The sequence below is a fragment of the Corvus hawaiiensis genome, chromosome 26, assembly GCF_020740725.1.
Source record: "Corvus hawaiiensis isolate bCorHaw1 chromosome 26, bCorHaw1.pri.cur, whole genome shotgun sequence".
NCBI lineage: Eukaryota > Metazoa > Chordata > Aves > Passeriformes > Corvidae > Corvus > Corvus hawaiiensis.
In genome coordinates this window covers 15,553,849-15,625,307 of record NC_063238.1, presented here as the reverse complement: position 1 = coordinate 15,625,307, position 71,459 = coordinate 15,553,849, and the positions used below count along the sequence as shown (strand labels likewise).

General features: G+C 43.2%; 1 protein-coding gene across 4 annotated transcripts; it reads left to right on the top strand.

Annotated features, from left to right (window-relative positions):
- The first annotated feature begins 26,306 nt into the window (after positions 1 to 26,306).
- TPD52 (tumor protein D52) lies at positions 26,307 to 66,795 on the top strand. 4 transcript variants are annotated; one of them, XM_048286196.1, is made up of 9 exons: positions 26,307 to 26,357; positions 26,388 to 26,460; positions 55,178 to 55,293; positions 56,900 to 57,048; positions 57,950 to 58,051; positions 59,084 to 59,110; positions 63,446 to 63,487; positions 64,854 to 64,902; positions 65,324 to 66,795. In XM_048286196.1, the coding sequence occupies exons 2-9, from the start codon at positions 26,439 to 26,441 to the stop codon at positions 65,438 to 65,440; spliced, it is 624 nt and encodes a 207-aa protein (XP_048142153.1). In that variant the 5' UTR covers positions 26,307 to 26,357; positions 26,388 to 26,438; the 3' UTR covers positions 65,441 to 66,795. The 4 variants fall into 4 exon arrangements, with proteins under 4 accessions (XP_048142153.1, XP_048142150.1, XP_048142151.1 ...); XM_048286193.1 differs by lacking the exons at positions 26,307 to 26,357; positions 26,388 to 26,460 and adding an exon at positions 49,699 to 50,161; XM_048286194.1 differs by lacking the exons at positions 26,307 to 26,357; positions 26,388 to 26,460; positions 59,084 to 59,110 and adding an exon at positions 49,699 to 50,161.
- The last annotated feature ends 4,664 nt before the right edge of the window (positions 66,796 to 71,459 follow it).

Genomic DNA, 71,459 nt, shown 5'->3' with positions numbered 1-71,459 from the left:
TGGCTTGGTGGGACACATGGCCAAGGAGGGCAGGGCTGTGGGGGGTTGGAGGGCTGCTGGGGCAGTGGCTGACAGCCTGGGGAGCTGATGTGGGGTCCTGGGCCCCAGCAGGTTGGGAAGCCCAGTGTGGCTGACAGGGTCAGGCAGGGCTGTGAATGCCCTCAGGGCTCTGGTGCTTTTTTTCCTTCATCTTCTCTGGGATTTTTACATTGTTTTACTGTTCCTCTTGGAATTTTTCAGTTCTTTCTTCCCAATGAGTACATCATAGGTCGGCAGGTGGTTCCTCCCCATCTGACCTGGAGACAGTGGGTCCAGCTGGCACCCACTGGATCTTTCCTTTTCTTTCCTTGTCCTGGGAGCCTCTGGGGTGGTGCAGGACTCACAGACCTTTGGTGCAGGCACTGCTCAACCCCTGTCAGCAGCCTGAGGCAGAGGAGCCCTCAGAAGCAGGGCGTGAGGGTTAGCAGGAGTGAAGGGAGGATGAATGATGGGGTAGATATTGACACACAGAATTCCTGCAGTAGAGGTGTCAGAGCTCTCTTACTGTGGAAATATAATAGGGACAGTATTTGGGGGAGAGAAGGATTATTCTGAAGCCCAAGGTTGCTTATTCTTCCAGTTATTTCAAGTGCTGTAATAAAAGCAAATGCATACTGTCAGCTTAAGGTGAATGAAAATGTAAACAAGGAACTGGAGCAACACCAGCTGCAGTGTGGTGCCTGCACTACCCCCCTTTACATCAACCCACGTAATTTATTTATGCATTTGGACTTGCTACATTTCCTTCTCCTTTCTCCCTGCTGCCCTCACTTCCTGCAGGACTTTCATTCCTCTTTCCTGCCCGGTCTCCCTTGTTGCCCCTGGCTGCCTGCCCCTGCCTGGCCTGGCAGGGCTGGACAGGGTCCCAGGACTCCCCAGCCTTGCTGCCACCACTCCTGGGACTTTGGGAATGCTTCATAGGTAGCTGTGGCAATTTTACAGTGTGATAGTTTCCATGGGAAGGGTGGGTTAATTAAGTCATGAAATGCTTTCTTATCTCTGGCAGGCAAAATTAGAGAATCACCTTTATTGTAAGTGTTTCAAAAAGTGCTTCAGTCCTATTTCCTCTTGTTTCTCTTTCACACAGACCCACACATTTTAAAGCACTGTTTCAAGCTTTAAACTAGCTTGTGTTATGTTTTGGTTCATCTTGTGGCTGGCTGTACCAATTCTGCTGTAGCATTTTGGAACATCCCAAAATAATTTTGGTTTTTCCTTCTCTACTACTGCATCTATTATCAGGAGTGCATCATCATCCATTTGGTTGCTTTCACCTATTTTACAAGACAAAAAGTCTTACCCATAAACATAAATCATTTGATTTGAACAACAATCTTAAGTTGAAAAACAACTTAACTGGAACCCACTGCCATAATTTTAAGACCTTTTTCCCAGTAAGTAGTTTGGGGAAATGATGGCAGCTGGAGCCAGTGATGATTTGGTTTATCTTTCCAAAAGGGAATGAGCCTGGCCGAGTCAGTAGTGTGCAGGATTGAGCTTAAACTAAAAAGACTTTCCAAAGAAGATCTGATGAAAAATCTGAGAATATTGTTCCCTAAAGAAGGAAAATGTTGTTCCCTATAATGGCAAAGCTACTGAGTTTCTGTTGCCTTTGAAAATAATTCAGTGCTTAGGAATACATATTGGAAGAGTTATATCACAGATTCTGTGAGACACATTTAAATGGTAAGTTTTCCTTCATTATTTTGTGAAACATTCTTCTAAGTTCTATTATTTTTAATAGATTCCTCTGTTGGAAAAGTATAAAGTAATTTTCAAATAGAATTTGTAAATAACTTCATTTTAAATTCAAATTAAATATGGTTGAAACCCCAAACTCATTACTCTGAAAATTAGCACAGGCATTTTGAGAAACAGAATGAAATATTGTGTCTTTATTTAAAATTCTTAACTCTGGTGGCTGAGACTTCACATTTTCAGGCTTTCTCAAATATGAAGGAGATTTTTGTTCTTTAAAATATTGTTGTAAACCAAAGGTTTAAATTCCTTACAACCAAACAATTCCTGGAAGCTTTAAAGAAAACACTAGTCATTGGAACACTTTCTAGAGAATTTCAAAAATGCAAAGCAAGTCTCCTTGCCTTGTAAGAGCTACTTAAAGCAAAAAAAAATCTATATGTACATCTGGGATTTTTTGGAAAAAAACCCTAAAACCGACCGACCAACCAACCAACCAAAAAAACCCTATACTTCCCCTCCCCCCTCCACCACCCCCCAAAAAAACCCCAAACCCCAAGAGAAACCCAACAAAGAGTGAACCTGGAAAAATCCCAGCCTTCTCGAAGAGCACTGATGTTCTTCTCATGCAGCTATTGATCTGGTGGTATTTCAAAGGCTGGGGGCTTGTGTGGTGGGCTTCATCAGGTCCTCTGAGGTTCCTCCCCTGCTTCATTTTAGTTATAAATTTTAATTTCCAAGTGTGGTATTGCTAACCTCAGAATATTCATTATTCTCTGCTCTGTTATTTTGGTACTTTATACATAAACTTAATCTCAAAATTAGGTTAAAAGTAGTCCATTTTATAAAGATAACCTTCTGCAGGACTCTTTTATTTACTTGCTTGTTTTCTTGCTCAGGGGGCCATCTTTAGCTGGAGTTGCCAAGCCCTCTTCTCTTGTAATTAAAAGCTTGTTTGGAGCAAAAGGAAAGTATGTAGTGGTTTGTTTATTCAGGAGAAAATGTTTGGTTTAATTTAACAGATTATATTCTTGAAGAGGAATAGGGACAAAAATAGATCCTGAGCCAAAGTCTGCCTTGAGCTACATCTTGCTTAAGTGCTGCCAGAGCCATGCTAGGGAGCAGGTCCCTGAGAAAGGGAGGTTGTGGTGGGGCTATGTTCCATCTCTGCAGGAACATGAGGGGAGATTATAACCCTACTCTGATAGCCAGGGATGTGGCCCTTTGGTCTGCTCTTCTGCCAGCTTCAACATCTGCCCATGCTGAGGGGATGAGCTGGGCAATGTTCTCTGCACGTGTGGCACCCCCGTGGTGGGGAGTCTCCCAAGCTTTGAACGACTGTGGAGAACAGGGAGAGTGACCACATCCGTGGCAACCAACAGAGACCAGCTGAAATCACCAGTCTGATAAAATACACTGTGGGTTTTGCACAGCCATCCTGAACCAAACTGAAAGTTCATGCATCCCTTCTTCAGTGCTCCAAACACTCAAATTCTCCTCTTAGAGATACCTACATGAACCAAGGGCTGAAAACAATAGGCTACCAGTTGTTGTGGGATTTAGTTTTAGCATCAAGATTATGTACAATAAGGGCCCAGTTTTGCTTGGTCTTGGGGTACATCTGCAAGGCAGCCAGATGTAATTGAGCTGGCACTGCACTGAGGAGCACAGCAGCGTCCTGCTTCCGAGGGATGTAGCACTATTCTGCCAAACAAACAAGGACTAGTCTTGGAAAGAACATGAGGTTAGCCAAGGGTAATAAAATCTTAGAGATTCCAATGGCACTTAGAGTAATTCTTTCCCTCTTTTAGAGATACAGACAACATGCCCTGTATGTATGACAGTGACAACATGCCATCCTCGCTTTCCTTCCTTCTCAACTCCAAATGTCCATGAACACAGCAACAAGGGGGTGGTGGAGAAGAGTGCAGACAATTAGCATGAGTCTTTACTCTCTCTTCCGAAAAAGCCCAAACGACAGTTAAAGGATTTAAATTATTTGGAGACATAGCTGCATATTTCAAGAAATTAGGATATTTCAGTCAATTAGAAAATAAAAAAGGGAAAGGAAATAAAAGATTTCCCAGTGTTTGTCATCTACTGTACATTGCCATGATTCAGCTTTTCCCTTTTTTGGGTGGAATGAGAATAGGACATTTAATATTTTTAGAGCTGGACCTCCTAGAAGGGGAAACTGTTAACAGTGGCCAGTGGAAGGGGGTAGTTCTCTGCAGCTCACTGAGAGAGAGCAACAGCTACTGTTGAGGATGCTTGTGTTCAAGCTCTGTAATTCTTTAATTTTAAAGGTTTGATCTTTTGATCCTCATTTCAATACCTTCTTCACATGAGGCAAGAGACTGAACAACAGCAGGTACAGAAGGTGGAATAAAAACCCAGGGAAAAAACAGAGATACTATATAAAATATTTTTCTGGTCTACAGCCATTTGGAAGTTAGATCACCTTAGATAGAAGGGGTGATTAATATCAAACAGTACGTGATGGATTTTCTTCCTTTTTTGTCCAATTGGTCTCTCAACTTATAACAGCTTTCCAGACTCCTGGTGTCCTGTGACAAGGAGCTTTACAGCTTAATGGTGTACGGTGCTAAGAAGTGCTTTCCACTACTTTAGCTATTTTGTTTCATGCCTTGTGATTTTTTGTGTTCTAAGAGAAAGTTACTATCTGCTTTTATTTTCTGCATCAACTATGATTTTATCAGTCTCTGCCATTAAGTTCCGTGCCCCCTTAATTTCTTTTCCCTGAGGGACAGATGACCTGGAAAATAGAAGGGTGTGAAATCCTGCCAGGTACATTTAACTGAACACACAGTCACAAAGTGTCTCCCTGTAAAACCAAAAGCAGCAGCCTTAGTCTGCACTACAGAGTCTTTCTTGAAGGAAGAATGTCTTTGTGCAGGGTAACACTCAAATTTGGGTTCTAAAAGCAGGACCTTGACCTTCTGCCAGTCTAGTTGAACCAGCTTTACAAGTATTATAAATCCTGGGCTGGTCCAAAGCTTTTGAACAACTACACTTTGTTTTGAATCACAAGCAGCAAGAGAACCTTTGTGCTGCATTCCCATGACTACTTTAGGGACAAATTTAAACTTTGAAGAAATAAAACGTTATTTTCAAGTTTTTCAGGTAAAGTATGTATATTAGGAAAGTATTTTTAATATTAGCACCTAGTGCTTCTCCTCTGGCTCTTCTTTCTCTAGTATTAGTTGGCCATATTTCTCATGAAACTGCAGCTACTCTCCAGTGTGGGTGGGGGGCTCTATTTTGCAGCTGTATTTAGGATATGCAGGAATTTGAAGGTATTAGGAAGGTCTGATGCTATTATGCAATAGTTCTACTGCCCCACCTGCAGGCCTTGGGGCTCACCTTTAAACCTGCTTTGTTTGGACCAAAGAATTCTGCATTTCAGGGGCAGAGGTATGTTAAAACAATGTCCGGACATAAGTGGAATTGAAGACCTGACAAGAGATTTTATTGCTCTTGGGTTTGGGCATAATTTTACATTGGAGAAAGTGAAAACACTTATCTTGCCCCTAACCTATAAACCACAACATTTGGTTCAACTCCAGGTGTTTTCCTGCATCACTTTGCACTCCCAGGTTACTCTGGTTACATCTGCAGGTGCCCAAAACAAGTTTGGAAAAAGGGCTTGCAGAGGTGTGAGATAAAACCAGTCCTTGCTTCCCTGCAGCAGGACTTCGGCATGAGACCCCAGAGTGAAAGACACTTTATCTCAGACATAGCTGAGAAGCTCAAGGACAGCTGGGAAACACTAAACAAATCAGCCTGCATGCCCACACCTCACTCTAGTCAAACGGCCTTGAATGTGTTTACAGACAAAAGAGTGTGAATCGTGCTGTTTGGTTGTGCTGGGAATCACTGTAGGAAATCAGTGTAGAAAGCCTGGGTTAGTTTATTAGCTTCACAGATCTTAGTAAGTTATTTTGCTTTCTACAAAAATGCTATTGTGCTAAGAGGCTTTTGATAGTGGGGCCTTTCTTATGCAACATTACATTTACTGCTGGTCTTATTGTGGTAACAAGCAAAGTACAAGGAATGAGCACATTGCAAAGCAAAGCCACAGAGGCCTCTGACTCTGGAACTGCTTGCAAAACAGGACTGATGACTGGATGAGGAATCTGATCATGGCCATAAGGGAGATAAAATGTAGTTCAGATTCAGAGAGGGCTGTAGCAAGGTGCTCTCAGTCAGGTCTTCCTTTTTGCTAGGTGGGGAGAGGTGCCCATGCTGCCCTTGGCTGAGCACACTGGCAGGAGGCTGCAGTGTGAGGAGCGCTGGCACTGCACCTGCCTGCTTCTGATGATTGCTCACAGATGCATGGTCTGTGCTGGTTCAGAGTATGGTGTCTAACAGGCAAGAAGGCTTGCAGGGTACAAACACCTAGCACCCCTTTGCCTGTCTTTGCTCTCACCCGGATGATCCCTCAGACCTCCCTTGCTTATGCTGCTAATTAGGCTTCTAGTCCTGCAGCCAAGAACCAGTACAGCCTCTGCCAAGAATCAATACAATGCAAAGCAGCAGGCAGCCAGTATGCAGCCTATTAGATACCAGATCCTCATGCCAGGGTGCTTTCCTGTATCAGCATACCATGAAACCTGAGAGGAATATCTGAAAAGGAATCACTGCCCCTAGGGTCTTACATATATGTGCAGTGTCCTTGGGACACAGCTTTCCAGAATGGGATGTAATCAGATTTTTTGCACTGTTACCACAGATAAGCAACATGGAACGAGCCTACTCTTGCTATCCCTCAGAGCCACGCTGCTCCCAGCACAAGAGATTTCTGCACAGCCTCAAAGGGAAAATGTGCCCACTGTGACTGCGAGCCCTCTCCCAAACTTCCATGGTCTCAGTCTAAATCAACTTTATTCAGTAATTTTTAAACATCTCCACAGTGTACATGTTATCATATTTACTGCTGTTCGCTTTTTTTTAGTACATGCACTTTAGGGATACTTCAATTGCATGCTGTTTATGTATAGGAATATTTCTGTGAACACTTTGGGTTTCTCATGGAGAATTCCCAAAGTATTTTCAGGACAGCCTTCGTATGGATTATGAACCTACCTTGGTCTTGTACCCCAGCACTTAATAGTCACAGGCCACCAAAAGCACAACAGGCTGCACTGATAGTTGGTACCACAATCAAATGTGGTGCAACAGTGGGGTGTGTGCATCCCATACAATGTGTCCCGCATGGTCAGGTTTTCAGAAGGGACATCAAGACCTCTGGAAAATAATTGAATCTTCATGTTCCAACCAAGGCAAAGTCCTCTCCTTTGCTTTCCTATGCAGGCAGGATGCAGTGCAAATTATGACCTGAAACAGATACCGGTCTGTTTTCTTAATACATGCTACATACAGCCCATCTTCCCAGGTACTTTCAGTCTTGTCTTCAGGGAGGAGAGTTAAACAAGTTTTGCTCTGTGAAGCAGTAGAAGGCTTCATTGTTTTTTGCTGGAAAGGACGGTGTACTCTTATCTCAGGATAAGAGCAGGAAGGCTAGTTAGGTTACCATGCATCAGGCAGAAGAGGTTATGGTGCTTTGGGCTCCCACACTGTGAGGACAAACCCCCATGCTGGAGGTTCACACGGCCCTGTACTCAACATCTACCTGCTCTGTGATGTTCATTCTCCCTTGGAAAAAATACCTGAGAGATCTTGAGATACAATCAGCGTCATTTAGCGCCCTAACACCATCACAGCATGTAGAGCTGCCATGCCCACAGCCATCTGCTGGCCGTGTGAAAGCGTCACAGCCTACCTGAGCAGTCAGGTGGGGTGGGGAGAGGAGAGCCCTTCAATTTGTCCCAAAAACTGATGTGAAGTTGCCTCTGTCATGTACCCCACCAAGACCTGCTGAGCAGTGCTGCAGCATGCAGAGCTCAGCATAACACAGAGACATCATTGCACCGAGCACATACATGATGGAAAACCCACAATGCATTCCTAGGAAAGCAGTGAGAAGCTCTTCCGTAAAAGGTTTTTCTAGTGGAGGTGCTCCATCTCACGTCAGATAGTGTGAACCTGAAGGAAACAATTTTGCAAGTACATCCACCCAGGCCTGCAAGGTAGCCTGGAATTAAGTAACGTTCTTGCTCTTGGGGTGAACTCTCCCTGCATACGCCTTAGTATCTGACCTTTTCGCAGTATTTTTGTGGGGAGACACACACAGGAGGAAAGATGATGAGGGAGAATTCCTCTCTCCAGCACTTCGGGCAAGTATGGTTCTGCATTAGAGCTGCAGCATTTATGCTATTAGTAAAGCAGGAAGGAAATGAAAGTCAGGCAGCCCTCGCAGCTGGTTCTCCTCTACCTTGGCTAATGCTTGCATGGGAGCAGTGAGAATTATTAACTGCCCCAGACAAGTTTTACTGCCTCAAGGTCACAGAATAATGGTGGACTGAAAGACCACAGAAATGCAGCAAAACAAGTCTCTTGGTGCTGGGGAGACCAGAGCGCCTTGTCCAGGAAAGGCAGAGCTCTGCGCACACCAATAAAGCTGCATCCGGGTTTGTTCCTGGGATCTTTCATCTGTGGTGCTGACACAGCACAAGGACATGAATGTTAGCCCTCCTAAAACCAACTTCTTATTTATTTATTTATTTTAACTTTTATCATTCCTTGCAATTCCAGGGGGAAAAAATTAGCCCTAGATGTCTAACTTAAGTTATCACTTGCTAAATTTCTGACATCCTGGTCTAGTAGTCTTCACAGCCTGGTTTTCCTTATTGGACAGTATGCTCCCTGTTCTCTGGATGGTACCTGTGTTGCTAGGAGGATTAAACCCAGTGCTCCCCGACGAACACCTGGCAGCTCCCTCACTTGCAGTGTGATTAATGAAGCCTCCCCTCCTGGCTGAGAGCAAGAAATTCACCTCCTTTCCCCATGCCCTTGAGCACATGCAGAGCCTTTATCTGAGATCACTTTTTTCTTGCAGTCCACAAAGCACAAGCAAGGCTTGTCCTCTCAGTGTGTGACTCAACTTTTGACCCTATTTCTCACTCCCAAGGCCAGATGAAGATAAGAGCATTGGCGGGGGAGGAAGGTAGATTCCACCTCCACAGCTCCAACTGCTCTCACCAATAATCAGATAGGTACTGCCCTCCCCTAAGGACATCCCCTCTCCTATCTCCCTTGATTATGAGTCAAACTCCACCTATTCCCCCCGCTGCAGTGCTGGCATCCTATCTCCAGGACAGAGCTCTGCTGCTTTCAGCTGTGCCTGGTGCCTGAGGTCCTTGAGCCAAGGACAAGTCACAGCACTGCAAGCACAGTTACTCTGCAGTGTCCTGTGCTCAAGGCTTCATTCCACAGATGTCAGAACAAGGTCACAGCACCTTCCTCCCCACTCGCCTTCCTCCCTCTTTCCTTAGAACATGACCTGCTGCATGGTATCCATATGCAGAAACATCCATCCATCCATCCATCCATCCATCCATCCATCCATCCATCCATCCATCCATCCATCCATCCATCCAGAAAGTCCTCAGTCTTAGCATTTACAAACTTAAAGGTCAGTAGATCTCACTTGGCATGAGCAGGGGAAACACACACCAGCCTTGTAGGCAGACAGATGTGTTACTCTGTGTAAGTTTCCTTTGTGCAATGTAAGCATGACCCTGAATTTTCAAGGCTTGCACTCACCTGCTTTTCTTTTGTTGCAAGAAAGCTGGAGCTGTTAAGGTGCTTCCAGCATGTAGTGCCCTCATATAATGTAATTAACATTTTGACCACTGGATGCTACTCTTGCTCCAAACATCTGCGCAAGGGACTGCAGGGTGAAGACTTACTGGGAATGCAATCTTGTAATTTTTTAACCTAGAACCTAGTTAAATCAGTCAGCGACCTGTGGATAGGTGTTTATTGCCTGCCCATCAACTGAAAATGAATAGTTAGGAAGTCGTTATGGGGATATAAAGGAATGTCTGCATCCAGCTACACACAAGCAGATGATTAAATTAATGGTAATGGACTGAGATTTTAGCAGTGAAGAAGCAACTGATTTTTCAAACCCTTAGGCTTGGGATTTTTAGCACGTTGCCCAAGACAGACAAACGGTTTTGTATGTATTATACCAGTGGTGTCCAAAGGCCAGAAATGAACCACATTTTTTAGGTACATTTGACAGCTTATGCTGCACTCTACTCACTATCCCACCTGCCCTAGAACAGTTAGTAAGCCTTATGTGTAAACGGGCTCTTTTACCATTACTATTATTATTATTAGCGTGGGCAAAAATTCTTGAACATATCCCATTTTCTACTTATTTTGCTCTCTACTACATGCCTGCCCCCAGCCTTACTGCATGGCTCCCACACACTTTGTCCATGCTGCTTTCACTGATGTGAAGCAAAGCCTTCACATCAGATGAGCATAGTTGCTATGGTTGAGATATGCCCAGAGCAATTCATAATTTATTGATTGGTACCTCTGTGAAATACTTCCTTTGTGCATACTGTGTTGCAGGACCTCCTGTTTTCATCTTTCCCAAAAGAGGAGGAAAGCCTTTTAAATATGCATGATAATTTGTCCACCCTGGGCACCATGTGGGGGGCTGATATATCCTCCTACGGGTGGACACAGCCTGCACCCTACATAAACTGAAAGAGATTCTGTACATGGCTGCACACCAGTTGTGCACAAAGATGATTCTGCAGTTCTCAGTGTTTTCTTTTGATTCCTCACATATTGCAGGAAACATCCAGGAACAGTTCCCCCAGCAAGGCAGTGTTTTCTTACAGTGCAATTCTACCTGAAAACCCAGTAACTTATTTACACGTTGCCTTATCATTCCACAGTTCTGGTATCTGCAGGTAGGCATCTAGAAGAACAGGTTTTGCACACTTTTCTGAGATCCCCACGTGATCTCTGGGCCACTTTGCCATGTCTGAGACACACCTGGTTTGAAATCATAGGTAAGACTCCTGTTCAAGACATGAAAAGTATGAATCCTCACACACAGTACTTAAATAGGAGCTGCTCAAGTGTAATTCACATTGCTTATTTTAGCTGCTCAATGTAAATGATTAATGCTCCTACAGGGGTGAGCCAACTGATACATGGCAAAAACCTAATCCAGGAAGAAATGAAACTCATGATGGCGATGCTGGTTTCTGGCCATTTGCGTGTTGAATGGCAAAGGGAGGGCTTAATCACTCTGCATACCAATGCAGCATAGAGTTGTTAAAACCAAAACCAATCAAACAAAAAAGCTTTCTCTTTTTGACTCAGTGTTATCATTCACAAAGTGGCTGGCCAAAAATTCGGAACCGCTTTCTTTATCTCATCCTAATAAATTCTTAGAGACTAAAAACTGAAAATAGTTTATTTATCAAACTTCCACTCTCTCCATTTTGTTTCTACCTTTTCTCTGAAAGACTGCTAGTGGGCTGATGTGATATTTTAACACAGAAGATGTGGGAGCTTTTTAAACTGACATATGAAGGTTCTTTCATATTTCAACCTCCTGATCTAACTCTGCTTGCTTGCTGGGACAGAGCAATCTACAGCTGGTGCTACACACTTGCCTGTTGTCATGATTTTTACACCAGACTAAGGTGAGGGATAATAATAAATTAACAAAGTGTAGCTCCATAGAGCATGATACTCAGTGCTTTAAATTAGAACTGTCTCTGGTGGGCACAAGGGTGATCAGAGCAGAACTTTGCCCTGCAGGCATATTTTTCACCACCTCATCTGCTGCCCCAGATACTAGGGATGGAAATGCCCATTTTGCTAATTTTTCTTTCCTTTAAGAATATCTTTCTTATATTTTCTTTCTTGAGACTGTTCCAAATGACATAGGAAAACAACATTCAAACCAGGGCAGAGTAGTGGAATGCATGCTACAAGCCAGAACAGCATAAAATATTCAAAGAAGGAATATGTGTGTATTCAGGTCAAGTAAAGAGAGGGATTCCTGCAGTCAGGAATCCTTTCAGTGGCTTGAACAGTGTTACTCCTTAGTAATCATTTGACTAGGATGCCTTCTTCTTTTAGCTCTCTTCAGCTGAGGAGCTGGTGGCTTGACATTTGGTCCCTGGGGCCTTTGCATGAGATTTGACTTCATCCCATGTCAATCCTCTTTCCAAGAGCTTGAAAAAGCAACTTTAGCTTCCTGTAACCCAGAGTAAGGAATGCAGGACATCCAGAATAGAATAGGTCAAGTTCAAAGCATGAGATTATCCAATCCCCCTGAATTTAATAAAGAGCTGGTTTCTTTGAAATTTGTCATGAATGAGTCAAACTGAATTCTTAGCCAGATTTGCTCTGAGAGTTTTGGAGAGGAGCATCTATCTGCAAGCAAGAGCAGCATCTACAGCAGCTTTACCACTAAGAGTTTTGCTTTCCCCTCTCCCTTTTTTCTCGCTTCAGGACCATTATTTCCTGCTATGAGCTAGAAAAACATCTGTTCTGGGTGAAGATGGAAACATGGGACACTATTACTGTGCATTATTTGCCTTTTATTCAATCCATTTGATTGTCCATTCTGGCAAATTCAGGGCCAGCAGTCTATTTCGAAGTTCCCTAATTGTGAAAATTTCCCTCCACACATACTATTGCCTTTTTTTTCTTCATGTATTCTGCATGTGAGATTGCAGCAGTGATAAGCCTCTTTGCCATACTTGGATCTTGCTTAGAGCAACCAGTATGTGGGAGTTCAGAAAAGTTCAAGCTGCTCATTTCCCACAGCAATTTACCGACTCATGGAATGGAAGCTGCTAGGTCAATAAATATACATAGTCAGGTTGTTAGGCTTTGCACATAGAAATACAGGCCTAACTCAGTGAATGTCCAAAGCTGAATGATTGGATACTCTTGCACTCATCATTGCAGGTAACTTTTCAAATATTTATTCCTGAAATACTCCTGAGCTGTATTACTTTACAGTTAAAACTTTGCAGTTCCCTCCTGCCCCATGGAAAAAACCAGCTTGTACCAAATACTGATCTTGACTTACACAGATGTAGGATCCCCGGAGGTCCTGAGCATTGAACAGCAGCATCCAGGCTTCAGGTTGTACCAGCTGCTGCTGAGAAAGAGCTGTTAGTGGGTATCTGTTATTAAACCTTAGCAATGTGTTGAATGAAGATGGAGAAAAATGTCACTAGTTTTCCTGATCTCCCATTCCATCGCAAACCATATGTCCACTGCCATGTCTAGAAAAGAAGAGCCCTGGACATTCAGTCATTTCAAGTCCAAATTCTTTGACAGTGGTTGCTTCAATCACTGCTGCTCTCTGGTGGGATCTGATCCCTGTAAATGTCTCTTTCCATCCTCAGAAGCAGGTAAGTGATCTATTCCTGCTGGTTCAGCAGGGAATCCGCAAGCAGTCAGGCAGTTCCCTCTTCCCAAGGCAGACACTGGGAACTTACTCCACCAGTGAGGACTCCTATGAAACATCAGAATTAACCTCTGGGTCAGGATTTCCCTGTCTGTTTCTGCACACTCTCTAATTTTCCCTTTCTTTAAACCTAACTTAAGCTCCATCTCCAACATGTGACTGCTCACCTCCAAATATCTAAGTAATATGACAAGCACTGAAAAGTTTGTATATTTAATACTGTAACTGATCCTCATATCCTCTCTCTGGCTCTCGATGTGCCCATTGCCTTCTCCATTACTGCTTCTTATCACCACACATATTTATGCCTGTACATAGCATGACATTAATAAAATGAAAGCAACTACTTTAATCAGACTTTTTCTCTTTTCAGAGGCATCAGCATTTATACAGAAGAATGAGGAAGGAGAGCTTGCTCCATAGGCACTTTCATCCAGTGCTGCCGGATCCTGACCCAGCACTGGTGTGCAGAGCTGATCCTGGCAAGGGAAGCTGCCAGGCCACCCATCCACTTCAAGCCTACCTGAGATACCCGTCCTTACTTGACCCTAAAGCCACATTATCAGCACAATCCCCTGAAAATGGTAGAAGTGCTTGGTAATGGGAGCAATAGTACCAATAACATGTATTTTGTGTGATTTTTCACCAAGGATGGACCTGTTCCTCTAGATGGATTATTTTATTTACAGGGATAACCCCCCTGGGTTTTCATACTTCCTGCAAAGAGCAAGCAGTAGGTTAAAAAGCTCTTCTTCTCTCTAAACTTGTCTTCTAATCCCCCAGATGTGTTCTTAAAATTAAAATACACTTGCTTTCTTCTTTTATTGTGAAGTCACTCAATGATTAGCCTGCTGAAGACTTGTGAAAATTTTAATTCATACTAATGAGATGCAGTTCTGACTGCTATCTGTCAAAGAGAGTAGGAGAAAGTGGAGAAAATTGTATTTCTAAACAGGGATGGAAAAATGGAACCTCCTTGCCAGGAGCCTGGGCAAATCCCCTTCTGGAGCACAGCTGTCTGTGTCCAAGGTCAACCAGCCTCCACTGATAAGGGCTGCTGTGAAGAAACACAGAAGCACAGGCCTGCCCTCCTGCCTCCTGGCAGCTGTTTTTAGCTGAGGCTTTACCCCTGGCCCCACCTGTGCTGCAGTGATGTCTGTGCCCTGGCTGCTGCTGCTGTGGTTCTGACCCTGACTGGGTCAGACTCCTCCAGCTTAGCTTCTTGACTTGCCCTTGTACATGTCCTGTTTCTACAAACTTGCTTAGTGACCACCCATCTGTGTCTGATGCCACTTGCTGCCCTGGACCTAATCCTGCCCTGGCTTCTCAGCATCCTGGCCCCTTGTCAGGGAGGGCTCAGCTTTGCTGGCTGTGCTGACAGGGAGCAGCACTGTGCTCCTCATAGCACCCTGACTCATTCTTAGGCTTTCCAGAGAATGATTTAACCACATTCTCTAATATTGCCTTCAATTCAAAACCCAAGTGAAACTGAATTGCCTTGTGTGGCCACATGCTGAAGCTGTTTCTGCCCAGCTCATTATTTCCAATGAATAATAGCAGATCTGTCAATATTTGTATTGTATCTTCAGTAGAAGTCAGCTTGTCTAAGCTGAAGTCAATATCAACTACACTGATTCATGCTGGTTGAAAAATCTGTTCACATTTTCTAAACGCTTCAGTTAAGTTAAAACCCTTGCACCTTTAGAACAAGCAATATCCTGTGTTAATATCTCTGCGTTAATATTTTCCCATTATGCAGATCAGAGGCTCTAGGAATGACGTTAGCACTTTCCTTCAGCACCATTTACAGCTTTTGACAGCTTCCTGACATTGATAAAGCATGTTATGAGAAGCAGAGTCAGCAGGCTGAAGACACTGACTGGGTTATGTTTTTATTAAAAGCATTATTCAGCTGTCACACAATGTCACATGTAAATATCCCCATGACGTTCTAGCAAAGCAATGTCATATAAGCAAAAAGTCTCTGTTTCCCCTGTTGCCTTTGCTATAAGGATACCACACCAGCTGTAAGAGAAGGGAATGGGGGTCCTGAAGCTCAAATCCACCCCTCCTGGTTTGTGGGTGTTCCTGGGTTCCTGGGCACAGGACTCATGAATTCTCAAGCTGTATGAGAGGTGTTACCATCCAGATGGATATCTCAAAATCTAAGCAAATATTCAGAACCAGTATTTTCACTCAATTTTTCATGTGAATAAGTGCTGTCAGATTGATCTGAGTTATAAACTCATCTCTGAACTCAATTGTTACGTACTCTGTGGAGATTATCAGCTCTAGACTCAGTTGTGGTATACTCTGTGGAGATTATTCGGATATCTCCCATTGTGGTGTGCACCTCATGACAAGCAAAGACACCTCTTTGCATACTGGACTCACCATTAAAGCCATGTCTTGCGGAGGTACACCCTGACTAGTTCAGGATCTGATTATGTGTAGCTGTGCAAGCACAGGGCTCATCTGCAGTCTATATTTCTGCTGCTCCATGGCTAGATTGCAACCTGCAATTCAATTCCTCGCTGTACAGCTACATTACTGGAAATCCCAGAGTTAGGTACTGCAGAGCTGGCCTGGAGTAGCTGCAGCAATTGGCCCAGCAGGTCCTTCAGCCTGCCTTGACACAACAGGGTGATGGACAGCAATAGAGTTCCACAGCACCGTAGAACAGGATCACAGAATCACTTAGATTGGAAAGACCCTTAACATCATCAATCCCAATCATTAACCTAACATCACCAAGGTCACCACTAAACCCTGTCCACAAGTGCCACATCTTTTAAATACCTCCAGGGATAATGAATCAGTCGCTTTCCTGGGCAGCCTGTTCCAATGCTTCTTAACCTTTTCAGTGAAGAAATTTTTCCTAATAACCAGTCCAAACCTCTCCTGGTGCATCTTGAGGCCACTTCCTCTCATTCTGTCTCTTGTTACTTGAGAGAAGACACTCACTACCGCCTCCTTTCAGGCAGAGAGAGTAGAGCGTGATAAGATCCTTTCTGAGCCTCCTTTTCTCCAGGCTAAACAATCTCAGTTTCCTCAGCTGCCCCTCATAAGAGCTTTGTGCTCTAAAGCTTCATGTAAGTGTATATGTATATATATAATATATAATATTAATAAACAATAAAACAGTAAACAAATAAGTCTCTGTTTATTGCAGCATCACAACTAAAGACACAACGTGATTGACTGGGCCTTTCCATTTGCATTTGGAATTGTTTTGCCAGTAAAGATAATAGAAATAAGCTTGTAGGAGTGATATATAAAAATAGCAACTAATGGGTTTGGAAAACGAATTCTGAGCACAAGACATCAGATTTGTGATTAGCAGGTCCGGCATCTTGATGTGTAAGTGTAATATTTGGTGTTTTTTCTCACTGTCTCCCAGTTCTTGATTATGTATGCCATTCACCTCCATTTTTCCTCTTTTCTTTATGAAGTAGCATTAATTAAGCTGTTTTGACTCCAGCTTTTTGACATGATCTAGATGAGGACAGTACTGTGTCATTAGAACTGCCCAGAAGGCAGAAAGGTGAGTCTGAGGGCATGAAGCTCCCTCAAGCTTCTTGATGGGAAAAGAGAGTCAAAAGAATCAGAATTATATCAAATGCTATTTTAAAAACCATTTTCATAATTTTGGAGGCTTTATCTTGTCTTCAGCAGTGGCAATAAGGAGGCTGGAGTCTGGCCACTTACCACTGCTTACATACCCAGCACACACACGTCCATTAAGGCTGTGAAAGGGCACATTCTTGCTAATTCCTTTTAGTATTTATAGTTCTGTTGACTGTAAGGAAGAAAAGACAAGGTGCATAAAGGCAAGCCATATAAGAATCTTTATGAGAATGTCGCTGTTGTACCGAGGACGGCGTAAAGAACAACACAAGTCCAAGTGCAGGAATAAAATGGAATTATTTAATTAATTACAAACTCGTTTATATAACTTGGTTCACAAGAGTGGCTAAGGCTATTGGTCGCTTGACCATCCACCTCTCAGAGTGATTGGTGGAATGCTATGACACCCATTTCAAAATATTTTCTTCAGTGTACCATAGCAAGACTGTGCATAACAAGTTTGCACCTGTGAGATAAAGTCTTGGTTTTCAAAAACCTCTATACTGCTTTCAGCTAGCTTGCATTAGGAAGGAAAACTTCACAAGACACCACAGAAGCTGGAAAATTCCTCTGCTTCTAGCTTTTTAGTATCCACATGAGAAAGGAAGGCTGTTGGAGCTTTGTCTTTTTATCTCTCTGGCAATGCCACCTCGGAATATCTTCCTCCAGCTGCTGTCTTAAGGGTTGGTTGTGCTCTCTGGTCTGCTGTTCTCTCCTTTCTTCCTGTTCTCACGGGGGTGAAGGATCCATAGGGTTTGCAGGCTGGGGGGCTGCAAGCAATGCATGAAGAAGCAAGAAGGGAATTCACTGTCAGCAGACCAGACTGCTGAACTACAGCCCTGTAAAAATGCATTGCACAGCGCCTGGAGGTGCTCTGGGGGAAGCTCATAAACATCACATGGAGGGTGCTGGCATTTTCCCTGGCTTGATAAATAATTACATGCACCTTCCAAATGTTGTCCAAGGACAGTGAGACAGCGCAATGGCAGCAAGGTGGCAGCTGCTACACAAATGGGTCTCTGGAAGAGTCAGGCAGTCCAGGCAAGTAAAAGCCAAGGAAATCATCCATGTGTAAACTGACTTCCTAAACATCCACACCTTCTCTCATCACACGCTTTTGTGCAGAGAGATGGAGCACGTAAATAGGTGGAGTACTTATCATCAGCCAATTCGAGAGGATTGTTGCTTTGGTTTTGGTTTGGTTTTTTTTTGTGGGAGGGGGGCAGGGCTGAGCAGAAGCAGTGTACATCCTCTTTAAAAATGAAAGAAATGACCACTTAGAGACAGAGGAAGCTTTTCTAAAAGCTCTGTCTTCCCCTGCCCTTATTTATTATTTAGTTCTTCAGCTGACGTATTTAATACTTCAAGGCACTTAGAGACTTTAGTTTGAAAGAAATACTCTGCACAAAATCAAGCTTCCTCACAGGAGAAGGATACATCTTCAAATGTTAATTACTTTTTCACAATTAGACAAACCTCTTTTTTACTGGTCTGCTCAATACGGAAAAAGAATGTGCGGCATGTCTTTAATCTCTTCAAGATACATGTTATACTCCCCTCTCATTTTCTGTTTTGAGAACACTGAAAACTTCACACCAGTGAGTTGACTCTGACTCTGTCTTGGTACACAGAAGAAGGGAATTAGTTGTGTTATCTGTGGTATTTTCTCTTAATGCTGGAGATACAGAGCCACATAGTGATTTACTTTATTAACCCTAAGGATAAACCATATAAGAACTGTAAAAGAAACTGTGGCCCTTGTCCTAGGCTATTTTATGTTGACAGCAGTAGATAATACATTAAGTTGAATGCACACTGAAGATATCATTATGTGCCATAATCACAAGAGAAATAAAAATGGAACAGAGACAACAGCCACAAATATTAGTTTTTCACCCAGAAAAGCAGGGTCTGGCTCCACGTTGAGCAAAAAAACCCTTCACATGCTTCTTTTCTTCAGCAAACCAACATATTGCTCATAAAGCTCCTCTGAAGACCTCGATTAAATGATTAATTACCACGAACCTGTGAATTGCAGGATATGCTGCCTTACAGCTTTTGAACTTACATACTCTGGTATGCCTTAGAACTACAGCACCTAGAGATCTCTGTGAGGGTAGGGGGGTTGTCATGCATTGATTTCTGGTTTTGAGTGGAAGGGAGTACATACAAATCCTTTCAGAAGAAGAAGGAAAAACAGGCAATCATCTGTTTCCTGAAACCTCCTCTTGTGTTTTGCATTCTCCCAGGGCTTTACAGAATGGATTAGGAGTTTGCCCTTGTAGCACCCCTTACTGCAGTGCAGAGTGTCATTAAATGTAACACGTCCCTGCTTTGAGCCAGGAGCTCAATGGACCCACCTGGAAGAGATTTAAAAGCACAAGGCTGTGACCAAAATTCTGGGTTGCATTGTGGGGTGCTGCCCTGCAGTGGGGTAGGTACATTGACATGCCTGGAATGACTTTCCCCCAAAGTCACAAAGGAAAGCCATCTTGCCAAGGGCACACTAGGAACACTTAACAGCCTCTGCTACCATGGAGGAAGCAGAATCTATACTGAAACCAAGTTTAGCTATTAGTCAGATTCATATCAGAAACAGACTATTTATTTAGTGAAGTAATGAGAATGAAGAATGTGTAATGAAAAATTACGATTTTGGAAGAGTAGGGGGAATTTCTCAGGCATAGGAGTTTCACAGATACTCACCCAGTTCACATTTATATATTGATCTGGAGAGCTGCTGCTGCTTCAGTGAGAACTGAGACTGAAATTCTCAAAGCATGAACTGAGCACAGCCTGAGGTCAAGAAGGAGCCGAGAGATGCAACTTTGGAATGAAGGTGTAAACACCTATATGTGGCCCAGCTAGTGCTGCAGGAGGGCAGGGTACTGCTTTAAGAGGCATAAATTCTCCTTTAGGTTAGTGGTCAGATAACTGCATGTGCCCTGCTTGCCATCAGCCAGCGGTGTGGCTTTATTGCAGCTTACATGCACAAGCCTCAGCGAATGCATGGACAATCAAGAATGCCCTCATACTTGCCTTTAGCACATGCAGCAATGCATAATTCAGACACAAAACCTACAGGCTGTTGCAAATGAAACAAGTACAGTCATTTTCTTTTTGAAGGGAAAAACCTAAAACTAAAACCCACTTGGGCTGGGGACTGACTGATGTCTGACTTCACAGAACCACATCTGTGCCTCCTTACTGCTGCTGATGGGCAGAGAAGTGGCTGCCCCATTTTTGTAAAGTTCTGGTGGAGGTTTAGGTTCACTGAGAAACTGGATAAACCCTGTGCTGCTTTTAAACAAATAGATATGTTGTGGGAAAAGAAGGGAGGAGACTTGCTTTATCTGCTGAAATTGAAAGTATGGTCTGTCTTTTTGGGGGAAATTTCAAGGCATGATTTTTGCAAGGAGTTTCAAAGTGAGCTTTATAAGATCAGGTAGGAACTATGTTAAGACGTAGCATTGTTGGCTTCACAAGAGTCTGGAGGAAAAACTAACTTGCATGAGTTATATCTGATTTGTGCATCTCTTCTTGGAAACATTTCTGAGTGAGACTGTAATGGAACTGCCTACTCATTCTAATAATGGCAGCAGGGAGTAGACAGTGTTACAAGTAAAATATTGATGAGATGAATGAAAGTTTAATCTCTGTGTTTTTAGTCTAATTTTTCGCTCTTATTTTCCTTTACATTTTCTATCTCAGTGGAATGCCTTGTCAAGGAAAACAGCTATATACTTAGAAGCCTGAAACACAGATTATGTCTCTTCAAGAGGCTAGATGCTACATTATCGAGGAACTATGAGCCTTGACTTCTTGTTTGTTAAATGGGTAAGGCAAAAATGTCTGAGGGAACTCGAAAGGCTGGAGTCCCATGGCTTCTGTTATGCAAGAGAGCAAGCTTTCCCATTAGTCTTCTTCTGCCTGTAAAATACATGAACAATTTGCAGCAATTTTAGTTAATTTGATCATTGCTTTTTTTTCTTCCCTTGTAACCTTGTAATTGCATTCCTACATATCTCTTCTGGCCCCAGATCCACTTTTTTTTTTTTTGTTTGCTTCTAAAAATAATAAATAATACTTGTGTTATGGTATATGAGTAAAAAAGTGGAGCTGGTAGTACATAGTCATCTCACAAGAGCATACTGAAAATTAACTACAATTTGAACCTAGATCCTCTGGCTCTTAATTACCATGTAGTAACTGTACAGCACTGCAGCCCTAAAAATAATTTAGTAATGAGTTACTGAAGACATGACCTCATTTAATTCCCAGAATAATTTTAGAATGTGAAAATGTTCAATTTAATCTCTTTTCTGAAATAGAATAATTGTGACTAACTAATTAGCAGCAGTTAATTGACATGGATTTAGTTTAGCTAAAGCTTTATCTACAGTATAATTTACTACAGCAATAAAGCTTGCTGCAGATGATGACGTGTGGTAAAAAGAAAAGTCTGTGCTCCCCAATCGATATATTTGTGTCATAACTGGAAACAGCTAGAAGGCTTGAGAGTAATTCATCACATCATTCCTGGAGCTATAATTAAGCAAATGCTATCAAATATTAGTTGTGGTACAAGGTAAATAGGTAATGAGAAGTTAGAAACATTTCTTCTGCTCACAACTGAAAGTAGCAGGGGTGGGGAGAGGGGGGAAAGAGAAATTTAAGGTATTCAGAGATATACATTTACAGCATTCATGCATCTGTGTGCACATCTATGCTCAATTTCTTGTATCTCATGCAAAATAAGATGTGTTAGGAGATTTGGGTGACTTAATTAGAATAAGCACGTAGGTACTCTTCCTTCATTGGGAAATAATGAAATAACCGAGACCGGCAAATTCCAAAGTCATGAGGTGTTCTAGCCCTCCCTCTAGTGCCTCTGTAGCAGATTTAACACGGGATTTGAATTATATATTTACTTACTTATTTATTTAAAATTTTTACGTCCCACCCCAAGTCCTTTTATCCACATTTACCAGCATCTGTACACAGTGGCTGTCAAAAGCTGCTATAGGTGGGAGGCACAAACTCCCAGCTAACAGTCTTTTGTATGCACCCACTCAGATTAGTTACAGGCAACAAGCTCATGCAGGCAGTTGAAGTTTGGTCCTTGATGGAAGGTTTAGTTCCTATAAGGATTTTGGGATTTGGCACTGGACAAATGACAGTCTCACAGCTAGCTGACCACTGTGGAATGCTCATGGAGGCTTCTCTATGGTGGTCTACTCAGCTGAAGACCTCCAAGTTCTTTTGGAGGCACCTCCAACAATCCTGTCCTTAATGTATTCTCACTCAAATGCTTAGAACTGCAGGGTGTTCAGCATTTAACCAGTTCAGGATTGGTTTCAAAAGTGGCCTTGGGCTTGGAGACACTCAGTCATTTAAAGAGGTGGGAAGGCATCCACAGATATTTTCAGCAACATGCTGCACTTTGCTTGTGGTGAGGTGGGAGCCCATGGAATTTTAGAACTCCACTAGGCATCTGCTTATCTATCCCAGTGGCTACCCAGGTATGACCTTGACCTATAGACACTAAGAGGTGGGAAGGATTTATTTCCACAAAAGAGTTTTAGCAAGAAATAAATGAGTCAAAACTACAAACTCGTTGACTTGTGAGTCAGCTGATGCTGGCCTAAAAAGGTTCTTACACGTTCAGTGTCTCTTTTTGATGGTACTGTTAATTTGGCATAGGCAGATCTGATTTTAGGGACTTTTAATGCTTCCTCAGGTGGGACATATTGCATACCATTTCTGATCCAATGTATGTACCTCTTTGGCTGCCAGGACTTTGATACAGTACATGCTTTCTGGGTTATGTTTGGTGCATCAGACAATAACACAGAGGGAGGGAGTGTGCTTACTTGTCTGTTTTCCTTCCACTAATATCCCAGTGATATTCACTTGGCATATGGTAAATATAGGTTCATTACAGTTTTTATTTACCTGCTTTTCTGGTGGTTCAGAACACATATGTGTCTTCTGCTAAAGGAGTTCTGATTTTTTACATGTTGCAAGAGTGCCCAAGCCAGAGGTTATGAGGAAGAGGGTATGAGGTGAGCCAGAGAACAGTGTGCATTCCACTCTGCCCTCAGGGCTGTTGTGTGGGGAGGAAAAAAAACCCTCTGTGCTTAGCTACATCACACTGAATATTTATAAATGTGCTTAGACGAACACAACTGAGCAACAAGGCTCTTCTCTCACTAAAATTGAATATCACACTCTTTTGTGAACTTTTTTTATATGCACTGGAACCATTTCCATTTCTGAAACTGATCCTAACCTGTGGCAGAGTGCTTCCCCCTGAGCCTGGGGCAGGTTTATGGGAGCTAAGAGCTTAATTCTCTGCCTAGAAGAGGTAATTGAACTGAGGTTTAGCTCAACAAAATCATTCTAGGCTCCTGAAAGAAGCCAAGCCAATGGTGCTCTTCTGCTGCATTTTGAAAAAAACCCGCAAATAAATTGGTACTCTTAAGCATATATTCTTCAATGACCTTGGCAGTATTAATTCTCTGAAACCTTGGCTTATGTTCACTTCTGACTGCCTTGCCAGTTATTTTCAATAAACAGATGATCTAGGGGGAATGTATTTTAAAACTGGGCTCTGACTCCACAGCGGGAGACCAAGCCTATCAATACGGCAGAGCGCTGGGAAGGCTCCAGGGTTGTGAGTGGGAAATGAAATTTGGCACACAGCCATAATGTGAGGTACTTCTGTGTTTGCTGCTCTGCTTGTATTCCCTGGCAATAAACAACCCTTGCACAGGACAGGCCCAGTACCACTCAGGACAAAGTATTTTCAAGTCCTGTATTTAGGTGGTTCAAAGTTCTAATAGGCTTGCCTTCTATAGAATCATAGAATGGCTTGGGTTGGAAGGGACCTTAAAGACCATCTAGTTCCACCCCCCCCGCCATGGACAAGGGTACCTTCCACTAGACCAGGCTGCTATACAGGTACGTGTTTGTTTTTATTTTTATAACTGATCAGAGGAAACAAGAAGTCACAGGCACTGAGCTCAGTATACTCCTAGTCCCATTGTCCTACACTTCTGTCCTTTTTCATAGACACAGCAGGACCTTCAGGACAAATTCAGTCTTTTCTTCTCAGTTAATGTGTTTATGTTCTGTGATTATAATTGGAGCCCGTAGGCAATATTCAACATTTAACAGGCTTTGGTTTGAGTAACAGATGCTTGTTACAACAATTCCATCTCGTTGCTAATCAGGGCAATGTGTGAAAAGGCAATACATCATTGTATTTGGAAATGGGGGGTTTTGAGCGTCTCACATCTAAAATTTTTCTGGGCAGGACATCTAGGGACATGGTTGGGATCTAATATCACATGTAGGCCCATTACTACTTTGAGAGGGCCACAGCTGCTAGGGAAATTGAACAGCAGAGTATCCTAGCAGGCCTGGGAAGGGGGGATTTCTAAGCTTAGACACTGAGTTCAGCAAACTGGGAGCAAGACTGTGCATTCAGGCTACACTTGCATTGAACAGAGCATTCCCCAGCTGTGTGGGTCAGCGAATCAGCAGTGCTCCGCTCCACTCAGACTCAGGTGGGCTGGTGGCAGTGTCGCTAGCAGAGGGTACTGAATCAGCTGTACAGGTAGTAGTCCTTTCCTGACGGCTAGCTCTTGCTTTTTTGGATGTGCTAGTGAAATATCCCTTCCCCTGCAAGAGGCAGTGAGATGCTGACAGCTTCACTGCCCTGCAAGTTGGTTCTTGACAGGCATTTAAGAGCCCCCAGGGCTGCTGCTAGTGAAAAGTACCTGCAAAGGAGGGCAAATTTTATTGCTACTGATATTCTTCCACTGTGATTACAGATGATGGATCACATATCAGCTGGTCAGTGGGAAAGCTTGGGACTTCAAGTGGAGTACTGTGGGGAAAAAAATCTATTTTTTTAAAAAATAAAAGCAGTTGTACCCTTTCAAATATCTATTTGAATTTACTTTTTGAAACAGTCATAAAACATATCTGAGATATGTGGGATGAGTTTGTGTTGAGAGTCATATATTTGGGGAAAAATATAAACATTGAGGGATATATTGTGATTGACTTCCTATTTTTATGATACCACTCTAACAACCTCCTGCTGCAAGTATGCATATCCTATAAACTCACTTTCCCTTACCCTAGCAAAAGCTCACGTTCCTCAGCTGCCTTGTAGATTGAAAAACTACCTGGATTTGCTGCTGCTCTTTGTTATCCAAAGCAAGGACATCCTGAGTTGGCACCTCATGACTCTCTATTGTGCTCTGCTTTAGCATGTGACCATGCATGCTGAACACTGGGAACAATTTGGCTATTCACACAGCCCTGCCATGGAGGCCTTGCCACCCATTCTGCACAAACATTGATCTTTTCAAACAATCAAATCCATAGATGTCAAGGCCAGGGATTTGAAAAGGGTGAAGCAAAGGATCTATTTGGTAGCTTAATACTCTCGGTAAGGCAGCCTGCTGATCAAAGTGCATAATGAAAACTTCTCTGCACTTAATGATATTTTCATAGAAAGAGGTATGATTGCAGCTAGGATTGCAGCCAGGACAGTTGTTGGTTTTCTTTTCAGCTGCTGAAGTCTGTTTAAAGCAGCCACGACCAGCTTGCCTGGTGGAAATGCTGATGAGTCTTGCAGGGCAATCTCTAAAGTGAATATAAAATCACAGTTTAACTTCTGAAATGCAGTACAATTTGTGTGGGTGGGTATATTTCGATATACAAACAGAAAGAAGATTCCACAGCAGCACAAAGGTGTTGGAGCATGTCCAGAGAAGGACACAAGGTGGTGAAGGGTCTGGAGCACAAGTCTTGTGAGGGGTGGTTGAAGAAACTAGGGTTGTTTAGCCTGGAGAAAGGGAGGCTCAGGGGTGATCTGATCACTCTCTACAACTACCTGAAAGGAAGCTGTAGCCAGGTGGAGATCTGCCTCTTGTCCCAGGCAACCAGTAACAGGACAAGAGAAGACAGTCTTAAGCTCTGCTAAGGGTGGTTTAGGTTGGACATTAGGAAGAACTTTTTCGCTGAAATGGTGATTAGACATGAGAATGGGCTGCCCAGGGAGGTGGCGGAGTCAGCGTCCCTGCGGGTGTTTAAGTAAAGACGGGATTTGGCACTTAGTGCTATGGTCTAGTTGACAAGCTGGTGTTTGGTCATAGGTTGGACTGGATGATCTCAGAGGTCTTTTCCAACCTAACTGATTCTGTGAGCTGGATCTCTTCGGTGGTAGCTTCCTCCTGCCCGTCGCACCAGCTGCGGGCAGTAGGTTGGTTGTGCGTCTCCGCACCGAGCCGGTGCCAGGACGTGTCAGCCAGCACAAGGCAGCACCGGCCTGGGGCACGCAGCTCCGAGGTGCAGCAGCACTGCAGACCCTGGCGCTGCCCTGGAGCCAGGATACAGGCGGTGAGGGGCTGACCGAGGGGCAGGCTCGGGGGCTGCTCACCTGCGCGGGCCGGGGCGGGCCGGGGCCGCGGTGCTCGCTCACCTGGGCGGGACGCGCCGCTGAGTGACGGGCGGCGGCCCCGCCCCGCGGGCACGGGCGGCGCCTCCGCTGCCAGCCAGGCGCCGGCGGGGGCGGGCGTCGAGCCGAGCCGAGCCGAGCCGAGCCGAGCCGAGCCGGGCTGGGCCGGGCCGGGGCAGCCGCGACGGGCACCGGGACGGGCGCGGGGCCGCCATGGAGCCCCCGAGGGACCAAGGTAGAGCGGGGGGTGGGCGCTGCCGCTGCGCCTCGGGCGGGTGGCGGTGCTGGCGTTGGCGCTGGTGCGGCGGGGACGGCGGTGGCTCTCGCAGCCCTTGGCTGCTCGGCCCGGACCTGCCCTGCCCTGCCCAGCCCAGCCCAGCCCTGCCCTGCCCTGCCGGGCCGGGCAGCGCTAGGGGTCGGGGCGGTGCGGGAGAGGCTCGCCCCGGCCTGGGCAAGGCTGCGCCGGCCGTCGGCTCGGGAAAGGCGGAACCGGGGCCGGGCGGCGGAGCACGGGGCGGCTGCCGGGCCCCCCAGGCGCGGATGCGCGGGCAGCGCATCCCGGCCTTCCCTCGGCGCTTCGTGGGCAGAATAAACTTTCTGCTTGCGCCCTGCGGTAAAAGTAAAGCTCTTCCATTTTACGAGTGTGCAACTTTTGATTGACCAGCGCTGTTCGCAGGGTTTGTTCCCTTTTAATTCTCTCCAGCCCAGGGTTGCCCCGCAGCTGGCAGCTCCGTTTGGGCAGCTGCCTCTCGGCCCCTGAGCGGCAGCAGGGCTGGCGCCTCTGTGGCGCTTCACTGGTGTGCATTTTGCCTGGGAAGACTGTTGTCCTACCTGCCATGGTTGCAACACTCTTCCTAAAACTTTATGGTTTATTGAAAACCAAAAACCTTGGGACTGCTTGCCAAAGAGAGCAGTTGGTGCTCTGATGAAAACTGACCCGAAGGCAGGCAAAGCACGTTCTCTTGCTGTATAACCTTATCCCACAGAGGTGTATTAGATTTATCTAACCCATTCATAGATCAGTTGGAGCCTTTTATATGGTGTGGTACTGAACTACACGCCAGCTGCTTTCCACTAGACGAAGTAGGGCAGGCTGGGGTCACTAAGTTACCTGCAGTAAGCTGGCAGGGCTGCTTGGTTAGCTCTGTGTCTGTGCCCTTGGGCTGATTTCATTCAGGGTTTTCCTGCTTGTCATGCTGGGGATGGCAGGAAGCATGCAGTTGTGGCGGCTGGAGTGTTGGAGGGGCTCGAGCTTCTGGGAATGTACCCCTGACTCTGCCACGGTCAAGCTCTGTGCTCTGCCAGGTGAGCTGGTCTGGGCACCAGCCTTGATTTGCTCCCAGTTACACACAGCCAAAACACACAGTTAAGTGTTTCGAGACTTGTATAGTATACTCGTACAATTAACAATGACTTCTGAGTTTCTCTGTACCTAGAGAAAAGGTCAAGGCATCTTTGCCTGACCAGAAGGTATAATCTGGTGAGGGGCTGAACCTCCTCAGGGAGTTTCCTTCAACCATTTTGAAGTCCTGTGTCTATTAAATAAAAAAAAAAAAAACAAGCCAATCAACGACAAAAAAAAAAGGAAAGAAAACAACCACCAAACCCTGTTTTTGGGTACTAATAAACAGTATTGTGCCAGAAAATAGCACAACTGTCAGTCCGATCAGAATTTTAATTCCAACTGCAGGAGCATTAAAACTGGTGTCAATATTTGTCCCAAAGTTCTTGAGGCTTTTTTATAAAAAAGCAAAGGTCCTTATTGCAACTGCAGGGTCTTGAACAACTTCTGATGGAAAAGGAGGGTAAAATAACATGATCTTTTGAAAAACTGTAGTGACAGTCCTGACACTTAGTAGAGGTTTGTTTTGTTATTTTACTCACTTCTGTTATAAATGGCTTCCTACAAAGAGGGTATTGCACCTCAGGATGTTTATCGGAATAGTGTACCTAGTGTGATGTAAGGGACTGTTACAGAGCAAACATGGTGCAACACCTTCTTCCTCTGCCTTCTTTTTGGAGTGATTATGCTGTTTTCTGTTCATGCTGAGGGGGAGATCTGCAGGTACAATGGGAAAATCTAGAATAGTCAACATACTTGTGCCAGTTAATTAATGGCTTCTAATACCTTGCCAATTAGACTTCAAAGACCACTTTCCTTGGCAAACTGGAGTGCTTGCATTGGCAGCTCTGCTCGATGATACAATATTATTACTCACTAAAGCCAATGTATGTGGTTAAAGTCCAGGCTGCCAGGTCCTGTCTCTGGGGCTGGCTTGGATTGCCTCTTTTAATCAGAAATTAAGTTGCTTAAAATTGCAAGTCAGAGGTTGCACATTCTGTTGTTACGATGACAGCTTTCTCAGACAGCAAAAGTTAGGAGGTAGGAAGAAAATCTGGATTATGGTTAAGACTGCAGCCAAACTGGACAAGGATAATGTTCCAGGTGTAGAATGTGCTGAAGTCTCTCCTCTCTCGAGCAGTCAGGTTTGGCAGCAGTCCTTAAAAAGTTGTTCCTAGCCTACCACTAGCAGGATCAGAACCACTGAGCAACTTTTCACTTGAAATGTCTTCGTTTTCAGCAAAGGGATATTTGGACTGGCTCTGTGGCTCCGTGTGATTCTCGATGCACTCCAAAGGCTCGGAGCCTCTTGCTCTGTGATTACAGGTGCCAAAGCAGTAGTGTTGGCTCAAGCCAAATGGATATAATATTATCCTGAGATGAGGAGTCCCTTGTTCTGTTGCTTTGCTTTAACTTGTCATGAACAAAAATCTGATTCACTGTATGGACTTAGTTGCTGAATAGATTAATAACTGCAGTTGTGCTTTCACAAAGATGCTGCTGTCCCCTCTGCCTCCCTACTCCCCTCCCCCCTCCCCCCCCAAAAAAGTGAAACCACAACTACACCTGATTATGCTTGCAAAAAGAGTCTCTCTCTGGCTTGCCACTGTTACTGTTAGTGCTCATACAGTTTACCAGTGGAAGAATATGGATGAAGCTGCCCCTACAGTGGATTGTGCCAGTGAGCGGTCTCACGAACACATGCACCACAGCACAGTTATATAGTAATGATCCATCTCTGATGTTATGTTCAGGGGTTCCTCTTATGCTTCAGCAACGCTTCACTTATGTAACCTGGTGTCTTTCAAAATCTTCAGGCTTTTGTGGTACTTAAAAGGAGTCCCAAAACACTACATGTGATTTCTTGAGAGACTATGTAAGCCTTTCTTTTCCTAGAGCCTTGACTTGCACTTTTGGGGCTGACAGAATGGACTTTAATGTTATTTTTTTGTGCAGAAAGAACTTGTTGCTGGCAGTAGCATAACATTTCCCCCATTGTCCCATTGGACAAAGCTGCACCTTTTCCTACTGCTTTATTTGTTTTCTTATCACTAGGTACTTGCAGTACTGTAGGTATGATTTTTTTTTTTTCACTTAATGTGCAATTGTGAAATCAAACACTTGTAAGTAAATACAAGTGGACAGCTGTTGTGGGAACTGCAAAGGAAGAATGATTTCACTGAGCTGAGTGTCTGTAATGGTGACTTGAAGATGACAAAAATATCAGAAGACTTACACGAGTAGGTCCCTTGAACAGCAGCATGCCCTCATTTCTTTTGCATGAAAAACTGTATTGGGGGGGTTGAAATCTTGTTCTGACTCAGGCTGGGGGTCCTGACTTGATGGGGTGGCATAACGTGAGTTATTTGATGGTGTTGCTGTCCTCCTCTCTAAGCCAGTGCATGAATGAGGTATGGAAATGTGGGGGATCTGTGCGCTGTGTTGGAGGGATGCTGGAGCAGCTGATGCACAACTGTTGGGTGGGCAGCTGGAGGCTGGAGCAGTGTCAGCTGTTCTGCCTTCCTGCAGTGCGTGAGCATTGAAGGGTAACTTGAACTCTTCATTCTTGCTCACACCCACTTCAGTAGGATATGGAGGAGGGGGCCAGCCCAGTGGCCCAACTGTGGAAGGAATCTGTGGCTTGTGGTATGCATGGATGTTTATCCCTGTTCCCTACAATGAACACTGTCACAAGCAGGCAGTACAGTCTTTCACTCAGCCAGAGTAAGGTCTGCTCTCGGACATTTTGGCGCAGGGAAAGCTTAGCTAAGGATCTATGTTCTTTGATCCTCCAATGAGGCCAAGCTGTAACTGCTCGGGTCTTTTAAAATCCGACATGAAACTGATGCAATTCCTTTTTGTTCCAGTTTCCCATACTTAGAAGCAGCCCATGGGTTCCTCTTTCTCCCACTGCAAATGCCCTCCAAAGCAATGGGAGGCCTTGGAGGCTCAGGCTGACGTTGCTGGCCTGAAATAAAGCACCGCACCTTGGCTTTGGTGTGAGACTGTGCTGGTGCAGGCTGAGCAAGCACCTGCTCTGCTTGATCTGGGTGCTTTGTGGGTAAAGCGGGAACAGCTGGTTTTCATGGCTGACAGTTGGCTGCCATATGTTAACACCTCTCCTGGCCTGGGCACGAGTGCTATTGAGCTGCTGTGAGCTGTGCCTGGAGGCTGCAGAGCACAGCCCCTTCCATCTGCAGGGGCTGTCAGTAACCACATAGTGCACTACTCTGCCTTGGGAATGTTATCTCTATTCATTTTTATCTCATTCGTATCTCTATTCATGCTCCTGTCTATCTTGTATGTACATTTTTTCCCCTTGTCTTCTACAGCTGCTGAATACAGCAGCCTTTGACTAACAACCTCAGCTTTGTGAGCCAGCTGTTAGTATAGTCCCAGAAGGAGCTGGGTGATGAAGGAAGTGAGTGTTGGGGCTTCTGATGCTTTCTGCCATGCACTGACCCTGCTGGGTGAGGACATCCCAAAAGCTGCTTTGGCTGACCTGAGTGTTGTAAAGGCTGGGGAGGCTTTGTCCTCTTTCTTCACAACTATTTGCTCCTTTAACAGGAAGGTGTCCTGGCAGTTTTTATTGGCAGGGAGTCCCTCAGCTGGTACCGAGAAGTCTTGCAGGAAGATGAGGGACTAGAGTTTCTGTGTAAAATCAGGGAGCTGTTTGTGGATTGCTGATTCCTGAGGGTGCTGGACATTGCTGCAGGTAAGGGAGGTTATGTGCTGTATCTCTTCAAAAAGTGATGTTTCCATGGCAGCAGACACAGTGCAGGGAGTCTTCTTGAAAGCCAATGTTTTCTTGAGCAATTTTCAAAAGAAAATAACCCAAACTCCTCCCTTCTTAGTTTAATAGGAGAGAGCAGCAGTGTCATTTGCTGAGACCTGTGCAGCAGACACCTGGTGAGTGTGGGGTTTTTGTGCTTTTACGAGATGCTCACCTCCAGGTAGGAGGATGATGACCCTGCTGTTGCCTCCACTGGAGTCTTTGTAATATGGGCACTTCTGATTTGAGATTTGCTGTGTGGAGGAAGGGAGGTGTTTACCCTTGTTCTTTGGATATCCTGCAGTGAGTAAGCAGAAAAATGTCAAACAAAGGGTGACTAAAAGGGAAAGCAAGCATTAAGTGAGATTAAGTACTAAATTGAAATGCTCTTGTTCAGCCAACACTGTCACTTTGTGTCAGCTTCAATTTAAGTCTCCAGAGGGACAGCTTTCTCTCCTGTTAAATGTAGTGACTGTCTTCAAAATTGCTCATATTTGGGTGTGTTAGCCAGAGTGATTTGGAACCTTCACTCAAAAACCTTGTGTTAGAAGACAGTCTTTCTACTGAAAGCCTTCTCTTTTGAAAAGGGCTGCAGTAACAGACCAGCTACCCAGAACTTTCTAATCTGGATCTCTCCTGAAGGTTCGGTGTCACTCCTGCCATTTCTTCTTACTCATCTTCCTCCTCTTCCTCTGGTTAAAGGAGCAGAAGTGAAAGAATATGTAGCTGTGTGTTGGCTTTGGCCATCTGGCAGGATGATACCATGAGCCAGGCTAACTGGTCTGGAGCATCCTTGCCCTGCTATGAAAACACTTATTTCTGGCAGAGGTGTAGATGGCTGTATGGATTTTCTGCTAGTGCAAGTACAAGTGGTGGCAGTCAGCTGCATGAGTCTGCAGCCACTTGTCCGGGGGTGTGGTGGGGGGAGCAGCACAGCACTGTCTGCCAGCAAATGCTGGTGCGTGGAAAAATGCTCATTGTGCTGTTACTTGCTCCTGAGCAGAAAGGGGTGGATTGATGCTATCTAGAGGGAAAGCAGCAGTTCTATTGTGGTGTGAATACTGTCACTGAAAGAGGCAGCTTTCCTGTTTTGCAAGCTGACTTCTCTATTCCAGAGTATGAGAGCAATAAGTGTCCTTGGATGCTGACTGACAGTGGAGTGGCCCAGCAGATGCTGCCTTGGCCAAGCCTGGAATGCTCCCTTTTCTCTAGAACTGAGGTCTATAGGAATGTGCTGTGCCACATGTGGTTTGGAGTGACAGGCTTCTGAACTGCCCCTCTCCTGCTGGTAGCCTCCCAGCAGAACAACAAATGTGTGCTGTGCTTGAAAACTTCATAGATAAAGAGGAAGCACACTTTGTGTGAGTACATGGAAAGAAAACCTGTTTATTGTGTAATTGAAACGTTAACAATCTAATTAAAGAATTAGTTTAGAAAGACTATTATGCAGATGAAGCTTTAGTAATAATAAAGGTAGCATACAAACTTAGTTTCTGTACCTTTTTCTTGGTGTCTTACTCATCCTTCCCCTGGCTTCTGGGGCTGTTAGTATCATTTTGGTGGTGGCAGGGGTATTAGAGCAAGTTGTCATATTGTGACTCCTTTTCTGAGAGGCGTAGGATATTGGTGGTTTCTTCCTCACTGTGGGATCCACTGGAATCCTTCTGTTCTGTTTAGTTTTTACAGATCTTTCTTTCATTGCTTTGCAAGCTCCATGTTACATCCAAATCTATTATATAAAGTGCCTTTTATATATGTTAGATATTATTCCTTTGCTCTCTGTTATCTATGTTATAAGATAGTCTTGTCCAACTGCACATCTCCTCTGGTGACTTTCTTACAGCTGTGGGATCTCCATTGTCAGCCCTGTGCCCTCTTACTTGTACCATGCCTGTATTCTCACACCCTGTGTCTCTGCTCTGAGACAGGCCAAGTAAAACAAAGCTGCAGGCAAATCAAGAAGGGTTGAGACAGAGCAAGCCTGACAAGTCTCTAGTCCTGGGGCCTTGCAAGCTCGGCTCAAAGCTTATGTCCTGTCACTAGCAATGGCAGTGTTGTACTGTGGAGTAACAAAGAGGCTGGGGAGCCCCTGCAGCTTGCTTGGGGTGATGGGTGAGGCAAGCAGAGGCAGAACAGCAGGTATTTTTCCTGTTTTGCTTTCCCTTGTCTAGCAGCTAGAGGGAAGTGGCGCTTCATCAGAACCCCCTAACCCTTGGATAGAGATGAAAAGATGTGCCAAGGGAGGCGACCTGGGCCGGAGTTGGTGTTTTCAGACAGGTGCTCCTCCTGTGCTTTGCTAGGATTAGAGCCCATGCTTGGCAGTGATGTTGGTTCACGAGAAAAACCTGAAAAAGGTTGAAAACAAAGCTGTGTAAGTAATGTTTCTTAACTGCTCTTTAGGCTGGCAAAGCTGTGTAGCATTGGGAATGTTGCTTGTGTCTGTTTGGTGGTGTTTACTTTTTGCCTAAAGTACTCTAATTAAACTATTAGCAGGGGTCCCAAGATGAGCAAGAAGTGATCCTACTTATCTCTCTATTTTTTCTCTGCCTAAATGTGTATCACATCATGACATTAGAAAGTCTTGGTTAATTTGATCAGGATAGCAGAATTTGAAAGAAACTCCCCTTCTGCTTCCACTCGAGTCATCTCTGTCTGATGTTCATTGCAGTGTTCTACAACAATCCAGTCCCTGGGAATAACATACAGTATTGGACATTTGCAGCTGCTGCCAGGACGGGCTGCCTTTGAAGAAGGCAATTTCACTGAACTTGCATCTTCTGATACCTTGTAGTCTCTGCAGAGTGTATCAGAGTCCTGATGTGTCCCTTGCTTTTCCTCACACAGGTTCCTGGGAATGGAACTGTGCAAGGACTTGCCTATAAGCAACTTTAAAGAAGCTGTCCTTTAAGTGGGAACCAGTACTTCCTACTCAAAAGAAGGGTCAGGGTTATGAAATGGGCACAGCTCACACTGGCTGGAGTGCACCTTTCTCTCTAGTGTCTGTATTGTTCTGCAGAAGAGAAGTCCCTTCAGCACATCTCAAAAGTGTTTTGCCTACATCTGAGGAGTCTTGAGAAGCAGGCTGAAGGCAGAGCAGAAAGCCCCCAGATCAATCACTGTTTTTGACTTGCTGACTGCTCGGTGTGCTTTGATGACTGCTGGCAGAGGTTAGTTCTGTGCCTGCACACAGACAGGCCTCGGTGTGCGTGAGCGGATCACACGCCGCTGTGCAGGCTGTTTCCATAGCACCAAAAAAATCTGCGCCAAGCAGTCCCTGAAGAGGTTTTGCTGAGCGGCTGACGTGCATTCAGGGATGAGGAGCATCAGAAGTAGTACCAGACTAGGCATGGGGTAGGAATGGAGCCTGCTTTAAATATTGACTTTCCTGTTGCCAGATGTCACAGTCTTGGCAGAAGGAAAACAGGCTGTTTTACTGCAGTGTGCTTTGCTTGGAGCTATGAGCTCTGAAAAGCACCATTCATGCTCTGTTTCATCTCCTCAACAAGCTATTTGCAGTGTTGTGCTCCAAAACTGTTTTTTTAACAGGGAGTTTGTTCTTGAGCAAAAGGAAAGACCTGAAATGACTTCTGGTCTTTCTCTTAAGACTTCTCTGGTGCCTGTGTGGGAGTTATGTTTTACCTTCTTGTGCTCTGAGTTGTGACAAGCCTTTGTGTCTGCTGCCTGGGCAGACTCTTCAGGCGCTCTGCAGCTCTGGTATCCCAAGTATGTCTGTATGGGCCCTCAAGAAAGGGGTGGGTCCACCTGCTGTGTTCAGAGCATTGCCATGTGGCCTGTCACCACCTCTGCAGACACTTGAAGGAACAGGGAACACAACCTCCTGCAGAGGACCCCAAAGAGAACTGTCTGGAGAAGGCCACAACCCCAGCTTGCCATTGTCTGAAATGGTGTTGTGCTGCTGCTTGCCAAGCAGGTGTTCATCCCTGATCTTCTTGTTGAGCAAGACTGAGCACATTGTGGGTCTGGCTCCCTACTTCTTCCAGGTCTCAGGCCATAGTTGGATCCCTGCACACTATCTTTTCACACCAGCTCCTGGTCCAGGGTGTGTGGGGACCTCAGCCCCAAGCTTGGGCTGGGGAGATGTATCCCAAAACCAGATTAGGATGTGCTGGGGGGATCCTGTGTGTCATAGAAGTTGTTTATGTAGTTTAACTGCCAAAAGCTCTACTGCACTTCTAGCTGACTGCTACTGTCATATGATTTAAGTGCAGTAATTTGGAAGGAGGGGAAGACTCTGAAATATTACTGTTATTTTCTCCAATAAAGCAGTCCTTAACTGCAGTAAAGGTGTGTTTTAGACACCCACTCTAAATCTCCTTGTCTGAAAATTCTGATGAAGGAATAAACAGTCACTGCTACCATTTAAATAACTGTTTATAGCAATCAGTCTTAAATACTAGCCTTCCCTAAAATACATTTGAATTTCTTAGTGCACTTCTAGTAAATGCTGAAGTACAACAGAGACACCTGTCTGTACTTTGTCAACTGCTACTTGAGCTTTGTACATCGATCTCATTAACACTTTATGTAGCAGAACTAGTGTGAACACTAAGCAGGTAGTAGTACACTTCTTTGGAAAAGTAAAATTCAGTGGCTGAATGTCTCTTTTTGAATATAGCCTTGGTTTTTAGATGCAAACAAATCTTGCTTTCCTGTCCTTCAGGTTAATCTTTAAATACTCAGTCAACTTAGTTGTTTTTGGTTTTCTGGAGGAATCTCTAAATATTGTAGGGGGAAGAATTCGGTTTTGGACTGTGGTGTCTCCAACAGTTGACTTTTTCCAAAGAAATCAGTCTACTGCAAGTGCATTCTTGATTACTCAGTTCCAGCAATCGGTGCTGCTGTTCAATATAAACTTGTTTAACTATGTTTAATATCAAAGGAGGAAAAAGCCAGCAGCTCACCAGGCACCTAACAAGTACCAGAGAGCTGCTGCATGTACTGCAGGTGTGCAGGGCTGCATGTATTGTATGTTGGTGCAGGGCTGCACCAACTGCCCACTGATTGGGTTGGTTGGACAATACAGAGCACTTCTGTAAAGACGCAGGAGTTGCATGGTTTTTATGGTGTATGTATGGGGGTACTTGTTCATGTTCAAATGTGGTTTTGAGGACTTGGTTTTAACAGTCCAGCAATCCTACAGGAAAGGTGGTTGGTGCTCTCAGAGCACAGCTGCAATGGTAGGTGAGCCTTCTGCACCCCTTCTAATACACCCCTCTTGGTGCATTGCTTAAAACACCAACTTCTGAGCTGCAAGTTGTTCACACTCTTAAGTGTGTAATTTGTTCCCATAAATTATTCTGGGTTAAGGCAACCTGCAGTGTCAGTACAGGCTGGGGGAATGAAGGGATTGAGAGCAGCCCTGTAGAGAAGGACTTAGACTGGTGCTGGTGGATGAAAAGCTGGACATGGGTCAACAGTGCGCACTTGCAGCCCAGAAAGCGGTAACACATCCTGGTCCTCATCAAAAGCAATAGTGGCCAACAGGTCAGGGATCTTCTTGGATCTCATGGGATCCCACCTGGAGTATTGTGTCCCGTTCTGTGGTCCCTAGAACAGGAAAAACTTGGGCCTGTTGAAGCAGGTTCAAAGGAGAGCCATGAAAATCATTGGAGGGATGGAACACCTATTGTATGAGGAAAGGCTGAGAGAGATGAGGTTGTTCAGCCTGGAGAAAAGAAGGCTTCAGGGAAATCTTATTGCAGCCTTTCAGTAGTTAAAGGGGGCTTATAAAAAGATGGGGACAGACTTTTTAGCAGGGCCTGTTGTGATAGGATAAGGGGTAATGGTTTTAAGCTGGAGGAGGGTAGATTCAGACTAGATATAGAGAAATTTTTTACATTGAGGGTGGTGAAACACTGGAACAGGTTGCCCAGAGAGGTGGTGGATGCCTGATTCCTCAAAATATTGGAGGTTTTAGGTGGTCCACTGGACATTTGGAAAGTCCAATGGAAGCATTGGACAGGGCTCCGAGCAACCTGATCTAGTTGAAGATGTCCCTAGCAAGGGAACTGGAACGAGATGACCTTTAAAGCTCCCTTCCAACCCCAACCATTCTATGGTAAAACACAGATACTGACCAAATCTTTAACTGGGAAAGTTTACACCACCCTTAAAGGGTATTTGGGGCACCCTGCTTTGCTATCTTTGAGTGTGAATTGTAGATGAACACGAGTACTATGGTTCATGAGCAGTGATGAGCAGGGAGAATTAGTTTCTGCATATTTCTGAATGGTACAAAGTCAAACCTGTTGGAGTTGATGCTTTGAAGCTGAGTGGTTTCGATTGGCTTCTGTGCCTGTCACTGTGCAGATTTTTTGGCATGAAAGATTTTTTGAGATTGTATAAGAAGGAAAACAACTTGAGTGTCAATGGAGTCAGCAGAGCAACTTGCTGAGTACTTCCTGCTGTGGTGAGGAAGTGTTTTTGGGATAAATGGCAAAAGGGAGAGCCTTACTGGAGTGAATGGACAGTCTTCTTATTCTGTTTTAGCACACTGATGTGTGAAGTCTTTAATATGCTTCTGTTTCTTATTTACAATTCAAGAGCAAAACTTCACCTTGGTGAATCCCAGAAGTGTACTTCACTCCCATCCCCAATGAAGAGTATTTTCCTATTCAAAAGCATCTTTTGAGAAAGCGAGAATACGAGAAGAGGGATACAAAAGTCAAAGCAAGACCTCTGTGTGTTGTTGAGAGGAGCTGAGAAAACTTTAAAATATTTTTAGGAGGGAAAACTGATAAATTAAGGATAGAGCTAGTGTCAAATAAAGTAACTTCTCTAGTTTTCCTGCTCCGAGGTAATGTTACTGGAGAAGCCTTGTTTGCCCTTCATGCAAGGTGGTGCCAGCAGCATTTCTGAGGGATGTGATGGCTTCTTAGTAATAATGCTGTATCACAGCTCCCTGCTACAGGACACACTTGTGGATTGACAACTGAGGACTAGCAGTACGCAAGGCAGTGTTTCGACTTTCACCTCTTCAACATCCTGATACAGTTTTTACCAGAATGAAAAACTGTGGGTTGCATTATTCATAGCTCTTGAAGCTCTGAGTTATTCTGAATGGTTTTTTTGTGCTGATGGCCGAGCTGTAGTGTGCCAAACCTGATGTAACAATAACCTACTGGGCACCAGCTAGAGCAGTCCTTAACCATAAAGTTTGAAAAGTTTACCAGACTAATCTGTTAAACAGAACGGATCCATTAAACTAGAGCATGACCAGTACTCAGAATGGCTATGAATATATGTATTTTTTTGCTTGACATTTACAGTGGTGAAACAGGCTGGGTGGTGGTGCTTGTGCAATAGGGAGTGATGCTAAACTTAGACTTCACTTAGCAGTGTAAAGCTTTATTCTTGGAGTTCGCACTGATGTTCTGTTCCAGGTCAAACACTGGGAGGAGGCAACTTGTGGAACAGTGCAGTTCTGGAGCAGCTACTCTCTAAAATCAGTGGAGGCGTGCTTTCTTTACCAAAAATTACCCAACCACAAGCCCCAACATAAAAAAACCACAAACTACCAAAACCACATAAAACTAAAAAACACCGCTCCCCTCCCCCTCCTCTCTTTTGGAGCTGAACCTCAAAATACCTCAAAATTTGGTCCTTCAAACCTGCATTTCTTTCTTCCCGCTGTAGTTTCCATCATGTCATCTGCACCAGAATCAGGAAAAATGCCTGCCTTTGTGTTCATTAGATAGGTCTTTCCAGTTTTGTTCACTATCATATATTTCAGTAAAATGAGTGGTTAAATTCATTTGACTTACTTTGTTGCAAAATATAAATGAGGAACCTGGATGCTTATCCAAGCATGCTGATATTTAGGAAAACTTTCCTTTTTGTAGAATGGACTGGGACACAACTAGATTGTGCATAAATATATTAATATTGCTTGGAGATCTTGAGAGATTAGTACTTTCGTGATCTGAACCTGCGTAGGTTGTTAAAAAAGGAAATACAGGTTGCCTGTAATGTCACCCAGCAGCAAAAAGTGGCATCTCTGTCCAAAGTCTGATCTGATGGAAGTGGGTATGCTCAAGTTTTCTAGGACCTGGAAGTCCTTTAAAGCTTTATATCGTTTTGTGGAATCATCACTGGACAAGCTTTCTTGACCCTTTTCTTTGCCACCTTCAGCTTTTGGAGTGATCAGTGTTTTATGATTGTCTGTTGATTTATGTGACAGCAGTATCTCTCTAGGCTAACAGTTTCATTTAATTTGCTGTCCTAGAGTGACTTGGAGTAGGGGCAAATGTCTCTTAACAGGATTTACTCAGCTCAAGCAGCATTAAAAGTCAGTCAAGGACATATCAATCGGATAAAATCTCGGAGTACTTATTAATATAATGGCAACTTCAGTGGTCATAATATTCTAAAGGTAGGTGCATTATCTGCATTATATTAGGAAAAAAAGCTGGTCATTGCAGTTGGTTTGTTAATGAATTGCTGCTGGTTGCTGCATGCACAGTTGCAGGATTCTCCCTCATCTCTTAAATGAGATTAACAGCAGTGCAGAAGTATTCAAGCTGACGTCCTGAGTTTGTCCAATTTGCAGCCCTGGCAGGATGTGTCGAAGATCCTTTAAGTAGTGATAGCTATTGCTCTGAATCAGTTTGGAAGCACTGTAGGAATTGGTGCTGCCCAGCTGGATATGGAATTTAGCAGTATGGGCAAGCAGCAGCCACGTTCCATCTGGAACAGGACGCTTCAAGCACCACACAGTTGAGTGGGTGACTGGTAAAGTGCTGGACTATAAAGGAGTAGGTAATGTATCTCGTTTGATGCTGCAGGGAAAACAAAACAACTTATTCTGGGTTTTCAAGTGAGAGATTCCCAGTAATAGTGAACTGCTGCACAGGTACTTCATACCAGCAATCTGGTGGTGTGCCATTAACACTCCTTTGTTAGGTCTTACTTTCTTAAGTTTGGGAGGGCGCACTGAAATGCTGCAGTGTGAGAAATGTAGATGAATAATCAGGGCTTGTCTTCATTTTGGGCTTAGCTGCTTGGAAAAGCTGTAACGGGCTTGGTGTCTACTGCCAGCTTTTAGGTACCTTGTGGTCAGCCTGGTTCTCTGAAGGTTTTTTAGCAAAACCCATTACTGGTTTAAAGGTGTAAATTGACTGGTTGAAGAAGAGGGAGCAGGAGCAGGTTATGACCTGAGACATTTCTGGGGCATATATGTCTGTGTATTTACCATACTAGTGCACTGCTGCTGCTGACTAGGCAGAGTTTTACAGTTTCACAGATACTTCACAGTATGCTCTCAGATAAGCCAAGAGCAAAAATATTAATAGGATTTCTATACAGCTTGCTACTTGCAGTTGGCCGTGTTTGAGGAATTGTACTTAAAGTTTTATGCAATTACACTTGTTTGACAGCAGAAGTCAAAATCGTAAACTTACTTAGTCAAGTCCTAAGAAGGGAAAAAAACTGGTGGTTTGCCATTATTGCTAAGCAAACAGCTGATCTTTATCATGGATAGCTGAATAAGGTGCCAGGCTACAGCAGGAGTGCACCTTAACCATACAACCAGTAACCTGTGTGTAGTAAAATTAGCAGTGCTTCTAAAAAATGTCACTCCTCTTGGTGTTGTGTGCATCCTTTGTGGAAGCCCACCTGGAGATTACTGTCCTCTGACTATTTGTGAGGAAATTTGTGTGGTTGTGCTAAAAATTACTGTGCTCTGAGTGCAGAAGTGACTCGCCCAGTGCTACTGAAGGGCAAGCTGACATCTGTAGATGAACTGACGTGTTTGGAAGCTTTTGTGTCAGCATTCCTCTGGACTGAGGAGCTTTGCTAGGGGAACCTGAGAGCATGCTCTAGAGAGAGTTGCTGGAGGAGTAAAGGAAACTGCACTGGAATGGATGAAAAATAAATTGAGGAGTTGGAGAAGGGAATTCAATGACTTAACTTGAGCCTAGTTTTCTTGGGCTCATGCAATTGATAAAGGGTAAAAGGAGGACAGGTTCCTGCTGAAAGGCAGCTTTAGCTCAGTGACACTGGTAGCTTATTTGTCTACTTCAGCTTTTTCTTTCTGTACAAGAGTGAACTCTTCCTACTGCAGAGGCACTTCCCTCCTGAAGAAGGGGTGTCGGGGGAAGTAGATGGCTTTTGTACTTGCCAAGAGCTGCTTCTGTGTCTAGAGTCACATGTCAAGCCCAAAAAGTTGCTTGCTTATTCACTTAGTGAGCAAAGTGTAAGTCTGTCCCTTTTATGAAAATACAGGAGACTTTTTCCCCCTCCCAGAATATGTCCCAACTGGTCAGCTACCTTTTTCCTGTAGTCTCTTACCAGAAACCAAGGTAGTCTCTACTGCTGCAAAGGCTTCTGCTTTGCTTGTCAGCTGTCATAATACTCCTGTACACTGGGGAGATGTGTGGAAGTGAAAAGTCTCCCGTGAAGTCTCTGTCCATACCTCAGTTTAGAAAGTGTGGGAGAAAACTGAACTTTATTTTTTGTCAGCAGGTAGATACTTACAAATCTGCTTCACAAGATGAAGGACAGGCCACAGACCTTCCCTAAGACAGGGTGCCAGGACCCCTTGTGTTCCTGAAGAGAGGTCCCTGGAAGATCCTTGGAGAATCTGGGGGAGCTGCCTGTGACTTATTACAGCCATTGTGTTAATCACAGAATGGTTGAGGTGGGAAGGACCTCTGGAGGTTCAACCCCTGTTAGGGCAGGGCCACCTGGAGCTGGTTGCCCAGGACCATATCACAGAACGGTTTGAGTTGGAAGGGACCTTAGAGCTCATCCAGTTCCAACCCCCCAGGCATGGGCAGGGATGCCACCTGCTAACTAGATCAGGTTGCTCAGGGCCCATCCAAGCTGGCCTCAAACACTTCCAGGGATGGGGCATCTACCACTTCTGGGTCACCTGTTCCAGTGCCTCACCACCCTCTGAGAAAAGAATTTCTTACTAATGTCTAATGTAAATTTCTCCTCTTTTAGTTTGAAACTGTTCCCCCTTGTCCTGTCACTATCTACCTGTGTAGAAAGTTGTTCTTCCTCTTTTTCAAGTCCCCTTTAGGTACTGAAAAGCCGCAGTGAGGCCTCCCTGGAGTCTTCTTCAGGCTGAACAGCCCCAATTTTCTCAGCCTGCCTTTGTAGGATGTCTCATTGAGAGATCGTCTTTGTGGCCGTTCTCTGGACCGGCTCTAGCAGGTCAATGTCCTTCTTTGCTGAGAACTCCAGAGCTGGATGCAGTGCTTTAGGTGGTGTCTCACAAGGGCAGTGTAAGGGTGGAGAATCACCTCCTTTGACCTGCTGGCCACTCAGCTGTCAATGCAGCCCAGGGTGCATTTGGCCTTCTGGGCTGTAAGCACACACTGGTGGCTCATGTCCAGCTTTTTATCCACCCAAGTCCTCCTCTGCAGGGCTGCTCTCAAGGACCTCTCCCAGCCTGTACTTGTATCTGGGACTGCCCTGACCTGGATGCAGCACCTTGCACTTGGACCTGTTGAACTTGGTGAGGTTCTCATGGGCCCACTTCTTGAATTTGCCCAGGTCTTCTGGATGGCATCCTGTCCTTCTGATGTGTCACCTGCACAGCTCAGCTTTGTGTCATCTACAAACTTGCTGAAGGTGCAGTTGATGCCACTCTGTGTCATTGATAAAGATATTAAAGATGACTGGTCCTTGATATCCGTGTCTGTGGACCAGGTCCAGATAGCTTTTGAATATCTTCAAGGATGGATTTTGTGAAGTACTTACCCTAAACCCGTGTTGCTTGCATCAAATTGTGTGCTGCTTGGTTGCTTCTGTACTTCTGCCCTTTATAGTAAATGATGGAATTTCTGTGCCACGCCAAATGCAGGCATGAACTTGGTAATTACATGGTGGGAGCTGCTGTGTACCACAAACACTGAAGATTTTGTCGGTATTATTAAGGTACTGCTAAGACGACAGATGGTGCTTTTTTGGATGATTCTTTTTTAGATATCACAATATGTGATTCAGCTTAATGCATAATCAAATTTGCTTTGTTCTTAAAACCTCAGTGTCGATTTCGTGTTGCAACCTGGTACCTGGCAGACTTTTCTGGAGCTGCTTTTCAGAAATGGAGGCTCTGGGATTCTGTGTTAAAAGAGGGAGGTTTGCTTTAAGAGTGCAGAAAAACAGACTTGTCCTACGAGGGAGGCAGGGAGTCACTCCAGTCGGAGTCACTCAAGTAAAACTTAGTTAGATTGTGAGGTTACATACTAAAACCTTGCTTGAAACAATACCATTTCTGCACTGCAGTCTTTTCTTCCTAATCTTTTCCAACTAACATCTAGCTGCAGCTCAGCACTGTTTCTTCACATTTTTGGCAGGGTCAGTCTCTTGCTTGAAGGATTGGAGTCTATAGAGAATGCAGCATAACTGGGATAAGTGGCTGAAGTAAAATAACTAAATCTAAATAACTAAATCTAAAATAACTAAATAACTAAAATCTACCTGGCGATGCTTTGACTCTGTTAATCTCACTTGGAAGTGCCCCTCTGTGTTTGTAGGGTTTGATCTGACTTTTCCAAAGTCAATGCAAACTCTGATCACTGGTTCTGGGGTGCTACTCTGTCCTTTGGCCTGGACCCTTTCCATAAGTCAGAAAGCTTTTTACCTGTTACTGCTGGAGCTGGGAAAGGTGACTGCTTAGAGCACTGTTTGAGACACACAACTTTGTCATAAATCAGGGATTTCTGCCTAATTTTCTAAGTGCTGAAACATTTATAAGGTAGTAGAGAATGTGTGCAAATATAGAGAATTTTGTCTGATATGAACGGGTTAAGTATTTTACTGTAGTATCAGCTTGTCTAGTGGCAGAATATGCCGGAGTGTGGATCTACTCCCTCACAAGAGCTCAGGAAATTAGTCTGAGTTTATAATTGGATTGAGAGAAGAGAACTGCTGCTTTCGCCAAGACATGCGTCAGCTGTCTGAAATACTGTGGGCTGAGACTTTGGTTTAAGAGAAGAGCAATACTGGCAGCCTGTGATCCTCACCTGTAACATTTGAAAGTGTTTGTGTTGCAGGGAGGTATGTCTTGGCAGAATACTGATCATTCTAAGAGGTGGTGGTTGTTGGTGGTGGTTTTTTCTTTGGGTTTTTTGTTTGTTTGTTTTAATAAGAGTAAGTGAAGGCAGCACTTAGGCTAAAGAAAATTCTGGAGAAGATATTTCTGTACAAAAAACCTTACTGAATGATGTAGTTGTATAAGCAGAGCTTGTCCAGAGAAAGCATGCGGGGGAGGCTGAAGTACTGAGATTAATATTGTGGTGTTGAGTTGTACCCTGCTAGAAGACAGCAGATACTTAACCCCTTCAGCAACATTCTGCTGACCATTGCTAACGGGGCTGCAGAAGCCTATAGCGATGCTGTTCAGGAATTGCTGTAGCTGTGCAGCTCCGTTCTTATCATGCACAAATCTCAGGGGACTGAAAGAAGTGTCTGCTGTTAAAGGAAGGGGAGAGAGCACAGTGTGGGAATTAATATGCAAATTTCAGGCTTGTTTAGTCTTCGGGCTTCTGTCTTATTGCTTCACAATATCTTTTTCTCTTAATGCAGTTTTAAGGCCTCAGATCAGGTGCTGAAAGGCTTTACTTGTCTGTAAACTGGCAAGATTTTGAAGATCAACTTGATGCTACAGAATCTAGATTGGCTTAAGATGCTTAAGTAGCTTTATGGCTCTTAAAATGGCTTATGCCATATAAAACTCTGTTGGAGTGGGGAGAGGAGCCTGACTGTTGCTGCCTGATTGGGATCTACCTGGGAAAGATGGGGGTGGTGGAAGACTGCCTGGCTGGAAGTCTTTGCCCCAGACACACTCTCTGGCAGGCCTCTTGTCAATCTTGCCTCTTAGCAGACTGAAGAAGATGAAATTCAAACCAAGTATAGGCTGAGAAGGCAGTTGAATCTTAACAGGCAACCTTGAAATAAGAGACTGAATCTTTTTTGCTGTGCCCCCCCAAAGAGCAAGTGCTTCTTGCACCTCTTTCCCCTCTTTGTCAACAAAGTCTTCCCCTCATTTTCCCCCATTTTCTTTTGCTTGCTTAAGTGCTGGAGTCATGATAGCCTTGCCAAAAGTATGAGCTGTGATGCACAAGTTTGGCAGCTCTGGGTATAATCAAGACACAAACACGGGGTATTCAATGTGGTGAAGGTGCCTATGTAACAGCAGAACTCAGAGCAGATGTTGTGGATTGGTTATTTTGATAGCTTTTTCCAAAGTACTGTTTAGATCATCTTAGGGTAGCTTCTGCACTCCTCCAATCCTGAGGCATGAGTGGTAGCCTTTCCTGAGTTTAACTGTATGAAACACTACTGAATACATAGCTCAGTTTCTTCAAAGCCTGGAGGTGATACTCATTCATGCTTGATCAGGGTTTGGTTTCTGTAGGGAAGGAGGGATCTAATGTTTCCATGTATGAACAAACTATTGTTCTGCTAGACCTGTATGTGGGAAAAGCAGCTTCTCTGCAAGGCTACCATAACATCTTAGCCTTGCCATCAAGGTAGAAGTGCTTTAATACTATATTGCCTTGCTTAAATTGTTGCTAGAGCTTTGGGTTAAGGAGGAAGCTGCAGACCTGGGTAGCAGGGGCTAGCTGAAGAAAGAACCATGCCTGAGACTAAGCAGGCAAATATCTGGTGAAAAGTGTTTGCTCAAATTCAACAGCTTTTCTAGCTGTGGAGGGAGTTCCCTCCCTTATGATTCATGAGGTGCACAATCTGTACTGATTGTTAATGCTAAATAGTTACCTGGGAAAGCTTTAAGTACACTCTGTAACCTTAACAGAGGAGATTACAACATGATTAATGGTGGGAATTGTGATGGTAATGCTTTGCTGAGGCTTGCCAAGCCTTCCTGAGCCGTTTTGTGACATTCAGTTGAACTTGTCAGTAATTGGTTCAAGCATCCTTGACAGAAGGTATCATCTACCTTGTGCCAGTCTCTCAGACACCAGCTTCTAAAATGGCATAGATGACTTAAGTACTAACCTCTTCGTTATCTTCAGGTGTTAAGGGCAATGAGTACTTGTTCTGGAATAGCAAAATCTTCAGTTTTAATCTCTTGCATAGTAAGCAAAACCCCACTGCTACTTGTCTTTGAAACAGCTCCTTCTTTAGGCTTCAATATCTTTGCAGGTGCTGCCTTGCATCTGGTATCTGCAGTAACAACCAAGGTACACAGTAAAACTGAATTTACAATGCAGGGCAAAGAGCAGATACTCAAGGATACACAGTAACTACTCTAAGCCATGTAACAGAAGCCTAAACTTAAGTTTCAGCTCTGAAACGTGTGTGTCTTGCCCTGGGAAGGCAGCGTCCATCTATTAGGGTATGGCTCTACAGCCTCAATTCCACCTTCAGCCAGCTTCATGTGCTCTGAATTAGTGTGGAGAGGAAGCCGGTACAGCAGGATAATTTGGTCATGGGAGGGCCCTTCAGCAAGGCCTCATAATGAGCCTGTTTTCATAGTGTAGAGAAATCTTGATTGCTGTGACTATCAAGAGCTGCTAAACTGGTCCAAAAGCTTCACACTGCAGAGCAAAACCTTACTTTTTTGTTCTGTGAAGCTGCTGTTTGTCATACCCATCCTGCTTTGTTTCCTTGGGCCACCACTTGAATTTGGAAAATCCCTTGGAGAGAGATTCATTCCTCCTCCAAATGCACCACAGCTAGCAGAACCTATCTTCTTCAGACTGGCCTTAGGCAGTACAGGGCGAGTGCTGCCTTGCTCTGCCCTGAATCTCTGGATGTGCTTAGGAACTACTGGGGAAGAAGCAGATAAAATGGTTGTTATGGCTGGCAGGGGATCTCTCAAAACTAGATCCTGAAGTGGATGAGTTAGGGATGATGGCCTACAAGTTGTCCTTCAGCAGGTTTAAAAGGGTGGACTGCAGTCCTTTCTCTTTACAGATGGATTGACTTGTACTTCAGTGTGAAGACCATCAAACTTCCCTAAGAGATAAGGAAGAAGCTTGTTCAGCAAAACAGCTTCGTTCCTCACCAGGTAGGATTTGTACCTGAGAACAAGTGAGGAGAAACACTCCTGTAAACTCTAGCAGGTAAGAGAGCAGGAGGCTGATGTGTTTAGGTGATGTGTTTGGGAGGTGCTATAGCAACCCATCTGTATGGCCACTATAATTGAGATTAATCTGAGCAAGGAGGGTAACTTGAAGTAAGGAGCGCTTGCATGATATCCTTCTCTTGGCAATGACCTTAGGACAGTAATATTTCTGTAATATTTCTAAAAACTAGAGATTGTCTTGGATGACTTCTGGTCTTGTGCTCAGGCTATGCGTAAGCCAGAACAAAAGCAGAATTCAGCCTCTCAGGTGGAGGCTTAGATTTGTTATTCAGCAAATCTTCCCTGTAAGCCAAGTGTATATTCCAGCAGTGGGACATGTCCTGTATGTGTCTCTGACTACGCTGAAGATGTGTTGAAGAGTTTGGCCCATACACACTTCTGTCTGTAGGGGTGGCAGGCCAGGCTGGTGGTTAAGACTAGCAATCCAAATGTCTCTAGGGACATGAAACCACCTTTTGTGCTATAAAGATGTAGGAAGAATACCAGATTTTTTTAAATGGATGGTAAGGGGTAAATCTGAATGTAAGGAATTTCCTGTAAAAGACAAAAACGTAATGTTTGCTCCAGGAAATGCCTAGGAAATGGTATTCTTGATTGTTAGCAGGAATCAACAGATTTTTCATAAGGGATTCTTTTTGCTATAATAGCTAGTTGTAGCCAGATAGCACTGACTGGTGTTAAACTGAATTATTATCTAGGGTTGGGAAAAAGTCCTAGGGTGTAGCCTCCTCTTCTCTCTCTCTTTCTGTGTCGGGAGAGTGATGGCAGAAAACACCCAGCTCTTCGTGTGCCACACCTGATAACTTGTCATTTTGTCTAACCCAGTTAGTACAACTACTGCCTGAGCCTTTTGCACAGAAGGCAGCCCCTGACTGCTGAGTTACACAAGGGAAAGCTGCGAAGCACAATCTGTAGGTATTCATATTAACAGACTTGGTTAATAGAGTATATTATTACTGTAGCTGTGTTACAGTTCTCTGCTGCCTCTGGATGCTTTCACTAGAATCAGTGACCAAAGCTTTGACCTTTGCCAGGTGAACTTTGCAGTATTTCTGGCACACGTCACAGCCATGTGTCAGAAATGCAAAGGGACATTCTATTTTCTTCTTTTCAGTGGGTTTGGAAAATAGCAGAGGCCTGTGTTTCAGGCTCCAGCAACTCTCATTGTTGTGAGCCTGCAGGTACTCTGCCCCAGAAGCGAATGGAGGTCTGTAGCCTAAAGGAGCTGCTCTTTAATTAGCTGTAAGGTCTGTTCCTGTGCCCACTGACTGACTGCAGTGGAAATGGGAAGTTAAAATTCCAGAAGGGATGTGCTTTCTTCTCATATGCCCGGGGAATACTTTGCTCAGATTTGACTTTGGTGTGCTTCAAGGCTCCTTCACTTCTCTGGAATAATGTCTGATCAGCTCTGTCCTTACCGTGCAGGAAAAGATTAACTTCCATTTGATTATGCTCCTCTGTGTGCAGACTGCAGTGAGGATCCCAGGTGAAGGTGTGGGGTTTGGGAGGAAGTATTGCTTAGCTAGAAAGGTGATCTACATTGCTAGTAAGCTTGTGTTTTCAGTGAAAGAAGCTGATCTTGAAATAAAAATTAAAAAAAAAAAAAAGTAAGTAGTGAAGTGCTGCAAAGCTGTGCTGAGTGCCTCTTTTAGGTAAGAAGCAGTTCTGCTTCCCAGGGTTGAATCTTAAAGGCCTGGCATGAAGTCAGATGGCTTATGTAAGTTGATCTTTCTTTATGGTATATGTGTCAAAACATAAATACATTTCAGGCGATGCATTACCGGTTCCTGCCATTACTGGCTGCTCTAAACAATGCTGGTTGAAGCACCAAGGACATAGGGCAGTGCACTTCGTAAATATTTAATACCACCCCCCCCCCCAAAAAAAAAACAACCCTCAAAACTCATCAGACCCAGATATATTTAGCCTCATGAGCAAAAATCGTAATGCACATTAGAACGTTCATCAATAAACCTAGGTGGTGTTTATAGCCCAGCCTTCAGAGAGGAGTGCTGCTCTCTCCTATTCTGAACTCACACTACAGTGTGATACCTGGGCAGCAGAGACTGTGTTCTCACTAGTGGTTATTACACTGGTGGAAGCAGCTGGAGAAGTAGCTATGCACGCAGAATTTTCCATTAATCAGAGGAAAAAGTCCAACACAGATGGTATATAGGATAGATTACGGCTAGTAATCCTTTTGTGTCCTAGAAGATTAAGGATATCCTGGTGTAGCTGCAGTCAGCTGACCTTTTTTTATTTAAACGATTGAAAATAGTTGATGCAGTTCTGCAGAGCACCAAGGCTCTTGCAGAAGCCATGAGTGGTGCGCTGTGAATGTTTGTTAAAGGAACGGTCTGTTTAAGTACAGTCTCAGTTACAAATTTACAGGAACGTAACTTTGTGCCATGTAAACAGCAGCAGCTACAAGATGGCTAAGAAATCACTTGCTAGACGGCTCTATCATATGCAGCAGAGCTGAATTCTCTGAGGAGGCACAGTGAGTGTCATGTGAAGAAATGGAGGGTTTCTGAATCCTGCTGTCTGGGTCACCATTCAAAGATGAATGCTTTGGTGGAAGAGGAGGATGGCTGCACGCTCTGAACTGTCTGGCATGGATCTATATGAGGATTACAAATCGCCCTTTGATTTCAATGCTGGAGTGAACAGAAATTATCTTTACTTGTCGCCTAGCATAAACCTTTCTCCACCTGGATCACCTACACTGACAAAGTCTGGTAACTTCCTTCTCTTCCTTTCTTAAAATCTCTACATGAAATGTTTAGCAATTAATATCTGTAAAACTTCTCAAAAATCTATGAAAGTTGGCCTTCTGTTAGTTTTCATAAGTGTATTAGCTTCAGTGTGTTGTGTAGGTAATATCTCATGTATTAGGCATTTACCAGCTTTACATTATTTGTTATTTCTTCAGTAGAAAGGCATTTTGAGGGAAAATGAAGTGGCAGAAACAATTCGGAACAAAACCGGCAACTTCTTCAAGATTGGAATAATTTGCCTAGTTTGACTATTAGATTTATTGAGGGAGGAGGTAGAAATTGCATTTTTACTAGGACTTCAGAGCTCTGGATAGTCTAAAGTCTGATTTTGCCATAATACTGAAAATCTCACTGATTAACAAAAATGCCCTCTAAAGCCTTTACTCCATTCTACCTAGCATTTAAAATGCTTCAAACCTTCCACCTGCAGATACTAACTTCACTGGGGCTGCCCTGTGCTGTGCTGCAGTGGCATCTGTCTAGTGCTTAACCCTATGAGTTTCTAGCTGGTAACCTGTTCTGTTGTACAGAACACCTATAGCTGTGCCTCCCAACACATCTTAGTCTGGTTTTACTGTCATTCCTTTCCCTTCCTTGCTGCCAGATGTGATTTTCCAAAGTGATTTTAAATAAAGAAATCTTAGACCTACTTCAGGTATGGCAAAACAAAGTTACACAGGTGTTAACTTTTTTTTTTGATGGGCTTGTTACTTAAAATTTTAAAGAAACATGCATCTCTTGGGGAACCTCTGTGTGAACTGTAACAACCCTCTCTGTGAACTTGATGAGCCAGGGGCTACTGGGAAATACTGGTCAGCTTTCACTTCTGCAATTACTGCATCTCCCAGCTCTTCTAAAGGAGAGGGGAAGCATCTCTCTGTGTCAGGTGATGATGCATCACCATTACCACCAGCCTTTGCTGGGCTTTGTTTTCTTTTTCATTTGCTTTGAATGAATATCTAATTAGCATTTGGAAGAAGCTCAAGAATTTGCTCCCCCCAGGTTGAAGAAATATGTCTCACTTTGGCTTCTTCACTGAGATAAATGGGAAGCACTTAAATCTGATCTTTCTTATATACTGAAGAATAAATATGCTCTGTAGTACTGTATGTTACTCAAATGTTGGAGTGGTCTTATAACCTAGCAACAGCTTGTTCTCCTGAACTATAACAAGAACCTTTTTTCTTTAGCTTTGCCAACTGTATAGTGATAACCACAATGCTCATTCTGAGTGTCGCATGCAGAACATGTCAGTGTAAAAAAAAGCTTTGTGGAGGTTAACCCGCCCCCACCCCAAGGCTGCTCATCTGAAATGACAAATACTTCCTTAAACTGCTCCTGTTTGCTGCTGATCTCTGAATTCAGGCCAGGGAGGTAGGAATTTCTGGTCAAAATAGAGCATGAACTTGGATTGAAACTGGCCAAAGCAAACCCCAAATCAGAAAAGCTGAGTGTTAATTGAATTACTCTGATGCTTTGCCTACCCTGGCAGAATAATAGGGACTTAAGTGCCATTTCCCTGATTGTGATCCATGAAGTCCTAATCAACTAACTTGCTCGTGTCTTTATTTGGTTCATTTAAGTAGATCTAATAAACTGCTGGGATAATATGTTAATCTTAGAAATACAGACCTAAAAACTGACCTTAAAGCTAGGTAAGTTTTCTCAATGCTATCTAAGTCTTTACAATTTTTTCCCCCAAATAGATTTTTTATTCTGTTTAAGAGACATGAAATGTTCAGTTAAACTTGGTTATAACAGAGTACCAAATGACTGAATTTTAAGTCCTTCACAACTCTAATGATGCAAGACAACTAAGATAACAAAAGGTAACAAGTTGAAAGTAATAATGATTTTACATAACAATTTAAAATAATAATAGCAACAGTCCTGTTGGCAAGAAAAGACCACAAATGAGAAATAGTCTCTTAGTAATAGTTTGAGTCAAAGCATTTCCATCTGTTGGCTGACTACTGATTTCCTGGTTTCTTGCCCTACACCCCATAGAAAGATCTAAGATGGGCTGTGCACGTCTCCTTAGGAAGCTTTTTCAAAGCCAGGATCCTACTGGCTGTCAGCCCTAGTTTATGGGATACATTTGTGTTGTAGCCACCCCATTGTGGAGGTCTGTGGGTTGCTAGCTGTGTAGACAACTGCTCCTTGGTCAGACGGCCCAGCACAGCCTTACCCATAGCATGGATGAACCCTGTGTCCTGTAGGTATTGAACTGAGGAATAGGAGCAAAGAAAACAGGGAGATGAGCAGTGACAGGGAGAGAGAGTGGAGGTGCCAGAATGAAGAGTGATGGGAAATCATTAGCATACTTCATGTGGAACTCAAAAAAGTAGTAAATGGGAGGGAATCAGGAGGCGAGGAGAGGAAGGCATGGTCAGATGTGCAGGGTGAGGTATGGAGCACTCTGAGTAGCAGTGATTTCCTGTTTCCCTAAAAACTCTAGGAATGTGAAGGGGAGGAGATATCATTCCCTTGCTTCTTAGCATTGTGCTTTAAATTCCATTTGGTAGGCGAGAAGGAGAACAATCTTAAAAAATGAGTTTTCAAAAGAGAAGGTACATTCCCCAGACAGAAGCTGTTGCTGCAGGAGACAATCCAGCACGTTTTCCTACTGGTGGATTCACTTGATCTATTTTTGTTGATTTAATCCAGATGACTCCTCATGATCAGATTGAACAGACTTTCAGCTGGTTGTGCTAATGCTCTTGGAGCCAGCATGGTACTTGCAAACTTTCTGAAATGGCTTTGTGATGGCAAGCAGGTGGTCCCCGAAGGGCCGCAGATGAGAGCAAGGTCAGGAGTCGTAGGTGAACATATGGGGGAGTTGTAGGGTATCAGGGAGAAATGCAGTTCAAATTGTTAGTTTTCCTTCAGGGTAGGTATATGTAATTAAGAGGTTAAATAGCTATTTGACAGAAAAGGTGTGGCATTCTTAACTATTAAGGAAATATGTTGATGTATAAAACAAAAGTTATCTATCTGATTGTGAGACATGAGCCATAATCCTTTGTTTGAGGTGCTGTAGTGCTGTGCTTTGGTTTGGGCATTAGAACTTCGAAGTTCTTGCTCAAAGAACTGACAGAAAATAGCGTATTGGGAAACTCACAGGACCTACATTATGATTGTATAGAAGACACATGTAAATCTCAGGGAAAACGTGGCACAGATCTCATGAATAAATGCAGAATGAGGTTTAATTTTCTTTCTGTAGGCTTCCTTCTCAGTGTACTCTGTGGTGACAGGTAACAGCATTTACAAAAGTTCTGTCCATGTAGCAGTGTGCTTCTAGAAGGCAAGTGTTCTGGACACAAATACAGGCAGACGACATACTGAGTTGTATTGGAAAGAATTTGAGGAACTGAGCTTTACCTGAGTTCAGTAATTTGATCAAGAACAAAGTTTCTTCTTTTTTTTGGCTTGACAGCTGCTAGGAGCCCGTTTTATAGAATGCCTACAACTAATTACAGACTCACAGAATCTTTTTCCCCCCTGACTTTTCAGCTGATTGTGATGTAGCTGTTTGATATGAAACCTCACAGCAAAATCATAGTGGTGATTAATGAGTTTTTGATTCCCAGACCAAAGGATAGTATGGAGTGCCAGCAGAAGCTGCTGAAATGAGAATGGAATTTTATTGGTTGGATGGTTAATTACTATAGTGATTAATAGGAAATGTTACTTAATGTGTCTTCAACTTAGATGAATCATGTATTTATGTACATATTTACACACACTCTTCCTCGCTCCTTATTAACAAACAATCCTGATTTATTTCACCTTGTATTTTAAGATTTTTATTTAACTTCTTTTTTTATTATCTGTAAAGCTGTTTTACCTCTTGCATAGAGAATTAGTTCTGGGAATCCACAACCATCCCAGCATGCAGTCTCCCTGCAACCTGGTCTCTCTGCATTTAGAACAGAATTCCTTGATTTTGGCAAACTTTATGTTTAAGTGTCAGCTACAAAGATTCAAAATGGGAAATCTTTTGCTGGAAATTTTGTTGCATTAAAAGGTGTTTAAAATTATCTTACTGCAAGAACTAAGGACTAAAAAAAGATGAATCGTTGGAGTGAGTGCATCAAAGTAATACAAATAGTATCATCCTCCTTCTTTTCCCTGAAGCCCTGAAAGCAAAAGTTGAGGAAGATCATAGGGATATTTGTGTTTTATATAGGAATTTAGCAGAGTATTGGTTTCTGGATTTGGAAGGGGAAGAGGCAGCAGTATGAGTGGATGCACATTGTTACCAGTCCCTTCTCAGCAGTCCCCTGCTTTGAAGCAACAGCCTTTTGTTCCTGAGCTCTGTCTCTGGGCTTCCCATCTGTCTTAAGGTCCAGATGTAAACCAGCAGTTTACTTCTAGTTCCATGATACCTGCAACCTTCTAGCCACAGTGGTCCCAGTTACTAGGGACAGAGAGGTCAAGCAGGGTACAGAGGAAGAGTTCATACTTGCAGTGCAGTAGTTTTCTCCACTGTTGTTAACCTTGCTCGTGGCTGCACCCAGTGTGCTCAGAATGGACACTTTTAAATCTGATCCGGAGACTAGTAAATGAGGGAGCCTCTGCATGGGCCTTGAGCATCTCCAGCGCTTCTGGAGTTTCTGTGCCAGATGGATGAGATACCAGAGTGTGCACAGACTCCTGGGCAGGGTTGTGTAGGAAACACTGGTTGGGACGTAGCATTCTGCGCCTTGGTTTCTCTCACAGAGTAGTGGGATGTGTTATTCTTAACAGGTTTCCAGTCTCCTATTAGTGCAGCAGTTGTCAGTATATTGAGTTTTAATACAGCTTGATAGAATGAAATATAAAATGCCTTTGGTTTCCTCCCTGTAGTTGGGAAGCATGACTTTGGTGTTCTCTCACAAGTTTTTTTTGTGCACTGGCACAAAAGAGCTGTGTGCTAATGTTAGCTGCTGCTTGGCAGACGTGATAATCTGAATAACTTTTATTCATCTCAAGGGCTGCTGAGGAGTGACTCTATACCTGAGGTTGGAGAGGATGCTGCTGCTACAGTCGGTATGGCAGAAACACTCTCAGAAGAAGAACAGGATGAGCTAAGAAAAGAGCTTGCCAAGGTAATTCTTTTGCAAATAGCTCTTAAACTTGTTTTGATAATGAAAATCTGGGATAATGTTATCTTTGAACATACAGTTAATGCTTTGCATAGTTATTCTGTGAGTGTCTAAAGCTGGCACTTCTGTGTATTGCACAGAAAGGAAGGGTGTCAAGGAGAAAAGAACAGCCAGTTCTAGTGATGGGAAATTCAGCTGTGAGTGCTGAATGTACAGATCTTAAACCAAGATACATAAATACCTAACCTTTTAATTTTTTTCTCGAGTGAGAAAGGGGTAAATAAGCAGTCAAAGAGAACGTGGTTGGAAGCCAAACCTCAAGTTTTGTCTCAACTGGTGTGGAGTAGCTAAAGCTGTTTCTTTCATGAAGAATGCTTTGTAGTAGTATCTGTGTAGGCACTGTATTGCTAGTGTCTAACCATGTTACTATTCTTGTCCATAACAGAATATTTTTAAGAGTGAGAAAAAGTAGCATTCTTTGAAGGACAGACATGCAAATATTCAAGCCTGATACATGCCAAAGTCAAGCTTTGTTAAGTAGCCAGTCTTTTTTCTTTAATAGCTCTGTGGGACTTTAGGACCATTATGAAAGACACTAACTTAAGCCTAAGGTTGGCGAACAAAGGTTAGCTGTGAAGTAAGCACATGTAATACATTCTTGTATTTGGCAGTCCTGAGTATCATTTCATGCCAAAGATAGTGAGGGTAGGCTGGTCCTGCTAGGATATGTCACACTGGACTTCGGACAGATATCCAAAACAAAGGTGCACTGAAGATACTGTAAGGAGTACAATGAGGAGCTGTAAGGAGCTTAAATGAGTGGGCAGCCTAATACTCTAAACTAGGGTGATCTTTCCTGGATGAGGAAGCAGGATTGGAGGTATGCCCTTGCCTTTGTACACATGGCTTTAGTGCCTCTGTCACTTCTATATAGCTTACAGAATGGTACTGTAGAACTGTGCTGACATCTCTGGTCATGCTTCTAGGAGAAGCTTAAGTGACCATCTGAATAAAGAAGGAAATACACAAACAATATGGTTTTCTAGTTACAGAGCAGGTGCTGTGTGTTTTATGTTTGTGTGGGTTTTGACTGCTCAGTCTGTCACCATTTCCACACCTGCTCTGGGGAAGGCACTCCTGTGGCTGGATCCAGTCAACAGGTGCTGGCTTAAGCCACAAAAGGACCTTTCTGGTGAAGCAAGGAGACAAAATTTGTGTATGGATCAGATATACTCAGCTTCCTGATACTGGTCACACACTGGTATCTCTTCTGATGTGGAAGTAGAATACAGGCTTGGCCATTGTCTTGGGTTGACTAATCTTCAACCTGTAATGATTTCTAATTGTAGAGTCTTCTAGTTAGCAACTTCCTTGTACATATTCCTGTAACAGAGCTAGCTGCAGGTAGTTTACTTTCTCACTAGCCCTTGTAATCTATGTTGCATTTCTCTTTTTGTATTTAGGAATGACTGTGAGGCAATGTTAAAAACCTCTGTTAGCCCTCCCATTACTGATGTCTACTAGATGCTTTAGAAGAAATACATAGTTAAATGGTTGGGTATATTGCTTGTTAACTGTTTACCACTTTTTAACAACTCTCCTGCCACAGGTGGAAGAGGAAATCCAGACGCTCTCACAAGTGCTAGCTGCCAAAGAGAAGCATCTAGTAGAAATCAAGAGAAAGCTGGGAATTAACTCACTACAGGAACTAAGGCAGAACATTACCAAAAGCTGGCAAGACGTTACATCAACCACAGCGTATGTACCAGCTTATCATGATTGTTTAGACTGTTGAAAACTGTTTAGATCTTGTGTCATGTCTAAACACTCTGTTCTTGTGAAATGAGTATAAATAACACAAAATTAAGTTATATTAAAACTTCTCTGGGTAAATTAACACAGATTATTTTTTTAAAGAAGAACACTGCTAGCCATATCTCATGTGAAGGAAGAATGACCAAAATATGGGCTATTCTAACACATTTTTTTTGTCTGATAGATCTGAGATACCAAGGTGTCCTAAGTCCAACAGAATATCCTTCTTTTCCACCCTCAGAAATTGTTGTAAACTGAGCCCATGCAGGAAGAGTATGAAGTCACAGTTACTGTTCTTGCCAAACACAAGTGTTAGCTTAAGGTCTAGAGCAAGCTACCTTCTGCAACTAATGACTACACAGAATGTAACAAGATGTACCTCAAACTTTTTATGGTGAATTTTATTGACAGAACTGTGTGGTACAAGAATTAGACACTCGGCACAAAAAATAGACCTTTTTCAGTGTGTGTGCACATAGTGTTGTTTTTTGGTGTTTTGTTTTCTTTTGTGTTTTTTGAGTTTGGTTTTTTTTTTTGTTGATTGGGGTGTTTTCTGTGTGAGTTTACTTTATATTTTACTAAATCCTACAATAGCAGATAGCATCTGTTCTAGGGGTGGGGTAGTGTAGTTGCATGTTGGTGAACCAGGTCTGAAGTCAGAGGTGGCAGAGATGCTGTAGCCAGAAGGGACTGCAAAGGCTCAAAATAATGCCTTAAGCAGGTTTTCCATTAGACCCAAAAGCTGAAGTGTACCTCTGCATTTGATGTGAATATACACACACTAAAAGGTTCCTTATGTGTTCTATTAAAATAACTAAAAACTAAATGGTTTTTTTGAATGCAGATACAAGAGAACATCAGAAACCCTGTCTCAGGCTGGTCAGAAGGCTTCTGCTGCTTTTTCTTCTGTTGGTTCAGTCATAACCAAGAAATTTGAAGATGTCAGGTAGGTTTCTTTACCTTTTCCCAAGTAATTGCATTTTTTATTTAAGTGGGTAATCACTGCAATAAATTTATGCTATTAACATACCTAGTGCTTCTAAAAGCTAATCTATCCAGAGCCTTCAGCAACTGTTTTAGGGGAGGTAAGAGACTTGCTGCAAAATCTGCTTGTATGTCCTCACTGATGCTGAGCAGTTCTGTGGTGTGTATTTTACGTAGGCGAGAGAAGCAATGTGTGCTACTACCTCCCCTGCTGCTCTTACTTTTCTGGTGTGATTGCAGGTGGCAGTCTCTGCCTGCCTCTGTGGGATATACATAGCACTAGCATTTCTGCTCTCTTTCTCAGCTTGTGGAATATTATATTTAAACAAGTAGTATCTTTAACTTTTTGTATTTTCTTGTTTGGCTTTTTTTTTGGTTGTTATTTTTGGTTTTTATTTGATTGTTTGTTTGTTTGGGTTTTTTGTTTTGTGTGTCGATTCCTTCCAGGTGTGATTTATTTATTTCTAAGCTGTTCTGCCTCATAGAAGTGGCTTGATTTTATTACATTTTAAAGAGACTGTTGGCACTTTTTAATTCTTAACTACTGTTGGCATGCAACATGTTTTGACTTTGTGCCAAATGACACAGCCCTTCATACACATTAGGTAAGTCTGACAGTCATTTTTAGAACCATATTGAGCTGCTTGCAAAAGTCCATTGGATGCAATACAATCAGATGCTCAACCTACAATTCCTTGATTATATAATTCTTAGTATTGGAGCCTATACAATTATTCATCTCCACAGGTAATTTGTTGTTTTTAAACTTATTTTTCAATTATTGGGCAAATAGAAATTCACACGTTCTCACAGAATATTGCTGCTTTGGAAGCAGTGTAATAAAAATCAGCCGTTCGAAAGTGATGCCATTAACCTCTTGCTTTTTGAAGTCTAGTGAGTAAACACTTCGAGTACAGCTACACAGTTACTTTTTTTTCTTCAGATTTATCAGAACTTCCTTTCTCTCTTTAATGCTTACTCTGGCATTGTGCAGACTACAGGCATTTTCACATTCCTTTAGGTAAGGTGGGCACAAGAATTGCTTCTGAAACTAAGCATGTAGTCAGACTGTCTCCATTAAAATTTTTAATTAAAGTTTTGTCTGTAAAAGGTAATTTCTTCTTTTCTCCAGTGTTAGTTAATGTCAGGGAAGGTGTTTCTTCATGTTCACCTGGTAACTATCTCAGAACATGAAATCTTGAGTATACATAATAATTAATTAGTCTCTCTTCCTTGTGGGAAAGAAACCCACTAAAATGATTCTGCAAGGTTTTTTGTCAGGAGACAGAATATGGTGTTGAGGTCAATGGCATGCAGGATTCCTCCTTTGTCTGTACAATGTTTGTGCCGTGGCAGAGTATAGAGATTTCTCCCTTTTTGTGTCTATTACAATGGCTGTTCAGCATTGTGACTCTAACTAAATTACTAGAGTCTAAATGTAAAATAGTTTATACATTCTTTGTTCATAGTTTGTCCAGTGAAACAGTCCTTGAGTTGATTACTTTAGCAGTGCCAGTATTTTAGTTACTTCATCTACATTACCTTTGATCTAAGCAAATACTCAGTGTTTTCAGCAGTTAAAAATCCTGTGTAACAACTTCTGTCCATTGCCTCTCAGCCCATCTATGCACACCTGAGCCTGACTTAATCTTTTCTGTACTCCCACACTAAGGAGCTAAAGACAGCAGTAGGATCTCTATAAAGATGTTGGGATCTGGCTCCTAGAGTACTAACTGGGAGCTGTTGTCCCAGGGGAGGAGATGGGCAGAGGCACAGGATGCTCAGGATGAGAAGGATGATCACAGGATGAGAACTCAGACTCTGAAGTGAGCTCAGTTTGATCAGGTATGAGAATAGCAGCCAGTCTGAAATATGTCCCCTTTAGCATCAGTGAGACAATGGGAACCTGGAAGACTTCTCTGTTAGTTTTGGATGCAGAGCTCAGCTGCTCACTTAACAGGAGTCACTTTTCTACCTTAAGACTATGGTGTTCCCCAATTAGTATTAGACTATTGCACTGGACAAGGACAAGCACAGACTCAGAGCTGTCTTCCACTTCAGGAATACCTTAAGAGTGTCCTAATTACTCCAGTTAGTGGCTCTGTGGGTGTTGAGTACTCTTTATCAGAAACTGGGCCACTGGGAGGGAATGTAACAGTACCAGAGAAGTCTGCACTGTTGGTGTGCTGCTCAGGGAGAATCATGGTAATGGAAATGCAAAGTATTGTTATAAATTCAGGAGTAGCTGGGTTTAGAAAACAAAACAAAAGTGTGAAGAATTAGTGCTGTTGAAGATCTTAGTTGCACTTGAAACAAGAGATTAAAAGCCTTTAAGTTGTTTTGTTTTTCATAAGAACTGAATTCATCTGGAATTCAGCCAGTGAATTCAGGTCCCAAGGTTATATGACTACTCAAGGGCAAGTCTGAGCTTCAGAAAGGTTTAGATGCCTAAATTCTGTCCTGGAAATGATAGCTGATGGGCCTGTTACTTATTTGAACCAATACTGAATATGCAGGTGCATTTTTATTCTTAAACTCTTACATTGGCTTCATTGTGGCTTCACTTTCCCTTGCATTGTTTTAGTTGAGGTACTTCTCAGCTGTAATGGTGTGATTTCTTCCATGTTGGATTATTTCTACATATTCCATGCAGCAAACATCACATGCAGGTTTTCATTCGTGCGCTGCAAAGTGATTTAATAGGGAGCTGCAAAAGGGAGTGAGGCAGCTGCTGGAGCTGTGATTTTGGAAACTACTGAAATGGAGAGGAGGGGAGAACTGGTAGTGCAATGTCAGTGTATTTTTGCTTCCTTTTTGTATTTGTTTCCTCTGCTCTTTATGATGAAAATGAACGTTGTTCCTTCTCAGGTTTCTCTTAATACCTTTATTCTCTTTGTAAGAATTTGTTGAAGTTTTGATGGGCTAACCTTCCTTGTGTAGGCAACATCAGTATTCTGTGCAAAACAATGGTAGTATCAAGATGTAGCTTCTGAGCAGTCCTGACTTTGCACTTGGCTCCTCCTGCTCTGCATCCATATAATGAAGGAAAGTCCATCTTTGCCTTGCTCTGGGATTGCAGAATAACTTTCTTTGTTTGCTTTAGAAGTCTGATCTATGATCTTGGATTCCTAAATACTATAACTTACCAGCATATCAGCTGGAAATTTAACTACTAACAAAAGTAACTAGCTACTGTGTATGTTAGGCTGTGTTTTCTAGGCAGGGACTGGCACACCTCCTTATGCCTTTTCAAAATGTTATGCAAAGGAGTAGCTTTAAAAAATTATTGTGTAAAGGATAATAAAACTTTAATGCAATGCAAAATATGGAAAAGACTGGAGAGCAGCTTGCTGTGCCTTTTTTATTTACTGTCTTTTTTAAGCTAGGGATTTGCTTTTGAGCATTGCAAAGAGGGCTTCTCTTTTTCAAACTGCCCAACTTGATGGCCTAGTTCAATGAATGCTTTAGTGTGGCATTGTTATTTGGGAAAAGAAATACAAGTTCTTTTCTTCATAAAGCTGTTCAAGGCTTAACTGTGCCTCTTTGTACTATTTGAAGAACAGGTGATTTATGTTAAAAAAATAATCAACTGCATTTATCTAATTCAGTTCTTTTGCAAACCAGATCATTGTGTGATAAAACTATATAATACTTTATGGTGTCATTTTGCAAAATGGATACTGAGTGTATACAGAAGTGTGTTGTGCAATGGCAAGTAAATTCGTCATGAGTGCATGAATAGTTCTTTTATTAAATGATTTCTGAGCTTAAATGAAACTTCTGTAGACACCTGTTAAAATATCTGCAATACACTATAGGTTGTTTTTCATAGTGTGCAGTTCTACAGTTTGTAAATATATGTATTTAATCCTCTTTAGCCTTAATCTTCTTTCAGGGAGAAACTTCTTGTAGCGTGAGGGGAATTGGCTGAGCATTGACTAGTTAGTGTTGGTGCAGTTCTGTAATAAAACCTGCCATGTAGCAAGCCCAGAACTTGTACTAATCCACATCAGTGAGGAATATAAATTACAGTCCAGAAGACAGTCAGCTTCTCTGTGTTCTGGAGAAGCCTATAGAAGCCAGACCATCCATAAGAATGAAACACAGGAGAAATGAGGTTGGGGAAATAGATGAAACATAGCTGTACATTACTGTAGCCTTGTGTATCTGGTTCCCAGTATGCTGTAACTACAAATCAACCTATATTTGTGCATCTGCCTTAAGGGATCCCAACCTTAGGGGAGCTTTTTGTGCGTGTTGTTTTATTCTATCACTGTATTTTACTGATGAGCCTCAGAAAGAATCTCTTAAAACTCGTTCCGCAATAAACATAGAACTTTTTTTCTTCTGTGAATGTATCTTCCATTGATGGTGCTGAGATGCTAATTGAAAGTTTGGAGGTACATCTTATGAGAGAGTTGTCTCCCTTTCCTCCTGTCCTCCTCCAGCAACTGCCTAGAAAGGATTCTCTTAAAAGATGTCATAAAGCCTAGACAAACTTTGACATTCCATATATAGGTATGAAAAACTGAGATCATCACTTGTAATAATTCTAAGTTACTGTTGTGGTATTTGATAAGAAACATTTAACATATAAGGCTTGTTTGTATTGACAGTAAACAGGCATTTTCTATATGGAACTAAATTTGATGGCAGGTCTTGAGGTTATTTGGGAGCTCCTTAATCTATATCCAGTCACCTTCTAGGAGTAGATGTGTGTTCTTGCTAGACAAACAGTAACTGTATAGGAACACTGGCAGGTTACAGAAATCCTCCATGAATTTCAGAACACAGGACTAGGACTTTATCCCTGCTTCCAGCATAAACCTGACCTTGAATACTGACTGATGTGTCTGCTTTTGTTGGATAATGTATATTGATGAGTGGATAATTTGTATCGATGAGCATAAAAAACTTACACTGAATTGAAATGGAAGCCTTCTGGAGGTAGGGATAATTCTTTCAATAGGAAGATTAGTTGATTGATCTCTCAAGTGTTTGCTACTTGCTATCAGCAAAACTGTAAATGCAGCATGACTCCTGTTGCTTGAGAAGCTCAAGGCGTAGACAGACTGTTGCAGCTAAGCAGAACCAAGTACTAAGAAGCATGGCACTCGAATCTTTCTAAAAGAGAAAAAGGTTGCTGCAGCTTTTGCTCTGGTGTACTTGTGTGTGTGTGTGCATGGCTAAGCAATTTAAGAAAGCAAATCCAAGCAGTTACTATCTAAGACTCTGTAAGACTGTTTGGCTGTCTACCAAAGGTAGTCTACAGAAGTCAGCTCTCTAAGCCAATTTCTTCTCAATGTAATACTTAAACTAACTTTTCGCTTTCTTTCCTCTTAATGCTGGCATTTAGTATACGCTCCATACAACATTCAATTAGTATGCCTATTATGAGGTAATGTATGCATAATCCAGCTGTTTGGTTTATTTATTTTCATGTGTGGAATCAAGTCAAAGTGAACTTAAGTCAGCTAACATAGTTTTAAAAAAAACCCCAAAACCCCACCCAGCTTTGTAGTGGATTTCCTGTACATATAGGATAAAATTTGTTTTATTTCTGCTTAACAGAGGGGGTTATCAAACATCTGGAATGTGACATTTCCCTGCTGTTTGGAAAACTGTAACAGCTTTTCCCTGTCTGTTAAAATATAATGCTACTAAGTGATTCCAAGTTTAAAAGGCAGTAGCTTGGCATATGTTTTTGAAAATGAAAGTGAGTAAAAAAGCCCCTGTGGTTTCACAAAAAGTCTCTTGGTGATCTGGGGTGCTTGCCTTTTCTCTCCTCTTGCTTGGCACTGTGTCCCTCCATCTCCTGCGAGAGTCTGGTTTGATGCATGTATCAGTGTGTGCTTTCCCAAGGAAAAGAGTGCTGCTAAGTGTGAGTGACCTACACAAACGCCAAGCGAAGGGAAGCTGTAGACTTCTTTTGAAAAACACCCTTGTCTTTCATATTTATATAATACATTTTTGAGTCCATCAATCCTTAGTCCCGGTTCACTGAAGGCAAGCATTTTCCATCCTACATAAAGGCAGAAAAAGTGTACAAAATGTTGCACAAATTTGCACATGGCAGTGACAGCTATTTGGAGCATTAAGCCACTCTTCTGACCCTAATGAATTATACACCAGCCCTCAGCACTGGAAATCTCAAGCTGTCCTGCTCTTTGTATGCAGAACTTACCATTTGTAATTACAGCTGCCTTTGGCACTTAAAGGCAAGGGGGAGTCTTGCTTAAATTTAACATGTTAGCAGAAAATGCCACTGTGAACCATGTTTTATTAATTGAACATGTAGCAAAGTAAACTGAACGAGTTTTCTTATAAAAAGTGAAAAAACTTTGATGAGCTTTCTTCAGTAATAATTTATTAGGCTAACCAGAAGTGAGGACTAAGATTTTTCTGAACAAGTGCTTTAAGCCAGAAACATGTTTGAAATCACTGGGAATAATAAGCCAAATCTAAAATACTTGCTAGTTCTCCTTTCCATGTTGATATGAAGGAGCCTGTTGCTGGACCTGACAGTGTTTAGTTGCCAAAGATGAAAGTGAGCTTGCAATTTGAGTATGTTTGAATTTTAATTTTGTAGTACTTGGGGGGTCCAGATGTAAACTATTTTTAGGCTATCTTTAAAACAGGGAAAGAGCCCCAAACAAATCTCATGTTGCTGTTGGGAAAAAGCAACTGTCTGCCTGTTTTGTGATATTTATAGGTTAACTAGATGTGGTTTTAATTCCGTGCTTCCTTTTTTTTTATTTTCCTAGAAATTCTCCTACTTTCAAATCCTTTGAGGAAAAAGTTGAAAACTTAAAGGTAAGAATTACTAAAACACCTTGGTGATTCTAGAGCTGTGAATGTGGAGAAAAGACTCAAGTAGATTCTGGGCAGCCTATTTTTTAGTTACTGGTAAATAGTTGAAGAGCTGCTTAGATGAACAACTTTTTAAGTACTGTGGAAGTGGTTTCTCTGCCTAATGATTTGCAAATAAAATAATGGGCTGCCTGCACCTCATACAGGAGGATGCCTTTAGAAGAACTAATCTGCTGGTGAGTGTTTGCTGCCAGATACGTACAGATTTGTTTTCAGAATATTGTGGAGGTCTCTTAGACCTGGAAAAGCTGCTTTGTTGAAGAGAGTTATTAAACTCATGCAGAGGTACTGGTTTTGTACAGTTAAGCATGTTTGGCATGCCAAGTAACTACTGTGCTATGTTGGGGCTCTCTCTGTCTTCTAGTCTAAAGTTGGAGGAAGCAAACCTGCCGGGGGAGACTTTGGAGAAGTTCTCAACTCTGCTGCCAATGCCAGTGCCACAGAAACTATTGCAGAACAGACAGAGGAAGAGACCCACTGAGATTTCTACCTCCGTCCTGCTACCCACTGCCAGATGCTGCAAGCAAAAACCAAGCACACTTGTTAACATTCTCTGCGCTCTTTCCACCAGATGTGCTTTTATTTAGCACGTAGTTATTTTACCCAATTAACTGATACCAAGCTTGTTTGTGGGTTCAAAATATTTTTGAAACTAAAATACATTGTTTGGAGTTTTGTGTGGGAAGGGGAATTTCTATGCCTTTCAAGCATTTAAAGGACTTGCCTGTAATTTGAAGGCAACCTTTAAAATATAGCAATGAAAAAAAAACCTCTTTTGAGAAGTGAATTATATTGTACAGATACTGTGGATACATAATTTCTCTTCAATCTGTAACTACTGCTCAACTTAATCCTTATCAATCTACTGCTGCTGCCAAACCGAAGCTTGTTACTTGGATCCCTTGTGATTGTTTCAGTTGAGTGTTGCCTGCAAGGGACACTGGACTAGGAGACTGGACAAGGAGGAAGGATCACTCCCAGCTAAAGAAAGGACTTCAGTTTCAGCAGGCTTTACACAAGTTATAGCAGGATCACACAGGGGTAGGAATGTATTGTCTTATGAGTGTGCTCCTCATACAGCAGGCGTGAATAGGTAATACAGAACATCTAAAACTTACCCATCTGTCCATGCATTGTCCACCTAGGAAACTTCTGACCAACGCAAGATGTCTCATAGTGCTGGTTTGGTTCAGTCACCATAACATTTTCAGTCTTGTTTTTTGTACAGGATGTCACTGTGGTAAGATAACACTCTTCTGAACATTTGACCAGTCACAAATAGATTCATCTTCATTCACATGTGGTGGTGTCACATTCACACTAACAAAGCATGGACTGGAAGAATAAGCCTGACCCTGGAAGTTGTTCTTTTTCAGTCAAGAGAATTGCTCCTAAATCCTAATGTTGTTTCCCTTGCAGGCTGAACCCTGAAAACATCTGCTACCCTGTCTTACTCTTTTCTATGTATTTAAGGCCTGTACCTCAAGTAACACCCCTGTTCCTGACTCCAGAAGTCTGTTTTGAGAGGTACACAGTGTCATCAGTCAGCATAGCTCTCTTAAAAGATCTGTCCTCCTACACCTTGTTTTGTCTGCTGTATTCCTCAAATTTCTTGTGTTTCGTGTGTTTCTGCCACATGGTTAGAACGTTTTATCACCGTGCTTAGAACTGGAAACAAGTTTTGCTACCTTTGTGTGAAATCCATGAAACTTCAACTGCAGACACAGGTGTCTGGAGGAAAAAAGGTTGGCTCCTGACAACCTTGCTAGCATGTCAGATATAGAATGTATGCTTAATTACATGTGAGAAGCTTAATAAAAATCTGTATGTGAGGAATTTATTGTCCTGTGAACGTGGAGGATAATGTAAACAAGTAAGGAAATTTTATTTCTAATTGAAACAGTCCTGTAAGTTTGGTTCAAAGCAGTGCTGATACATACCACAGTACGGGGGGGAATCTACATGGCTGAGCTTGGCATTTCCAGAGAAGACTGAGCCTAGGTTGCCTTCTAGTGGCCTACATAAAATTACAAAATCACAGAATTGTTAGGGTTATAAGGGACCTCTGGAGTTCATCTAGTCCAAACTCCCTGCCGAGGCAGGGTCACCTCTAGAACAGGTTACACAGGAAGGTGTCCAGGTGGGTTTTGAATGTCTCCAGAGAGTGAGAATCCACGGCCTTCCTGGGCAGCCTGTTCCAGTGCTCTGCCACGACATAAAATTAAACTGCTCTGGTTACAGCGTGAAGTTCAGAAAATGGGTTGACATGTTCCTTCAGCCCCTGCCAGCTCCGCCTTAACAAAGGAACAGAGAACTGAATGGTATAGAGAGAATGTAGCTCTTCCTCTTTTGGGTCAGTACCACGTAGGACAGGTTCTTCTGGAACATGATCCTTACTGGATGGGGCTTTTATTTATTTCTCTAACTGACAAAGAGAAAGGTCATCTAGTCCAGAGCTGAGCTTTCTGTATTCTGAAGGAAGGCTTTTAATTTTTTTAAGACCACATGGCAGTCCTTTTATTATAACACATTATTACGCTCCCAGGAGCTTCTGCTGCATCTTCCTCTGCCCACACCTTCCTTTCCTCGAGTGCAGGTGGCCTTGGGGCTGCTGTGACCACTGAAGCTTTGCTTTCAGGGCTAGTGTGGTAATCACAGAATCAATTAGGCTGGAAAGTACCTCTGAGACCAGAGAGTCCAACCTATGACCAAACAGCATCTTGTCACCTAGACCATGCCACTAAGTGGAGCACGAAAGGGAATGGCAGAAGGTTGTGTCAGAGGACGTTCAGGTTGGGTATTACAAGATTTTTCATGCAGAGTGTTTGGGCACTGTAACAGGCTCCCCAGGGCTATGGCCACAGCACCAAACCTGATGGCGTTCACGAAGCGTTTGAGCAATGCTCTCGGGCACATGGTGTGATTCTTGGGGTGTCCTGTGCAGGACCAGGGCTTGAACTCGATGATCCTTGTGGGTCCCGTCCAACTCAGGTTATTCTATGAAATGCCAGGTCCAGTCCTTCCTTAAACACCTCCAGGGACGGTGACTCCACCCCCTCCCTGCGCAGCACACTGCAATGTGTAATAACCTCTGCCGTGAAGAAATTCCCCCAGATTGCGGCCCGCCCGTTCCCTGGCGCAGCTCCAGCTCTGTCCCCCTCATGCCGTCGCTGTCGCCTGGGGGCGGTGCGGCGCCCGCCGTCCCTCACTCAACATGGCGCCGTCCGCCTCAGCGCGTTGCGCCTGCGCCCGGCGTGGAGGTACCGCCCCCGGGCAGCGATGGCGGCGGCGCTGTGGGGCCGGACATGGCGGGTGGCGGTGCCCGTGGTCCGCAGGGGCAGCGGGGCCGCGCCAGGGGCCACCGAGACTTCCCCGCAGCGAACGGAGCAGCGCCCGAGCAGCGGCACCGCGGGCTCTGGCTCCCGGCAGGTGAGGGCGCGAGGGGATCGAGCCGAGGCAGCGTCCTCTACTCGGCTCTAGTGAGGCCACATTTGGAATGCTGTGTCCAGTTCTGGTCTCTTCGGTACAAAAGAGACGAGAAGCTGCTGGAGAGGGACCAGCGGAAGGCTAGAAAGATGATGAGAGGTCTGGAGCATCTTTTTTACGAGGGGAGACTGCGGGAGCTGGGCCTGTTAAGTGTGGTCAAGACAAGACTGAGAGGGGATCTCATCAATACATATAAATACCTTAAAGGCAGGTGTGGAGAGGGTGGTGCCAGAGTGTTTTCAGTGGTGTCCAGCGACAGAATGCAGAGCAGTGGCCATAAACTAAAGTACAAGAAGTTCCACCTCAACATGAGGAAGAACTTCTTTACACTGAGGGAGGCAGAGCACTGGAACAGACTGCCCAGGGAGGTTGTGGAGTCTCTCTCTCTGGAGACATTCGAAACCCTGAAACCTACCTGGACACATTCCTGTGTCATCTGCTCTAGATGTCCCTGCCGTGGCAGGGGGGTTGGACTGGATGATTTCCAGAGATCAACCCTAATAACTTAGTTATTCTCTCTTCTCACCACTTCACCCTGCATAATAACTAGCCTACAGAAATGTGGACAGCTCATATTTCTTTTTAACATGCTCCTACAAAAATGTAATGTAGAAAGCGTGCAAGCAGTTTTGGTTGTGTAGAATGCAAGGTACTGCTGCATGGGTAAAGCTGTATTCTGGCTTTTACAGGCTGGCAGGGAGGATGTGGAAAATTTCTTAAGGATTTTATTGGGTGTGATCAAAGACCCGTTAAACCAGTATTCCAGAGGAAATATAAAGGCTTTTATGAGTGAAACACCTGTAGAATTGTACATGTGTGAAGCCAGCAAAAGAAACAGCAGTACAAGGGTTGAAAGCATGCTGCATATTAATGTGAAAAACCACAGTTCACTGTGAAGCTGTCCTTGGCAGTAAAATTAGGATGGTGTGCTTGGCAAGGCCTGCACTCTGATAAGCTGCAGCACAAGTGATTCATCAAGAGCAGACCCTGCTCCTGTAGTGCACAAGGAGGGTTACAGAATTGTGTCCCGTATCTTATGTGCCATTTGTTTTCCTGTTACTCCACCATGAATCAGTCATGGAGAGAGAGAGATGGTGAGCAGCAGTCTGCTACTTACTGAGGCTGCAGTAAGTAGAATTCTGAAGCAAAGGACCACCTTGTCAACAACTGTTGACTCCTGAAGGGTGTAAAAGATTTGTCCAAAACCTAGTTCACCATTGTCAAACAGGAATAATGTCAGAGGTGTGGTGAGGCCTTGATAGCTGGCAGCCTTCATTCCCGGTGTTGTACACAAATGGTTTTTCCCCAGATGCTTGTTGGGAATCCGGGGGTATGGGAATGTGAGTGGATGGAACTTGGGAAAGAGTGAGTAGTAAAATAAAGGTAGAGATTTTGTGAATAACCATCACTTTCTTTAGCAGTGCATTGAGTTTTGTCATGCTGATTTTCCCCACAGATTGTGACAGTGCCCATTAGCAGACATGTAGGGAAACAAGAAAAAGCTCTGTGTGTGTACTAACATATTCCAGAATATCTCCTCCAAGCTGAAAAACCCTGACCTCTGATTATTCCTCAGGTGGAAGTGATTCCATGCTGGTCTTTATCTTTGACACTCTTCTTTTTGTAACTTTTTCAGTTCTGTTTGACCACACCTGAGGCTGGGATTACTTGAAGTGCGCTCAGTAGGACATGGAGATTAAAGCTGTGAATTATTATGGCGGGACTGGTCTGGTACTGGAGGTGTAGAACTGGAAATGCCTGTCACTGAATCCAAGACCTAATATCCCAAATTACTGCATAATCTACAACATTTTGTTTTCCATTGGAAGTCCACACTAGCAAGGCTGGCTGTGCAAAGATTAAAGGTTTGCCTAACCTGGGGGCTCAGGTGACGTCCAAGGGGATGTCTGCAGAAGAGTTTGGGAACAGAGTCACTAGATGTAGCTGTAGGAGATACTGAATGATACTTTGGGGATTTTGGGGGGTTAAGTTTTCCCCCCTTTTTGTTCTTCTGTTGGAGTGAGTAGCTGGAAACATTTTCTATCTACATACTCTCTTTTTATCTGTAAATGAATTGTCATCAAGCCTTTAAAGCTTCTTAAATAACTCAAATGTTACATTGTATTTACATCATTTTTAAGTGAAACTGTATACACAAATATAAATAATGCATTACTAGAAGTCAAACTAGGGTTTTAAAATGAGTATCTGGACCACAACTCTGAATTTCTCTACACTTTGCTGAACCACTTTTTCACTTGAACCAGAGGAAGGAAAGTAGCTTGCTTTGCAGTTCCTAGTGATGTTCAAAGCATAACAATGAGATGAAGATTATCATGAGTCTACTTCATGCTGTTCGTAGCCCAGGTAGTGCTCACTGAGTCTTGAGTGTGATTAGTGTTTATTCACTGATTGCTTTTTGAAGAGTCTACAGACGAAGGAGTGGATTTTGGTGAGAATGAGTTAGCAGTGGAAGGTGGCATGAAACAAGAGGGAAATGAAAGGGATCTGACTGCAGTGTAATCTGTTCATTTTGTGTAGTTTTCTTGAAATTATTATCACCGCTTTCAGCTAATATTTGATTGCTAGAAAGTGTGTTATTTGTTAAATAAACTTTCCACAGCTGGGAGCAACCCTGATGCTGCTCTGGTAAAGCTGGGTAATACTTGTGGGAGGATGCACTGGATGCTGATGGAAAAACCCAAAGATTTAGAAGATCTTTTGATAAGATCCTTCTAAGTGGAGCAACGTGCTTCCCTCAGGAGAGGGTGTGGTGTCTCTAGCTGCAGTCCCTTTCTGGGGCACCCAGCAACTGCAGGATCTGCTCCTTGAAGCAGGAGGAATGTGGTCTTGCTCATCCCTTATCTGAGCTACATAATCAGAGGAAAACTCGTGTTCCTTATCTTAGCTCACAAGTGCTGCCTGTCTTTTGCTATGCTTCGTCCTGTAAGAGCCAGAGGTGTTTGAATTCTTTGTGTTTCTCTTTCTTTTGGGAAGAGGCTTGATAATGTTCC

Bases quoted from the DNA above. Each gene is read 5' to 3' on its own strand.
- TPD52 (XM_048286193.1), top strand. From the start codon at position 49,990: ATGCTTTGGTGGAAGAGGAGGATGGCTGCACGCTCTGAACTGTCTGGC. The intron at 50,162-55,177 runs GTAACTTCCTTC...ATTCATCTCAAG, and splicing joins ACCTACACTGACAAAGTCTG to GGCTGCTGAGGAGTGACTCT. The intron at 57,049-57,949 runs GTATGTACCAGC...TTTTGAATGCAG, and splicing joins GACGTTACATCAACCACAGC to ATACAAGAGAACATCAGAAA.